At 35.8% G+C, this 59,141-nt stretch overlaps 4 protein-coding genes across 12 annotated transcripts; 3 read left to right on the top strand and 1 right to left on the bottom strand.

Annotated features, from left to right (window-relative positions):
• Positions 1 to 11,802: 11,802 nt before the first annotated feature.
• LOC117622997 (probable serine/threonine-protein kinase SIS8) lies at positions 11,803 to 27,164 on the top strand. 8 transcript variants are annotated; one of them, XM_034353822.1, is made up of 17 exons: positions 11,804 to 12,129; positions 14,177 to 14,554; positions 14,983 to 15,186; positions 15,466 to 15,654; positions 15,809 to 16,068; positions 16,201 to 16,320; positions 16,522 to 16,611; positions 18,788 to 18,883; positions 19,646 to 19,738; positions 21,905 to 22,001; positions 23,483 to 23,711; positions 24,175 to 24,298; positions 24,467 to 24,486; positions 24,599 to 24,755; positions 26,220 to 26,508; positions 26,637 to 26,709; positions 26,851 to 27,164. In XM_034353822.1, the coding sequence occupies exons 2-17, from the start codon at positions 14,306 to 14,308 to the stop codon at positions 26,931 to 26,933; spliced, it is 2,373 nt and encodes a 790-aa protein (XP_034209713.1). In that variant the 5' UTR covers positions 11,804 to 12,129; positions 14,177 to 14,305; the 3' UTR covers positions 26,934 to 27,164. The 8 variants fall into 8 exon arrangements, with proteins under 8 accessions (XP_034209719.1, XP_034209713.1, XP_034209717.1 ...); XM_034353826.1 differs by having other exon boundaries at positions 19,652 to 19,738; XM_034353823.1 differs by having other exon boundaries at positions 11,804 to 12,126.
• Positions 27,040 to 29,856, bottom strand: LOC117622998 (F-box/LRR-repeat MAX2 homolog A). Of its 2 annotated transcripts, none has more exons than XM_034353832.1 (2): positions 27,293 to 29,856; positions 27,040 to 27,187 (listed from the first exon to the last, which is right to left on the bottom strand). In XM_034353832.1, the coding sequence occupies exon 1, from the start codon at positions 29,522 to 29,524 to the stop codon at positions 27,335 to 27,337; it is 2,190 nt and encodes a 729-aa protein (XP_034209723.1). In that variant the 5' UTR covers positions 29,525 to 29,856; the 3' UTR covers positions 27,040 to 27,187; positions 27,293 to 27,334. The 2 variants fall into 2 exon arrangements, with proteins under 2 accessions (XP_034209723.1, XP_034209722.1); XM_034353831.1 differs by having other exon boundaries at positions 27,289 to 29,856.
• Positions 29,857 to 40,976: 11,120 nt separating this feature from the next.
• Positions 40,977 to 43,967, top strand: LOC117623340. Its single transcript, XM_034354281.1, has 7 exons — positions 40,977 to 41,286; positions 42,082 to 42,178; positions 42,341 to 42,403; positions 42,501 to 42,548; positions 42,652 to 42,705; positions 43,461 to 43,518; positions 43,656 to 43,967. The coding sequence occupies exons 2-7, from the start codon at positions 42,122 to 42,124 to the stop codon at positions 43,697 to 43,699; spliced, it is 324 nt and encodes a 107-aa protein (XP_034210172.1). The 5' UTR covers positions 40,977 to 41,286; positions 42,082 to 42,121; the 3' UTR covers positions 43,700 to 43,967.
• Positions 43,968 to 45,867: 1,900 nt separating this feature from the next.
• Positions 45,868 to 47,197, top strand: LOC117622232. Its single transcript, XM_034352829.1, has 4 exons — positions 45,868 to 46,070; positions 46,178 to 46,222; positions 46,432 to 46,883; positions 46,953 to 47,197. Exons 1-3 carry the CDS (start codon positions 45,945 to 45,947, stop codon positions 46,873 to 46,875), a joined length of 615 nt encoding a protein of 204 aa, XP_034208720.1. The 5' UTR covers positions 45,868 to 45,944; the 3' UTR covers positions 46,876 to 46,883; positions 46,953 to 47,197.
• The last annotated feature ends 11,944 nt before the right edge of the window (positions 47,198 to 59,141 follow it).

Raw genomic sequence — 59,141 nt, forward strand, 5'->3', positions numbered from 1 at the left:
CGGCAACAGATCTCTCAAAACGTAAAGCAGGAAAGATTTTATCAATTATGGCAGATAGGTTCCCAGTAGTCTTTTCCATAGCAATCCCTTCCCTGGTTTCTTGGGCGGCTGTTTCTTTGTTTTAACCAACGCCACCGCCTATGCTTCTTATGGCGGTTTGGTTTCTTTTGTGTCTCCTGAGTAATTCCTTGTTTCCCGTTCTAACTCTGTAATCCTTTGGAAGATGGCGTCTCGTTTTGGAGAGAAAATCTCTGAATATAGATGGGTCTTTTTGATTTTCTGTTTTTGGCAGTTTTCCAGAGACGTCCCTTCCCACATAAAGAATTTTTAGTTGGAAATGCTGACTTTCAAAGCTGAGGTAGCCACGTGAATGTGTTTTTAGTCTTTTGGGCTTGAGTTTTAAACAAATATCTTCGTGGGCTGATCCTCAAAGGCCCAAATATGGCAGTTTTCTATGTTTTGGGCTTTCTGGGACTGGGTAAGTGATTTCATCACGGGCCTGTTTCTGGATCTTTTGGTATGTTTAAATTTAGGCCCAAACAGATTCCAAAGCGGAATTTGGGTCGGGTCCTGTCACTATAAGTTGCATGCAGTTGATCTATGAGCCATGCAACACATCCCAAATCAAAAGAGATGTGCAAAATCCTTGCTCCAACATGTTCATAAATTAGAAAAGACCGGATGTTCAATCTGAATTCAGAACAACTTAGACTTAGTCCTGAACTCTTTAAAAATATGCCTAATAGGGATGGCAATAATCCGTGTATGGTCAGGTCTCTGGCCGTAACAGGGAGAATTTTTCAGAAGGAAAACTGGGGCGGGTACAGGGATCCCCGTTTTTAAAAATACCCCATAAGATATGGGTTGGAGATGGTATTATTATCCCTATCCCCGAACCTAGCCCGATAAGTGTTGTATTTATTTTAATTAATAAATATATATAATATAATAATTAAAAAGTTATAGTAATTCCTAAACCTATGTCACGTACAAACGTTCCTTATTCCAATTCCAACACAACCATTCCCCTTCTTTCTTCCTAATTCTTCTCTCTCTTTGACTCTAAGCGACTAAAGTTTGAAACAAAGTTCTAATCTCGTTTTTAATATCTATCATAATCAAGTCCAACCTTCACTTATTTCCCTTAATCTCTATTAGAATCAAGTCCTTCACATCTTTTTCAATCTTGTATTTTCATAGAAATCCCATGATTTGAACTTCAGAAGTTAAAGCAATTTGATATTGGAGAAGGCTCTTTTAAAGGCGGTTCGCATAAGGTGCTTTGCATATGAACATTTAAAGAGTTCAGGTTAGTGGATAATAAACTCAAATATATGCATGCCTTCGAATGTGGTGAAGAATTATCACATGCATTTAGTTCTTAAATTTGGTTTACTTTGTTTAAGGAACCGTATTTTTTATGATGATGAGCAAACAAAGTGATAAACTTTTTCCCGTTCTTTCTTTTTTTAATAGGCAAATGATAAATTTTTTTTTGCTAGATGGGTGACCACAATGAAGAGATTCAAGCTCCTCAAACCCCAAATGAGGATCAAAACAACTCTATGCCGCAAATTGAAATATAAAACAACCCAACACCAACTGAAAATGAAAACAACACTGCAAAATCACGTTCAACTCAAGTTGGTGTGAATAAAAGGAAAGGTAGATCTCCAGCTTGGGAACAAAAGTAGAATTGCCATCACAACGAATATGTGGACATCGAATAATCAAAAGAGACAATTCAGGACTATCACATTACATTTCATTGATGATGCATGGAATCTACAAAGCCGTCTGATAAGGTAATTTATTATATTGTTCTTATTTGAATTCTCATTACTGATTTTTTACAATAATTAGATTGTGACTTATTTGATTTTCATTGTAGGTTTATATATGTTCCATGTCCACACACAACGGAGGTACTTGCAAATTCTTTATTAGAATACATGTTTGGTTGGAATCTTGACCGTAAGTTGTCTACCTTAACTGTGGATAATTGCTCTACAAATGATTCCATGATTGCAATAGTCTTAGACAAGATTTGTTATACTTCACTTATATTAGATAGATGCTTATTCCACATGCGTTGTTGTGCTCATATTTTAAATTTGGTGGTGAGAGATGGCTTAGATGTGATTAAAAAGAGTATTGAGAAAATTAGGTATAGTGTTGCATATTGGCTAGGAACCCAAAAAAGAGAGGAAAAATTAGCTAAACAATTGATAGTTCCAACCATTAAAATGTTAGAGACTTGACTGTAAGACTAGATGAAACTCTACTTATTCTATGCTTACAACTGCAATGACATCCAAAGATGTTTTTCCTCGTTTGAAGCAGTGTGAGCCTTTGTATAAAGAAATGTCCAATGAAAGTGATTGGGCAAAGACAAAAGAGCTTGTTGATAAATTGACAATGTTTTATGATGCGACTCTGCTTTTCTCGGAGACCAATTATCTTACTGCTAATCTTTACTTTAAGAATAATTGTGTTATTATATATGAATGGCTTGTTTCTGAACAAGAAGAGTACGAGCAATGACATTGCAAATGCAAACAAAGTTTGAGAAATATTGGGATACGATACATGGTTTGATGGGAGTTGCAAGTATTTTGGATCCAACGTATAAGATGAAACAAATTGAGTTTTTGTGCTCTCTAATATATCTAGAGAATGCAACCTAAGAGATTAAGAAATATAAAGATATTCTTTATGACTTGGTCAAGGAGTATCAATCAAAATCTCTACAAAGTCAACAAGAGCAACCTGAATCTTCAATTCACACCTCTTCGTCAAGGGCATCTATACCTAAACTTAATTTGGTAAAAGCAATTGGATGTGTTTGTTTCTCATTCCACTATAACCATATATGTGAAATCTAAGTTGGATCATTATCTCGAGGAATCTCTTTTACCTAGGAATGATGATGATGATTTTGATATATTGTGTTGGTGGAAATCAAATGCAATCAAATATCCTACTTTGCATGATATTGCTAGAGATATTTTGGCCATTTTTGTATCTATGATTTCTTCAGAGTCTTGCTTTAGTACAAGTGGAAGGATTATAAGTCCACACACTATAACTGACTTCATTCAAAAACAGTGCAGGCATTGATGTGTGCTTGTGATTGGTTATGGAGTGCAATTAAATGTATTGAAATATTGTTGTGGTTGTACTTTTCAATTTAAGTAAACACTACAAAAAAGGAAGAAGACAATAGTCACATTTTTAAAGCAACAAATAGATTTTGGTGACATTTGAATGAGTGGTCAATGATTTTGCTTACTACTCACTATTAATTGTGATTAGTTATCTCACACTTTAAGGAATTGGTGACTATTGATTTAAATATAGTAAATATAAATCATCTGACACTTAAACAGTAATTTTGCAATATAATATTTCAGGATAATCTTCTTTAGTAAAAGTAATCCAGTTAAATACGTATAAAACACAGCAAAAAAAATACGTATAGATAAACCCAATAAACAAATATAAAAAAGAAGACTATTTGATTTTGGTTCAATAAACAAAGAAGAAAAATACTAATGAGGTTGGATATTTTCACAGAAGCAAATGTTAAAAAGAAAATACCATGGTTTTAGGCTGCGTCTCTAACCACAACAAACCCTTCTCCATAATCTCACCTCTCCCTCCATTATCTTACACCCTCTTCCTCTTTCAGCTGTCTGATCAAATCTGCCATAGCCTATGGGAATGCCAACTTGGTCTCTAACCTAATTGACACGGGTAGGTCTTGAAGTTCAAGTTGGGTTCTCAACGAGTGCGAGATGGGTGGTGGTGATGGTGGTCCCAAGATCTATGTATTACAAAATATGGAGCCTTGGAGGCCAAACAAGGCATGCCCTAAGTTTTGCCATTTTCACTATAGCTATGTTTCTTCTCTCTGCACGCATTTTTTTTTTCCTTTGTTTATTTTCTTCTATTTTGGGTTTCATGAAATATGGTGCTTTTTGGTATTTTTGTTTTCTTGAAGGTGGGGTATCGGCTATTCTTCATAATCACTACTTTCTCAAGTTCGATAAAGTCGTTGACTTTGCTGGTATGTTTCTCTCTGAATTGAATTCTTGCAAATTTTGGCATTTAATTTATTGATTGGGTTGTTTGTTCTCTTTGTTTCTGTTAAATTTGATTTGATTTTTATTTTTAATGATAAATTAATGATGATTTTTTTTTTTGATATTCAATGTTAGTTCTATAAGATCTAATCATACATAATAACCAAGTGCAATATCTGATTGCAGCCAGAAACTAGTTTTTATCTCACCGAAGTATTTCCATTTCTTCTATCTGTCTTGGCCATCTTGAAGAGAAAATTAGGAAATGAAAGAAGGGCTAAAGTACTTAAGATTTTGCCGTTGGATTTTTCTAAACAGGTATCAAATCTTTCCTTGTTGGTTTGATTCTCTTTTGTTTTTTTCTCTTTCTTTTCCTTTTGGGTTGGTTGAGTGCCATCATTTTTAAAAATTTACTCATTGACTATCTTCTTCATATTAATAACTGGACCACTATGTTGCGATTGTCACTATGTTAGTTTTGTTAACTTTTTTATATTTAAAGTTGTTTGAATGTTAGTTTAGTTTTGCTTATTAAATGTAATTGGTCACAAATAAATGTAATCGTGTAAAGCGCAGGATGATGAACCACACAACAAAGACAAAATCATATGCCAAAGTGAGGAACCAATATGTAAGTGTCATAGTTTTTCTAGTCAATTAAGGTGGAGCATGTTATCATATTGTAAGTCTGCTTATGTAAATTCTCATAATGTTTTGATCGTATATAAATGATAAAAACATAGGACAGTTGGTATGTACTTTCAATTTTTTTAATTAATGGGCCATGAACAAGTGATTTTGTGGATGGCTTAAGAAAAACTTCTTTTAGGTACTCGTGCTATGATTTAAAATAATATTTGACATGTGAACTATGTCTAGTGGATTTTAGAAGGTGAATCACAGGGGCGTCTAACCTGACAAATGCAAAATATTTGAATTGTGCCACCTAAGAAAGAATGGAACACCTGTGAATGAGACAGCTACAAAAGCTATGTAGTAGAATGCACAGTTAACATATATATATATAGTCCCTTTCTATTGAGGGATCCCTTAAATAATTTTATTTGATGGACACCCTTTAGGGTCCCCTACGAATTTTTTTTCAACGATCGAAACCATTTATTTTTTAAGTCTATATTCATAGATCATCCTTGAAAAAAATTAGACAAATCGGAAACTATTTTGATATCCAATTGTGTCCTACAAAATCAATGAACATGGTGCTTCAAGAATGTACTAAAATTTCAATAATTCAATTGAGTGGTCAAATGATATCGGATTCAAGTGATTTTTTGTAGAGATGATCTTTGAATGAGTATCTATAAAAGAGACGGTTTGGATTAGTGAAATACAATACAGAGTGGGCCCTACAATGGTATCCCTCAAATAAGCTAATTTGAGGGATCCCTCAATGGAAGCTCTCTGTATATATACACACACAAAATATTCTTTGTGATTACTTCATGCAGGAAGATATGAATTCAAAGGTCATTGATATTAGGGATAAAAAAAAGAAGCAAAACCAACTACTAGATGAAGTAACAGCATAGGAAATCAATAATGTATATTCTAAAGTGCTTGGAAGAGAGAAGTGTAATCGGGTGAGAGGATATGGCATAGGGGTGAGACCTGAGGATGTGTCAGGTGTGCTGACCGAAAGAAAAGGTTTGAGAGAAGAGGGGAGAGCCACAACGGAAAGGTGAAACATTTGGAACAACTTTTAATGAAACAACAAGCCATCATGGAAAAGGTTTTAGCTAGTGCAAGCAATGTTTCTAACCTTGATTCTGAATAGCTACTGGGACATGTTTCACCAACTAATTGCTTTAGCACTCCACAGGTAGCACTTGGTCCTAATAGATTGGAAGAAATTATGAGTGCAACCTTACATTCACCTTACATACCAAGCCAGACATTAATTGATCAAGATGGTTATAGACCAGTACTAAGGGGGATAGAAGAGGAGAAACATGCAAGGAATGTTGGCCCTGTGTTCAGAGTTCGAAAAATATGGTTAGAGTTTATGGTATCTAGACCATGCAGTACCATTATACTTTTTGTTAACACCATGCATATTAACATATATGTGTTTGGTGTTATCAAATTCATAATACCAAAATACATGTTAGTTTGGTATTTTGATAATAACTGCTTCGTTGGTACTAGGGTATGTCATTTCCTTTTCGAAGACCAAGTTCAAGTGGGATGAAATTAGTTATTTTGAAAGTAGATCCCAAATGATTGTATATTTAGTTATTAGTGACTTAATATTTTGGGAGGTTTAATCCTCCATATGTGTAAATTGTAATGAAAATTATGAAATCAAAGCTAATATGTTTATGAAATGTTTACTGTACTGGAATAAATTGCAATGAAAGTCAATATCTTTATTAAACTGTTTATTCAATTATAATGAAATTACAATAAAGACCAGACATCAATAAAAACAATATTTTTATTAATTAATTAATTATTGGAAAATGAAAAGTAAGAAATATACAAATGAAAATTGTAATTCTTTTTAATAAATATAATACACAAATATAGTTTCAATTTTTTGAATTTGATGGGCCCCATTATACTTAAATGCTATTGAGAATCCAATACGTATTATGAAAAAAAAAATACCAACTAGTCAAATAAGTAATAAAATATTATAAACTGAAGTTGATTGGATAGATGATGGGCCCCGCTGTACCTTTAGATACTATTGAGAGTCAATTTGTGTTTGTCACGAATGTTGTTAAAATGGTGAGAATAAGCTTTAGTCATGGCTTCATATGTAACGAAGCCCAAAATTGTAACTGCGTCGTGACTATTGCTTTTACTCACCAAAAAAGGTGACTAATAATGCCAATAGTCACCAATAAAAAGGTAACAATTGTTAATTTTTTTTTTTTGTAATGAAAGCTTTTTTTATTAGTATTTGCTTATTATTATTTTTTGTTATATGGTTAGCTTCAAGCTCTAATGATAGTGAAGCTAAAAAATCACTATTCAAGATGAGGAGGTTGATAACAATGAGGAAGAGGTAACATTCTCATATTAATCACTCTTTTTTAATGGCTATATCTTATTTAATCATTAACTTCTAATTATCTTTATAAAAAATTAATATCTTTCTCTTATGTTTTCTTTTTTGTTAGGAGTCTACTATTGAAATATAAAACATGTCTTTGTTTTTCGATTGAAGCTAAGAATAAAGAAGCACATGAGTCTGGGGGATTTCATTTTATGAAAGTGTAGTTTGTTTTTCATATTTATTTGTGATTAGTTTTCTAGTTGTAGACTTGGATGTGTTTGTGCTTACTTTAAACTATGTTGTGGAATCATTTGTTTTTGTGAGATTGGGATGAACTTTTTGTTGTTTCTCTTTTGATGATGAATGAGTTGGATTATAAACTTTGTTGGATGGTGAAGCTTTTGACTTTTTATTATTATATAATTTTATTAGTTTTGTCAAATTGAATTGATATGATTTTGAGTAGTTGAGTGAAATTTTATAGTTCAATTGATTTTAATTGTGTTGAATGATAGTTTAAGATGAAATTGAAGTGTAATATGGATTGTTTAATTTTTTTTATATAAAACAATTTCAGGCATTTAGGGTCGGATTTGGGATTTAATCCCTTGATCTTGATGGGGACGGGGATTCCCCGAAAATGAAAAACGGGGGATGAGGCTGGGGATAGGGATGGTATTGTCATACCCGGACCCTAACCGGCCCATTGCCATCCCTAATGCCTAACCTCCCCTTCCCATGAACACCATGCCCAGCTACATCACTCTCCCCAAGTGATTCGCTCTCCCTCAATGTTTCTCTTTCCATCGCATAACATCCAATGCATAAAAATATAAAATTAAATAGGACAAAATGTATATCAATATCCAAATTCCCTTCATACCTACTCTACTGCCTATCATACTTTTCCTCTTAGTCATGGGAGTATGTAGCTCAATGACCTATGAAACAAAAGTGCGGACTCTAAAGAACAACTTGGGATTTTGATATTTAGTTTGCATAACTGCTTAAACTTACTTGAAGAAAAATTCACATGCTGTGACATTGGCTACAACCACACCAACATCATTTACTATGATCAACTTAAAATGACCATAAATCAGTAATATGTGAAAATTGAGAAGAGGGTTTTGTCCTCTACTTATTTAAATAAGAAAAAATAAAATTGATTAGTTGAGAAGCTTTGGTACCGTATCATGAAGTTAGAGATCATCATTTGGCTCGTAGCTCATGAAACAAAGATGGAGATAGATTTTTTTTTATTTTAGTTTAAAAGGTTTATAATTTTTAATAATTATTTTTGTATAATTTGATGACTCATCTACTACTATGTCAATGGTTAACAAACTTCTTGACAAAAAGACTAATGAATGCATGAAATTGGTAGAAAAATCAAACTTCGAGTATAAAGTTTATGACCAAAAAAAAAAAAAATATGTAGTAAAGGTTGAAACTTGGTAAACTTTTGGAATAGTAAAAAACCTTACATATTTTCATTTTCAATTAAAATTACTTTTATCATATTTAAGTATATAAGGAAAATATTTTTTTAAGCATTAAACTAATAGCCATTTTAACGTAAATTTTTCCATTTGCTAAACTATAATTAAAAAATAACCGGATAACCAATCTCTTCAATTTCATTCAAGCCACCACTCCCCTCTTTCTCTCTTCCTCTCAAACAAACATACAACACACAATTTATCTAATTTTTCTTTAAAAGAAAAGTAAATAGTTTTCTTGGATTATTATAGAAATCAAACAATTTGAACTATTTATGAACTTGGGTATTTGATGAAAAGTGCTTGCAATAAGCACATTCAATATGGGCAAGGACATATTCACTCTTAGACTAAGTTTTTGGAAACAATTTGGTGGTAATTTTTAGGAAATTCATCTTACCAAGTGAAAATTAGTCGACCCCACCCTTGCAAAATTGGTCCACTACAACCGAACAACTCCTTATACAAGTTATACATAATGAAAGAAAATATAGTCAGTCTTGTAAAAAATTTTAACTCCACCCTTGAATATGGGTTTGTCACAATTGCCCAAATAATGTTAGCTTTCTAACTAAATGAAGTGTTTTTACATTGAAAATTAATGAAGATACTCAAAGGCTTGTTATAAGAGTCGCATCCATACCACTACTAAGGTTTCAAGGTCTGCATAATACCTCTTCTGAGACATTATAGCTTAGTTTTCTCTAGAGTACTCATTATCACAATGTGCGTTTTTTTAAGGTGAAAGGAGAAGTAAACGAAGAGAAAATAATGGAATTAAATACCACTTGAAATTTGGATTGAAGCTATTTATTAAACTTTAAGATAGGTTAACCTAAAAGCTAAAAGGGAATTTCCTTGAAAGTTTGAAGTTAGGCTGAGGCTATCAATTGACATTTACTTAAGCCAAATCTTCTTCATGTGTAACATATTCATCCATTCACATGTCAAATCTAATCTTCATTTGGCATATTTCATTATCAATAACCCAATTTATCAAATTTGAGTTATCTCATAATAATAAATAAACTAATCGGTAATGATGCAAATACTAACTAATTCGCCAATATTTTGATATACTAATTGATGTGCCACATGACATGGCAGTGTATGTCTTTTGCCACATCATTTATTTTTATCTCATTATCAATAGTTCAAACTATCAAAATTGAATTATCTCACAATAACGAAAATAAGCCAATTATTATTATTTTTTTCTGAAAGGAAGATAAATGCCATTAATATTCCAAGAACAATACAAAGGAACCGGCATGTTAACAGTGCGCTCATTAAAACCTTATGAGGAAAATGACATAGGAAAGCCCTACTAAGGAAAGAGTACCACACATGCACTAGACTAACAAAAGAGTTAGACAAAAGCACAAACACAGAATAATCACCTCTAAAACAACTCTACCATACCAACACACATAAACTAAGAGAAACCCATCAAAAGAGTACATCAACGCCTCCCAGGTTCTGTCAAAGAAGGCATCCTATGTAAACATAGTCCTTTGTACATCGCGAAATTTGTCCAGCATGCAATGGGTCATAGACAATGAAGCACCAAACAAACAAACCACATGAACAAAACACAAATAACAAACTGAAGCTAAGAGAAGCCCATCGAAAGAGCACACCAACGCCTCTCAAGTTCTATCAAAGAAGGCCTCTTATGTAAACATAGTCTTTTATACAACGCAAGAATTGTTCAGCATGAAAGGGGTCTAACCAATGAAACACAAAAACGAGCAAACCACATAAGCAACACAAAGTAAATAAGAGCTACCATGAAACATCAAAAGCCATCTCCTAGTTTCTTGATCCAAAACTCTAACTGACAAGAAGGAGAGACCAAGACTCGCCCCTTAGCCTGAAGAAATTTTAGAAGAAAGATATTCAGAGTAAGAATGTTCATCGGTTGCCAAGGCCATGAATGTTGCCAAATCAATTGTTAAAACTCATTTAAAATGATAAGAAGATCTTTTAATAAGAAAACAATTCATTAATACCAAAATTGTCACACATTCACACCACAATTAATACAAAATTAACTAATACGAAAAATTTACATATAGGTGAAAGCTAATAAATATGCAAACAAATGTGAACTAACAGTTATTAATGTTTATGAACTCCACAATATAGATTCTCATTATATATATATATCAACATTTGATATTCGCTAAAGCACAACACTATGCACGAAATTTGTCTACGTACCACATGCATGAATGCTATGTGTAACATTTACTCATGCACGACGTATCAACAATTGATAGTTGCTTACATTAAAAATGGTTCGGGTTATTTTATTAGGCAGGTTTTGACACATGGTCATTCCGCAAGTTTATCTTGTTACGAGTTCTCCTTTATCTAAATGTTAAAGTTCAGTTGGCTTCTCCCAACATCGTAGGCAACGAATCACCCACGTCGCCGCGATCTGAAACACTACATCTATATGCTAATAGTGATGAGAGGTAAAACTCTTTATATATGTATTTAACATATAAAATATAGTCGGTAAAAGGATTTGGACAATGATGGGTGAACTTAGAGCTAGCTTTGTCACTTGTGGTAGGAGAATAATTATCAAAGTAGAGAGAGTTACAAATTTGCAAGACTAGCAACAGACTAAGAGAGTTGAATATCATCACCAACTTGACCTAATCAAAAAAAGGCACGTGGGAAAGACCTAGAAGATTGAAGATTGAAGATTGAAGTTTGAAGTTTGAAGTTAGGCTAAGCAAGCATAGGCTAAAAGCCCCATGGGGCTATATTGTATTGACTGATTTGGTCCACCAAAGGTGTACTCTTGGTACTAAAAGACAGGTGGTGTTTGGTTGTGGTTGTTGTTTGTCGATTTACATCTTGTACTACTTTCACACTTACTTTTATTATTATTATTATTATTATTATTATTATTTCTTTCTCTGCATTAATTAAATAATTAATTGGTTTGAATTCTTATTTTTCAATATTAATTTGTGAAAGATTAGAGATTTAAACGAGAAAGGGGTGTTTCACGCGGATGAAGGTGTGTGGATGTTGGTGAGCCACCTTCTCTGCCAGCTGGCTGTCGGGGAGAGGTCCCCAGATCCCCCCTCGCTCTGCACGTGACTTACCACCTCACACACACTCTCTCTCTCTCTCTCTCTCTAAAACCCCATCGCTTTCCTCTCTCTCTCTCTCTCTCTCTCTCTCTCTCGCTCGCTCTCGTTCATTTCTTCCTCGTTTGCATCACGCACTCATACTCTCTATCTTTCTCTCTCTATATATATAGCGCGGAGAGGTTTCTCTACCATATTTCATCTCTCTCACATCACTCTCTGTCGTCCTCTCTCTCTCTATGTATACGTATTTGTATACATCTATATAGATACACAAATTTGGTTGTTTCTCTCTGGGAATCTGCGAGGGTTTGACGTAGGGGATGAGGCTTTAGATGAGGAAGAATTGAGATTCAAATGTTATTGTAACAAAAAGGGGATTGGAATTCAAATGCTTGGATCTGCTGGTGGTAAATTTTTGCTTTGTTTTTAATTTTGTTGTAATTTTTCTTGTTTTTATTGATCCTGCATTGGTTTTATGAAAATGGTTAATTTAAGTGTATGTGCGATGTGGAATTTAGCTTTCTTGGATTAGTGGGAGCTTGATTTAGATTTGCATAGAAATGTGGGACTCAAGTGTAACTGTATTGGCGATTTGAAGCGACTAAGGAGGAGCATTTTGTAATTAGGTATTTCTGAAGTAGTCCAATGCGTAAACTTACCTCTTCATGTAATATGATTTTGGAGCAGGTGGTAGACTAAGCTTGAGATTGTAGGTTCTTTATCTTTTCTTTTTGGGGAGGGATGTTGGTTGAAGTTTGTGGATGTGGTGGTGATCAGAAAGGTCTTTACTTAATAGAGAGTGGTGCTGACAAAAACAATCTAAGTGTTTGTGTGCTGAGGTTTTGTGGGTTGGGATGTAAGAAGAAGACTGTTTTTGAGGAGGCAGTTATAAGGTTGGCTTTGCGAGCATGACATGGGTTTCTCATGATATTTTTGTCTCTCAGTATGCACTTGTTTGGTGGCAATGGGCAGGACATGAGGTATAGAAAAAGGAAAAAAGCATCGTAATGCTATGAATGTCTACAACTGAGGGGATTATCTTTTGCTATTGATACATGATTGAGGTTTCAATTGCACTCTATTGTTTTACTTTCGAGTGGGTGTGACTTAATAAAGTGTTTAGTGATGCATATTGCTTTCAGTTTCATTGATGCTTAACCCTAGAATGTGTGTTTGACCAAAGAAAATAAAAACCTAGAAGGTATGTTTGGAATGTGCTATTGGTTGGTTATTTTCACTCGTGTATTCCTCAAGAGTCGGGATCACTTTGGCACTTCCCATATTTGCTAAAATATTAGGTGATAGAATAGTTAGTTGAATAGGAAATTATAAAACCGGACTTTCCCGTATGGCTGGTTGTCATATTGGATGTCAATAAATAGTGTAAAGAAGTATGGAAACTTAAAAATAAAATGAAAACCCCATGATACACTGCCTATTTAAGGCAAATTTGCCAATTTAAAGTATCCATTATAGCTCATCAGCTTTCTACTATCTTCCCATGTTATCTCATTCCATTAGCTCCCCCAACTGTCAACACTTCTCTCATGTAAACAAGTTTTCCAAATTTTTTTAATCTCTGATGTTTTCGAGGTGTGTGAGCAGCAAGGACATATAAATAAGAGAACATATAGAGGACAGAACAATGTCATTCTAACAGCCATGTATCATTTAAATTGTACTATAACCATCTATAGGAAGGTAAATTACATATCCTTTGAACTTGTTCGAAATAAAGTACATTACACATTTCCTTATCAAGTTCCAATAAAAGACAGAATATGAAACTCAAAAAAAGAAAACAAGAATGCAAAACAGATAATATTGTAAGAAGAATGTTTTATGTATTAACATTAGAACTTAGGCTAAGGGCATATGTAAAGTCTTATGCCTGACACAAAGGTCCTTTTCTCCTCAAATACATTACTCTTTTCCTATATTTGTTGTTTTAATTAACAAATGTATCATCATTAATTCAGATAGAAAGCCGTTATGTCTTTGGTGATCGATGGAGCAATACAAATATCACGAGACATAATTTAGAGAAAGCTGTCTATTTGTTTTGTTTTGCATTTTTCTTTTAAAAAGTGATATCAAGCAGTTTAATTTCAAAGAGATGTCTAATATCTTTGTTGATTCACGAACTATATTTATAAGGAGGGTAAGACTGAACAATGGGTTTGAAGATTACTTATCCTTTGTTTTAGCTGTTATGTGTTGTTCCCCTTTACGTTTACTATACCATATTCAGGGCAATATATTTTTCCTTTAAAGGGTTTGCACTTTTACATACTTTTGACAAACTCTTACTTCAACGGGATTTCTTGGTTATTCTGCTCTACTTTGGTGTTATTTTCAGAAGACTGTCCTGCCTTTCTATAGTGGTCAATGATATTCCCCTTCTAAATTGTCTTTACTTTGATGTCAAATTTTGACCTTTTGTCTATTTTTCAGGTCTTGTGGCCTCCAGCCTGAAGAAATCGGTGGAATTGTGTTTTGTAAGGAATGCTGTTAGGTTGAAGACATCTTTTATGGGGTAAGAAGTGGGGGAGAAATGGTTTTGAATTTCAGATATTTAAATACATGGAGGAGACACGAGATGATGCAGGGCCCGCAGAGCAAGGGCCTCCAAATGCTTCATGGTGGCCTTCAGATTTCGTGGACAAATTTGGATCTGTTTCTTTGGGTTCCCATGAAGAAACCTTGAGTAATACTGAATCACCTAGAAGTCCGTACCAAGATGTGTTGTCATCTCAGACAGCATCACAAGTTCTATGGCAAACTGGAATGCTTTTAGAACCGATTCCCAATGGTTTCTATTCTGTCATTCCGGTGAGAATTAATTGTTGGTGGTACTTAGTTGTTATTTTCTTAGTGTTGATAATTAATAGCTGTTGTTACTGTTGCTTCCTGTCACATCTTGCTTGATTATGGTTGGAACCTGTGTGTCTAAGAGATGTCGCTGTAAAGAAAATTGTGCACTCTTGTTTTTCTTTCCTTCTTTAAACAATTTTGAGAAAACAGTCTGATTGTTTCTTTTTTTCACTATCCTAAAAACGATAAACACCTAATGTGGATCACTTGCTTGTTCAAAGAATAGATGTACCAATGCGGATAAGTGAAGCATTGTCAATGTATCACTGAGTAGTTGTTATTTGGGCGTATTTAAATTATTATTGTCTTTGCTTATATTTTTTCTTTTTTACCTGTCTATGAGTGATGCTTCATCGTGTCAATTGATTAAACCTGACAATATACAGGATAAAAGGCTCAAGGAGATCTTTGATGATATTCCTCCTCTTGATGAACTTCATGCAATTGAGGCAGAGGGTGTGAAAGCTGATGTCATTCTTGTAGATACTTCAAAAGACAAAAAGTTGTCCATGCTGAAGCAACTGATTGTGGCACTAGTGAAAGGATTGAACTCAAATCCAGCTGCAATGATAAAAAAGATTGCTGGACTGGTGAGAAATTTACTTGTTTTTCTAGATGTACTTTGAAGTTACCTTGGGTGCACTTATTTTTTCTGTTTGCTTCTTTGATGCCTTTCGTCCAATGTTTTCAACTGTCAAAGACTGCCACTTACAATGTTGTACTATTCATGTTTCTGTGATCATAACCAAGATGAGTCATGAGCATGATGCCATGTAGATCTGTTACCTGATTCTGGTCAGATGCTTTAATACATGTTTAAATTATTATTATTAAGAGATGATTTAACTTCGACTGCAATGCCTATACAGGTTTCAGATTTTTATAAGCGGCCACCTGTGGAAAGTCCAGCAAAAGCTGCACTAGAAGAAACTTCCCACATGTTTGATAATCGAGGAGTCCAACTTTTGGGGCAAATAAAGCATGGTTCATGCCGTCCTAGAGCAATCCTGTTCAAAGTTCTAGCAGATACCGTAGGTCTTGAAAGTAGGCTAGTGGTGGTAAGCTTTTTGTTTCCGTGGACATTGTATGATTTCCAGCAAAAGAATAAGGAAATTGTCAAAGACATGTTATAATTTATTACTCCTTAATCACACGTAGCACTGAAATTTGAAAGGCTGTCTCTTTTCCTCCTTTTTTTTTCTTTTCTATCAGGGTCTTTCTATTGATGGGGCTGTTGAGTGTGTAGATTCATATAAGCATATGTCTGTGATAGTTGTGTTGAACTCTGTTGAACTATTGGTCGACCTGATGCGGATCCCCGGCAAGCTGTTACCCCGATCAACCAAGGCAATCTTTATGACCCATATTTCTGCAGCAGGGGAGAGTGATTCTGCGGAAAATGATTCCTGTGATTCACCACTAGAACCAAACAGTCCCCTATATGGATTTTCAGAGAGAATGGATCCTGACAGGTTAGCTGATGGGGTTTGTAAATCCTACATGTTTATTGAACTTGGAAATTTGGAACCTGTGATGCTTCATGTTCTTGTTGCAAGCATGCATTACAAAGAAAACTGAGTTATTTTAAATTTCTTCTGTTGCAGTGCTGAAAGAGATGAGAGCCTTCAGTTCCGAGGGAGATTTGATGTGCCCTCGAATGTACAAGGTCCTTCATTGCGAAATATGATGTTGCGACCTATCACTTCCATTGAAAGAAAACTGAGGTAATTTATATTTCCTATCTTGACAAGTTCAACTGTAATTCTTGAATGACTTGTTATGACCTTCCCATTCTGTACGCTTTTTTTATTATTATAATTATTCTTCTCATTAACTTCATCCTATTATTGGGCATTTTCTGGATTTTTTGAAAGTTCGGGAGACTCTGAGTTATTTGTTATTGAATAACTTTTTGAATCCGTCAGTTTATCACATAGTGAACCCAACATTGCAACTTCATTTTGGCGCCGTAGTCGAAGAAAGGCCATTGCTGAACAGCGGACTGCTAGTTCAAGGTTCTTCTTAATCCCAATGTGTTTTGTAATAATGTCTTTCAGATTCAATTTTGTTTGTTTTGAAGATTCAGAACTCCCATTGTTCATGATTATAGATCATGTTTTGGTGTGTGTCTAGAATCATAGAGGCACGGTTTGATGACAATTGGTCTAGTAAGAACTTGATTCTACTGAGTTGTTTTTGTGTGCACATCTAATTTTTTGAGAGCTTGATATCGGAGGAGCTTTGTTCAAAATGTAGTTCTAACTTTTATTTAATTGCTTGAATGTGTATGACTAAGTTTTAAGACCATATGGGTTTATCTATTGATGGTGAATTGAGCGGTTGCTTGTTATATTAACCTATCCTTAGTTTACATTGTGAGGTTATAGGCTTCAAAGATATATGGTATGTGGTGTTAAAGGATCAGTTCCTCTTTCTTTTAATTTTTCGTCCTTTTTCAATAGCTTATGTTTCTACATCTCTCTATGGTGGCTATGGAGACCAAATTTTGTGCCTCTGTTTACATCCTGATTGCTTTTCAATCCCAAGGGAGAGATGGCTTTCTTGCATACTTCAGTTTAGGTTGGATAATAGGATTAAGTTTGTTTTACAGTTTTATTTTCATTTGAAAGTGATACTATTGAAGAAGCGTCTTGTGGGAGGGATGGGAAAAAATTGAAAATATACAAGCTAGTTTGACAATAAGCTCAACCTGGCTCTCCAAGAATTCTGCTGTAGAGTTTCTGTATGTATTAAGTAAAGTGCAGTGATAAACTTTTGTTCCTGCTGCTCGGTTTTCTTTTTCTGAAGATAACAGAGTTTTGCAGGTTTAACCTCTCTATCTATCTATCTCTCCCTCTCAAAAATTTGTCCTGTCTAATAGCAGAAATTATATGGTCTGCACCTCTCAAGAGTATTTCAGGACTTTTTTGGTCTGGTCTCTTCTTTACAGATGGCTTATTGTAAGAACGTGGAATAATGATCGTAAATTGCTTCTTAATGGTATTAAATTTGTAAAAATGTTCAAGGTAATTTGACCTGGAGCTAGATATTGATTTTTCAAATTACTTATGCCAAATGGAGTGTTTGTGTGTGCGCATGCGCAGCATGCTTCTGGGCTTGTTCCTCTGGATAGATGACAATAATACTAACAAGCACTAAAAAAGAATGCTGTGTGTACCAATTTCTCTATGATATTTTGATCCAAACCATGATATGTTTAGAGGAAAAGGATAGGCAAAATTTGACCCTGATATGCCCTAACATCTGAATAACTTTGATAATTTAGTTTTTCTTGGGTATGGTTGCTGAATTGTATTCTCAACCTGTTTGTATTTTTTTTTAATCATTCATTGTTCAATGCTATTAGTTAGTGGACATGTGAGTAAATGCAAATTCAGTATCTTATTATGGTTATAAATGCCGCAATAGTGAAAGGATAATTTATTTCGGCTGATGGAAAAGCAGTGACCCTAAAATATAGGTGACTGAATTTGGCAGTGTTGTGGACGTTGTAAGTAGTAATGACGGGTTTGATGAGATAAAATTTTGTTGTTGCTTCAGGTCAGTTCCTTACTAGGGTTTCTTGAACGGTTATCTGTATGATTATCCTTTTTCTTTTTTTACACTAATCCACTGTCTTAAAGCATGGGATGAGAAAGTTAGTCCAGTATAAAAGTAAGTTTTGTTGGTGGTCACATGATGTGCCCAAATTTATTAGTGACCTAAATTATCGAGGCCGTAAAAGTAAAATTTTGTGACTATAAATTTAAGATTCAATCAACACATATATATGGTGCCATATTTTCTCTTAATCTCCCAATAATGCCAATAAGATACTGAGTTCTTGGTGAAGTACATGGTCTATATCAATGGTGACAGTTTCAATTTTCCAGGTATATTGATGCTATTCTTGAGAAAAAAAGATTTAGCTTCTTTTTCTTTTGCCATATAAATAACATGCACACTTATAGAAATGCTTGCACTTTTTCCTCAAAACTTCAATTTTCTGCTCAGATGTATTTTTTTTTTTTTTTTTCATTTATCTGGTCTCCATGATTTGCCATGATTTTGTGTTTAATTTGCTGGGCTAATGTCTAAAGTTGGTCCAGAATCGCTTTTTACTCTTTAAGTCGTGTCATTGCATAGAGTTGTCATTGTAGTTATTTCTTTTTATCTTTTTTGGTTTTTCAGTCCAGAGCATCCTTCATTTCGAGCACGTGGGCGGTCCATGCTCAGTGGTGATAGGAAATCTTTTAGAGATTATGCTGATGACATGCCTACCTCAAGGTTTTACATCTATTGATCCTGTTGTACCCCACTATATGAAAACTGAATCTTTGATGAATGCTTTAGTGAATTATCCACAATTTTCTTGTGTACTAAGGCAATGGATATTAATTCAGGTCTTATTCCTTAACCAATGAACAGTATTGAGGACCTCAATATTTTCATGTTTACAAGATTGGGAATGGAGTTGTATCCGGGAATGACAATGCCCAGGGCAATTTTATGTGGTTTTTGACCATGTTTGCTTAACTGTCATGACATAATCACCAAATCAAACCATGCTTGGGGCCCAAAAACTATCCCTTGTTCATTCAGTTGGCCAGAGAAAGACCGGGAGAATGCAAAATTGATCCCTCAGTGACTTGAGGTTTTCAGTTCTATGCAGATGAAAAGTGAAAAACATTGGAATGGACTTCATTCTATCAGCATGCATTAGCTATATTTTCTGTGTTATCTTGTTAAAATGTTATTATATTCCACTCATTGTCTCTTCTACTCAATACCATTAAACTTTAATCTTCATCAACTGTACTTGGATCATTTGGAGATAACTAACTGATATAGAAGTATAATGTGCTGAGCTAGTTTCATTCCTAAGAGGTTTGATGTTATTGTCTGATGAAATTTTGTATTTGTGTACTTTTGTGTGTTATTAATTTTGTTTTAGCTTGTATGTGATGTTTCTTTCACAGTTCAATCTACATATCCTTAAAGAAATATATCTGTGGTCTGAAACTACTCGTCTTCAATTCTTTATTGTAGCTACAGGTCAGATGGTACATCAACATCAGAAGCTCGTAGATTAAGAAGAAGAAGCATTAGTATTACTCCAGAAATTGGTGATGATATCGTAAGGTTGATGTTTATTTCATTATTTTCAAGAGAAATGTTTGCTTCATTATGAATTGTTAATTTCACAGCATTAGTCCATTGTGGTTAAACTGATGTTTTTCTCCATGTACTTTTGCATTCATCCGTTCTTATTGGTTACTTTAAAAAAAAAAAAAAAAAAAAGTGGTTAATAAACTTTTTCTCTTTGAATTTTTTGTGCTTTGCACCTTCCATTTGATTTTGATTGTTTGGATCAATGTCTTTACAGTGCATGTTCTTATATTAGAGCTAAGTATTTGTTGAAAGTATCTGAAAGTTAAATCAGAAAGAGTTCCCAGGATTCAATGAAATTGTAATAGGAGGACAAAAGCCAATGAGAGTGTTCTCAAAGCTGGAAATAAGTTTCATTAATTGACCAATAAAATGGGCATTGATCTTTGACACTCTGAAGTGCTTTGCTATCATAGTTTGCTCATGTGAGGAGCCATGGTGATACGGACATCATTAGTTAGTTTCCTAGATTCTCTAGTTTTCCAGATTTCACTAGGATTTTAGTTTCCAGATTCTAGTAGGATTTTATTTAAGTTTCCTAGTTTGTTTGAATTAGTTCCTTGGTGGATTTGGATTTCTGTTTTAGTAAGGGATTTTTATCCTATTGTCTTTAGGTTTTAGTTTGCTATAAATACCCTACCCTCCATGTAGTTCTTTAGAGTGGAGTTGTTGAGATATAAAGAAAAGTTTATTTTCCAGAGATTGGAGACTTCTTTGGTGCGAAGCCAAACCCCTTGGTGCAAAGCCAAAACCCTGGAATGATTCCAGACCTATCCTTGTTCCTTCTATATTCTGTTTTCCATTGTTTTCGCTTCCGCTAAACCACCTAAATCTACAATTCACCTGTGCCCTACATCACATGGGAAATTGCCATGAGGCAAATGATGTGGTTCATTTTTATTCCCTGAAGAAAAATATCTCATTTTATAGTTTATGCTTCCTCATCTACTATATTATATCACTTAATGTTAGCGGATTCATCTCTAGGAGCATGTGCAGCCATGGGAATCAATCTGTCAAGAATATGTAGTTTTCTAATACAAAAGATTGTGTCACAGAGCCTTATAGGCTTAAGGGCTTTTGACCATTGTGGTGAGGATAGTTTTAAGTTTTCTGAGTGGTATCAAATTATATCTTGTCCTACGATATAAAGACAGACTGGGGCGGGGGGAGGGGGGGTCTGTAGTACTCTTGACAGAAATGGATTGAATATGGTGAGTAAGAGGGATTGACAATTATCTAACATGGATTAACTAAAAGAAATTTTGGGATAATGATGCAAAATTTAGAGTACCTAGAGCTAAATGGTAGCAAATCAATTGCAGCACCACAGCAAGCATGCCTACTTTTTCTTCACTATAACTTGTTTTACATGTACTCTTTAGGGTGATCCATCTTCGCTGGTCTGGTATTTTGTACTAAGTGGTGCTTGTTTTTCTCTGATTAGTTAGGTTTTTTTTTCTAGGTCGAAATCATATTTTTAGTTAGGTTTAGTATGATTCTGCTTGTAGTTTGAACTTCCATTCCCATTTAAACATTATTTTTCTCATTCTACAAAATTCTCATTTCCTATCAAAAGAATTTTTATTTTTTATCATGAAGGTTATTTACAAAACCTCGAAATCTATCATGAAGATTATTTACAAAACCTTGAAGTGATACGATTCCAAAACTAGTACACTTATGTGCTGCTTAACCAATATGGACTAGTCAGTGGCCAAATTTCATTCTTAAGCCAAGTTCCTTGTAAACCTGATATCTAGCCAATTTGGCCTCTAGTGTATGTGTTCACATGGAGACATTCATAAGCTCTGGATAGAGAATTATGCCAGAATCCAATGGATATTTTCAAACCAGTACAACCCTTGGACCATATTAGTTAGGCTAGTTTGCACTTGTTTGTATTTTCAGTTTTTCACTTGGGTTAATTGTTGAACTACAAAAAATATTGTTTGAATGGTGAGTTGACTACTTCAGTTTGCTGGGACTGTTGAGGTTTCTGTATACTTGGTATATGATGTGCTAATCTTTTTTCTTTCTTAAGGCTTATGTTTTCTTGATTCTTTTTAATTTTTATTTTATCAGATCTTTGGATATGTTTCTATAATCAGTAACTGGAGATCTATTGAACTATATTAGGGCTGTACGAGCGATGAATGAAACATTGAAGCAAAATCGTCTTTTGAGAGAGCAGGGTGATGATGACAGAAACATTACTTATGGTCTTCAGAAAAATGTACGTGTTTTTATTGCAGTAGTGGAACCACGTCTGCATGAAATAAATGTTTGTTCTTTTGTTTGTTAGTTTTGTTTCTGTAGCATCTTTACTATGCTTTTAGGTAGCTTAAAATTCTGTATATTCATAGTCATTGTGAAACACTGTAATTTTGGAATTTTATTCTCACACACGCGCGCACACACACACACGCACACATATATATTTTTCAAGTCTTCATTCATAGATCATCCTTATAAAAAATTAGCCAAATCGAAAACAATGAAGATGTTTAGTTTGACCAACAAAATAGACAAATACGGTGCTTCAAGAAAACACTAAAATAACAACCATTAATTGAGTGGTCAAATTAATTTGAACTCAAGTGATTTTTTGCAGAGATGATCTTTGAAGGAATACCTATAAAATAGACTGTTCAGATCATTGAATTTCAATTCAGATGTCCGGACGTTATTACTGTGCGGACACCATTGTAAACAAGGAGGAAAGCAAGGAGGAGTAGTAGGAATACCTATAAAATAGATAGTTTAGATCATTGAATTTCAATGCAGATGTCCGGACGTTATTACCGTGCGGACACCATGTATTTTCTACTACTCCCTGCTTTCCTCCCTGTTTGCAATGGCGTCCGCATAGGAGAAGAATGTATACATATTAGAATGACCGCTTGTTAATCAGTCATTAGATGCTTGGCATTTTTGACTGAGTTTGATCTTGCATCCAACAAATTCAGTTGCAGTGTCTTGCATTATGATCCCCTCTACTCATACGTAACCTACTTGTGAACTTTTACATTTCCTCCACATCCAGTGCACAAGTACTCTTGGATGTTTATCTCATTAATGTATATAATAACCCCTTTCGTGATTAGTGTTCTAGTCTCGTTTCCCTGTCTACTGTTGGTTATTAAACTAATGAATGCTGCTTAAAGCCTAAAGGGAACAAAATTAATACATGCCTGATCAACCTTAAGGGGAAACATGCTTGCAATTTATAACAGGTGTAACATTAATTCAATGCAAACTTGGTGATGAGATAAGGAAAAAAATTGATAATGAATATAAACCAGAGAAAATATGAAATGGACTGTTACTGAAAAGAAGAAATATCTAACTAACAACTTTGGTTGACTACCCTCCCAACCCTAGGTGAATGCGAGAATTACATACGATAGGCAATAAAAATTAATTAAATTCCACTGTTACAAGATAATTCTAATTTTCATTCTAAAATTGCCATTTTCATTGATCTTATTTCATTAAATTCCACTATGCAGGTTGAATAGATGATTTTCACTCATCAGATATTAACAATTTTGTGCTTATTTTATTTTTTTGTTTTTAATTTTTCAATTGTCCTTGTACTCTTTAAGAGATTTAGGAAGAGTCATTAGAACATTGTTTGTTTTTATTTAAGAAATTTATTATGAAGCTTACAATGTCAGCTTATTATTGAAGACTGCTTTATGTTTGTTTCCCCAGGACCAAATCAGTTCTCAAAAAGCAATATCGTTACCTTCATCACCACATCAATATAGGAGTCAAACGTCTGAGATAATTGGACCTTCTGAATTCACGAGAAATGATGAATTGGTCTTAACATGGAACAGAATTCTTGAGTCCGCCACGTGTGGTAATAAACCTCTATTGCCTTATCAGGAATGGAATATTGATTTCTCGGAATTGACTGTTGGAACTCGTGTTGGAATTGGTAAGAATCACTTCTATATCGTACATAGAATACTTCACTATCACTATATTGTTGGCTTGAGAAGTGTGGACCAGGTTAGTACAGAGATACAAGTATTTATTCCAAATGTGGACAATTAGGAGAATAAGTTAGGAGAATACAAGATAGGTCTGACAAAAAGTAATAGTTCTGGTCCTCTTCTAGAGTTTTGTATGCCCTTTAGACCAATGGTAATTGCCTGAGAACGCCTCTGAAACTTCAGGCTGGTTTTTTACGTGCCACATGTCCATTTTATCCTTGAAATGCATAAGGTATTGTGATCAAAACTCCCACCAGAAAAAAAAAACAAATAATAATAATAATAATAATACAAAGAAGCTCCACTTTTTTTGAGGAAAAGAGTAAATTTTCAGTTATAATTTTTTTTTTTTAAAGAACTGTTTTAACTGATTGTGCTAATTTTGCTTGTTCATTCCATAATTAGGGTTCTTTGGAGAAGTCTTTCGAGGTGTTTGGAATGGAACAGATGTTGCAATAAAGGTTTTCTTAGAGCAAGATCTAACTACTGAAAACATGGAAGACTTCTGCAATGAGATATCCATTCTTAGGTAATTTCTCAAAGATACCTATTTTGTATTGTGTTTACTGCACTTTGGTGCAAGTTTTTTTTTTTTTTTTTTTTCCCAAATTTGATTGATGATATAATTTTCTAATGTGCTTTTTTTTTTCTTTTTCTTTTTCTTTTTTTCCATTTTCTTTTGTATGTGGGTTTCCAGCCGTCTTCGGCATCCAAATGGTACTTTCTGTTCTAGTTATTTATGCATTCCATTTTCATTATGATTGTTGTATAAGATGGTCATGTAGTAGATATTAGATCCACACTGATACAAAATTGCCGTTGCCTGCAGTTATTTTATTTCTAGGTGCATGCACAAAGCCTCCACACTTATCAATGGTTACAGAATACATGGAGATGGGATCCTTGTATTATTTGATTCATTTAAGTGGCCAGAAGAAGAAGCTTAGCTGGCGAAGGAGACTAAAAATGTTGCGTGACATATGCAGGTCTGTTCATTCTGCTATGGATATTTATGCAAACCATTTGGCTTCTACTAATATGCGTTCTGTTCCAAGAATACTCCTAAAATCCAGTTAATTTCACACCTTTATAGGGCATAAATTTATCTGAGTTATTTTTGGCTGCTTGGAAGAATTTATTATGGATCTTTTAAGATTGCAATAGCATGAAGCTTTCAACGTATTGTGATCAACATGTACCAGTCATATTGCAATAAATTCCATATAACTACTATGACACCGTCCATGCTACATTTGAAGTGCTGGTTATGTGAAATGCACGCTTGGAAGTTAGTAGTACCAAATATACCGAAATTGAAAATGAGACAATGATGTAGATGAGCAGTTGAATAGGAGAGTCAATTATGGCTGAATGCATTTTTAGGACTTGCTGGTAGTAAAACAGGGGGCAAGACAACATGAGTTTCCATCTGCTCTATGGTCATGTGCCGTGAAACCCAGCTGTTAATGCATGATGGGGGCCTAACTTGGTGCAGTGTGTCTGTTTGAAAGAGGGATCATGGTGATTACTGGTTGGTTAGGGGAAAATGTAAGAGCTTTAAGTAAATGGTTAGAAGAGATTAGAAATAAGATTTATGCACCTAACCTAAATGGGAAGCTCTAGGGTTCAGGTTGATTTAGTGCTAACCTTTGTCATTTCTTATAGAAGGTGGAGGTCTGCCTGTTATTTGTTCTTAACTGCTGTGAATTGAATATCTTTTCAACACACACTTTTTTTAGAGGTGACTGTTTGTAGATCTAATCTCTGTGTTTATTCTGGAAAAGAGGAAAACATCATTATTATTATCTGAATCTTGAAATCGTTAAAACATAATAATAATAAAATTATCTGAATCTTGAAAACAAACTGACGTGTGTTTCCACTTATCTTAGGCTTTCAATACCTAAATTCAGATGTACTAGCTGCTAAAAGATGAACAACGTTAGCTCTATATCTTTCTAAGGCACCTAATTGACAGTTTCTTAGTCATTATCTAACATGCTATCAGTCTGTTTAAGGTATCAGATGTTTGCATTGGCTAATGCTTGAAAATGTTTCTTTACTTCTCTTTTTGGGGTCTGGAATTTTTTTTCTCCAAACGTTTAACAAAGTGGCACAAAACAATTTGATCTTTTATCATCTCTATTTGCGTGAAACTTCTTAGAATTTGAAAAAATTAGAAGATTCTGTATAAGATACTGCCATACGATGAACTCCAGTGGCATATTTCAAAGCATGACTGTAATATTTGCTAAGAGAATTTGGCATTTCGTGAGATTTCCATATACTTTAAACATACATCTGTATATATGATCATTATAATTATCCACATGGCTCTTGTACTTTCAAGCGAAAGCATTTGATAAATTTGTTCAGTTTATTATTATATTTTTATTTTATGTGAGTGGTATAGATAAGTAGTGACTGGAATCTTTTGTTTGCAACTAAAGGGGGTTGATGTGCATGCACCGGATGAAGATAGTTCACCGCGATTTAAAAAGTGCAAACTGTCTCGTGAATAAACATTGGACTGTCAAGATCTGTGATTTTGGGCTCTCAAGAATAATGAACGAGACAAACATGAAGGACTCCTCGTCTGCCGGAACTCCAGAATGGATGGCACCTGAACTTATTCGAAATGAACCCTTCACCGAAAAATGTGATATTTTCAGCCTTGGGGTGATAATGTGGGAGCTCTGCACTCTAAATAGACCGTGGGAAGGTGTTCCACCAGAGAGGGTATACATCGTCTGTTTTTATTTTATATGGAACGTTTCATTCTTGTTCTGAATATGTACCTTGTAGAATCCAACCATCTAGCATTTTAAGAAGGCTATAACTGAATTCTTAGCTTTTCTTCTATGCAGGTAGTTTATGCTGTTGCCAATGAGGGTTCCCGATTGGAAATTCCGGACGGTCCACTGGGCAGGCTTATTTCGGGTGAGCAGTTGCTTAAGCTTAATGAAACTGTGAAGAAGTTGATACATTTATTTCATGATTTTTTCATGATTCATTCAGTTAACAGCCGACCGCTCTACCACAAGCTGACACATTTACCTTTTGTTTTGGGTTTTATTACAGATTGTTGGACAGAACCGGATGATCGGCCAAGCTGTGAGGAGATACTCTCCCGCTTGTTAGACTGCGAATACTCACTTTGCTGATACAATCTTTGTTTCTTGTGTATAGAAAACATGGTAGAGGTGTTACATTGTATTCTCGGCTTAAGATTGTATTCTGCTGTCAATTTCTCAATCATTGTAAAATCATAAATTTGGCTTTTTTTTTTCCTTTTTTTTTTCTCCGTTTTGCATCTTCCTCCAATGTTGCTGCGACTCCGCTTTTTTGTGCAATCAAAAAACAAATGAGTTTGTTGAGAAGCTTGGATTTTGGCTTTTATTCTTGTTCCTTCTGTTATCTGCAACCATAAACAGCAGGAAAAACGACGAAGGAAAGTATTATTTGATGGAAATTTCAAAATGATAAAACAGGCATGAACAAGATTTTCAGAACTCTTACATTCCTCTTACAACTATTTTTAATTTTAATCACATTAGTTTCATCTTCAGTCAAGGATAGGCCGCCTGTTGAGTGCTTCTTCAAAGCGACGGCACGAATCCACCCTCATCTCTGTACTCATTTCGTTTTCTGGTGCCGGATAGTAATCCTCCCTCAGCTGCACATCCCTCAAGTTGCGGTTCAAGCTTGGAATTCTCACCAGGAACATCATGAAATGCTCATGTGCCGTGCCATGGATGAAAAGCTTCCGCAATGTCAGGCATCGTGACAGCAACCCAGCGGCCGGATGCCAAAGACTCCTCTGGTTTACGTCCCTATCCTGCGGGGGCCAGTAATCGAGTTCACTGAGGCTCAAGCTTTCAATCCCACTCAGGAAGAACCTCTCCCAAAGACTCAGGTCCATCTGCCCCGGGGGTGCAGTAAGTGCATAGCCAACTGTATCACCACAATCCAACTTCATCTTGGACAGCAGAGGATAGCCGGCGAGGCAGCTCAACCCAAAATCTGGTTGTGTGGGTTTCTGCCTTCCCCTGCAATCCCCTTCTACCCGGATCCGAATCTCCTCCAGATTGGGACAGTCATCGAGACCAGCCGTTGGCAACGGAGTCAGCAGCTCACCAACCCCAATCCAAAGTGAAAGATAATGCAACCTCTCCCAGCTCTCACCACACCAAAACCCATTTCCATTGCCATAGCCATATCCATTGCTTGGTGGCATATAGGAACAGTCCCCATCCAACCCCAACTTGCATTTCTTGCTGCTTCTTTGCTCATACTCAGCCGCCCAATTGAACTCCATGTAATCACCATCCTCCCCATTCCGATTCAACACACTGGCTTCACTATTAACATCCTCATCATCATTCACTTGATTGAGATCAAAATTGCGGGCATGCTCATCTTCCTGCTCCCAAACACAATCAATGTGGAGCCTTTGAATCCGATCACGAATCGGCTCCAAAGCCCGCAAAGAAGCAGCAGCATCCAAGTTTTTGCAACAAGAGATCCCAACATCAACCAGAGTCTTCCTTAACAAGCAAGCCATCGTCCTCAGCCCCTTCACCGTGATTCTCTTACATCCCTGAACCTCAAACTTGGCCAATTTGCAGCACCCTCTAGCGATCTCAATCAACCCCATATCCGTCAAATCAGCCGAGTTCTTAATCGACAACGACTCCAGCCCTGAACACAACGCAATGCCGTCTAGCTCGGACCCAATCGCAGAGCAAATCCCATGAAACTGCCCAAGCTTGAGCGCCCTCAGCCTGGGACACTTCGACCCAAGCACTTCCAACGCCAACCCACTGTCTCTCACGTTCTTGCACACATCCAAAGCCAGGTCCTCCACCAGCGGAAGCCCCGAGAAGAAATCCACCAAAGCCGCGCGCCCAATCCGAGCGTCCTCCGCCGTAAATCCGTCGTCGTTTGGATCGCCGCGGGCGTTGGCCAACGATGACGTATCGATCAAATGGACGACTCTGAGCTCCGGGCAGTTAGCGGAGATCGACAGCAGAGCCTCCTCGCCGACGAAGTCTATGTATCGGGGATCGAACATACACGCGATGAGAAGATGCTGGAGCTTTGGGCAGGCGGTGACGATGGATTTGATCTCGTTCGCTCTGAACCCCTCGGTAAACGACGTCGTCAGGAGATCCAGCTTGGTGAGAGATCGGGCCACGTTCGGGTGGGCCTCGAGGACCGGGGGGAGGTCCTCCGTCCAGTAGTAGAATTCCGACAGGTCGAGCTCGGAGAGCGAGTGGCATTGGTCGAAGAGAGGATCGAAGTCGGCGCCGGGGGACGATTGGGGCCGTTGATGCCATCGGACAAGCTTGACGCGGCGCAATCCGGGCCACAGATGGGAGACGATCTGGACGGTGGAAGGAGATCGGGAGTAGACGATGAGGGAGTCCACGAATGGGAAGGCGGCACGTAGGCGTTGGGCCAGGAGGAGAGGGTCGGTGTCGTTGGCGGCGGCGGAGGGTGAGAGCAGAGAGTGGCCCCACGGAGAGAGGAGGGAGAGGTCGAGGTGGGTGACGGCGGCGAAGCAGAGCGGGAGGTCGGGGAGGTCGCGCGCGTTTCCCCGTAGTGTGAGGGAGGTGCGCGTGGCCCTCTCCGTGCTCCGGAATTTGCGGCACGCGAGGGAGAGGGAGTTCCGGGTTCGGGTGTCGGATACCATCCCGATTATGGTCGAGAGTATGGCGTCCGGCAAGTCATTGATTGTGGTGGCGGTGGTCATGGTGGGTTTATGACAAGTCGTCTGATTGTTTAGTGTTGCTCTGTGTGTTTAGAGAGAGAGAGAGAGAGAGAGAGAGAGAGAGAGGAGTGAGATTTTTGGAACTGTGGATGGAAGATGGGGGAGAGAGAGGAGGAGTTAATGGCTGCTGGTGAGGGGAAGCGTCGTCGTTTAATGGGGGAGACCCACGTGAATACGATGTATGTTTATGGGCATGAGGCGAGTATACTAGGCGCTGTGGGGAGCGCGTGGGAAGAAGAGTGACTTCAGTGTCCCGTGGGCCATTTTGGGTGTTTTGGATATGGGTGGATGGATGGATGCATCAATGGATAGGGAACACAATAAAAATCTTCACTTACTTTTGATCTTGAGTTTGAGCCTTCATTAAGCTCTCACGTAGCATTTAGTTTGGATAAGGACATATTCACACCTTTAAATCTTCAAAAAATAAAATGACAAAAGAAGACACTTTAGAGTAATAGCATTTCATCAGTTGGTATCAATAAGTTGATATATTAGTTGATGTCTGTAGCATTATTGAGAAGAGAAAATAATATTTTAACTTCTTTGTTCTTCTTTCTTTTTTCTTGTAATAATATATGTAGTAGCAGCAAATATTTTCGTTTCCAATCATAGCACGCCACGTAGAAAAGAAGATTATCCCTTAAAATAATTAATTGAATCAATTTTTTTTTTTTGAGAAATTCTATGGTTGCATTTATAATTCAGCAAACAAAGTCATTAGCCACAAAGGGCCAATACAAACTAGCCACAAAAGGGCTATTACAATAACGGAGCGGTCTAATATCAAAATTAAGAAAATCATGTATGTCTCTACTAACGATCAGGCAAGATCGAAGAAACTCTGACATAGGCATCCCAACTAAGATTGCAAACTTAGAATAAAAAAAAAAAAAGATAAAGCTTGAAAAAACCAAACCATAACAATACAAATAAAACTCTCACTAAGATGAGATGAAAAGCTCTCACAAACGAGAGATGAAAAACTCTCACAAAAGAAGATGTGAAAACTACACAGAGAACCCAAAGAGTCTCTACAACTTATTCCAAACATAAAGAAATTGCAAAAAAGATGGTGGTGGAGATCCGATGTTGAAATGCAGGTGAAGATCCGACGCTGAGCCGCAGCCGCCTATAATGGTTGGATGAAAATCATAACAAAACTAAGACAAATAGGGAAAACCCGTCTCTGAAAATGGGGGAATAAGTGAAAGGAGGAAGAGAGGAAGAAAAAAGGGGAGAGAGGGGAAGAACAATGGCTTCCTCCCCCGTTAAAGTGGAAAAGACTCTAAGAGTGTTTTTTGGGAGAAAGGGGGCTAGGGTTTCAATACTACATTTTTTGTTTCTTTTAGTTTCTTTAATTGAATCAATTTATTTGGCTAATTAATAAGATATTATCTTTATTTAATAAGATAATATCATTAATTCATATATTATCATAATAAAGAGAAGATAATATCATTAATTCAGATATTATCTTAATAAAGAGATATAATCAAGTCCGACTCAATCTCTACGAATTTAGGTAAAGAATAAACTCCCCCTAAACCCTAAAGTTTATTCTCTACAAAACCCTAGCCCCGAGGCTCCTAAAAATAGATGACTTCATTCATCATTCAAGGTACGTCGAAAAACCTACATCTATACCTACGTCGAAAAACCTACATCTATACCTACTTTGAAAAACCTACTCCTAATACCCGAGAAAAATACCCGAAGCTCTCTCTCTCTCTCTCTCCACTCTCCACTCTCCATATTTTCTCCACACGGCTACGGCCACCACACACGGCTATAGCCACCCAGTTCACACCATACATACAACTCCGTACCCTTTGCTTAGCTATTATTTTTCTACAAACACTCAAACTAACTCAGCATCGGAGGGCCTTTGGCCAACACCCCCCGGGTATGGTCTATTTACTTTGGTATTTTTTACAGGAATCGAGGAAGAGAGAAAAGGAAGTCGAAGGTTGAAGGATTTAGGAGCGAATATTCTCCCGCGAAATTATTTGCACAAACAATATATTTCTAAACCCAAAACCAAATGCACAATTATTGCACTTATAGTAATTTTATTCTTTTGAGTTGGAATATAACATATTGTACACACGTCTCTCTTTGTATCTCTCTTATCACATGACTAATCATACGATAGGTAAATTTTTCTTAATTCGTTGGAGAGACAAAATTTCATGAGATAAAGACGCAAAGTCCCACATACTCTAATATGATTTCTCCAATCGTTAACGGAGACCAACACTTTTGGGCATTAACATAAAATTATATTTGTCTTGGAGGTGAACCCAAGTAGGGTTAAATCATGATAAAATAGATAATGTTTGTTGATGCCTAAATTTGGTTCAATAGCAAGACGACCTCTTCGAGATCGAGGTCAAGCAATACGTCCAGAGCAGATCAGCATGACCAACCAAGTCGTCCTACATAACTTACAAAATAGAAGACCTAATGGTGGGTGACACCAGTGTGGTGCCGGTATGGCATCTGATGCTTAAGTCAATCGAGTGTTTGAAAGCAAAGTGCACAATATATTGTGGTGCTTAGAATTGCATAACTTTGAAGAAGGGTCTTTTCAGCTTTTTATATCATCTTAGAATACCTAGTCCTTCTCATAGTAGAACTCTAGAATAACATAGTCCTCCTCGAACTAGGACTCCAGAACAACCTAGTCTTCATCGAACTAGGACTCCATTTAGATAGGCGTCTTGGTGAACTTGAAGTGTCATAGTTTCTCTAGGATTATAAGTCTTCTTGGTGAACACCACGTAAATTAGGTTGATGTCAGCCTCACCTACAACTTGAAGCGTCCTAGTTTCTCTAGGATTATAAATCCTCTTGGTGGACACCAAGTAAATTAGGCTAATGTCAGCCTCACCCACATGACCCAAGCTCATGGACCAATGTGCTTACAACCCCACCAGAGTCAAGGTGAAAAAATATATGGTGATCAACTCAACCCCAGCTTGACCACTAGTATTGAGCTCAACCTGACCACCAGGATCCGAGCTCAGCTCAAGCATTTGTGTCTTAGCCCAACTTGGCCTAGAGGTATTTTACCTCACAAATAGAAGTCTCTCACATCCAGGGGCGGCCCTGGGGTGGTGCAAGTGGCGCCATTGCACAAGGTCCCTAATTTTTTTAGGAACCCACAAAAAAAAAAAAAAATCCTTTTTATTATAGGAATGGTATATATACTTTAGCCAATTTGGCTATAGTTTTGTATGGGAAGTTGCATTTTCAATAGTTTGGCCAATTTGACAATATTAAATTTTAAAATTTTTTTTTTTTTTTTGGGAATGCTAACAACTTTCTCTCTAACCTTCTCCTTTAGACCTTCTCCCTTTTCCTCATGACATGTGCTATTCTCATTACACTTAAAACAATGTCATTAATGCATTATACAAGCTAACTTTTGCTTTCCAAGTTTACCCTATTCAATTTATCTATGTATATATTTATTTTTTGACAACTTTCTTACTATCTTAATAAAAAAAATTTTAAAAATTTTAAAAAAAATTTAACGTCAGTTATTTTTGGGTCTTTGCTTCTTTTTTGTACAGGTTTTGGCTCTCCTCTAAGCCTTTTGCCTTGGGTTGTTATAAATGTTTGTCTTCATGACCATTAAAAAATAATAAAAATAGAGTAGAGCAACATATTATAGCCGTTTGTATAATATATATGCAGACCACTCTTTCGTTTTTCTTATGTTAATCTAAACTGTAATTTATTTATTTATTTTCATATTGAATTTCGATTTTGATGATTTTTTATTCTTTTCCTTTTATATATTTTATCTCAAGCCTATGTTGTTAGGGGATATTTTGGTTTATTTAGTAGTATAAAAAAAATGCAATCAAGCAATTTCCTTTATTAAAAAAAAAAAAGTTTGTCTGTAAACTCTATACCATTGGGGTTCTTACGGATGTGAATGACGTCTTTTTTATATATATAATAGAAAATTAAAATTTCTTTTGTGTTAAAAAAGAGAGGAAAGCAGACATTTTCTTTCAAAAAAATAACTTACGTTATAAATAAAAATAAATTTTTTTTAAATTAAGATGTTAAGAGAGTTGTTTAAAAAAAAATTTAATTAATTGAATAGGGTAAACTTGGAAAGCAAAAGTTAGCTTGTATAATGCATTAATGACATTGTTTTAAGTGTAATGAGAATGACACATGTCATGAGAACAAGAGAGAATGTCCAAAGGAAAAGATTAGAGAGAAGGTTGCTAGCATTCCCCCTTTTTTTTTTTTTTTTTAAGTCTCAAACGGCACCATGAGTCCCCAAGTCTTCATAAAAAAAGCTTGACGAAAGGACTTGGACAGTGTCATGACTATGTCACCTCTTTTTTTTTTTTTTTTTTTTTTTTTTGAATCACATATTCACGATTAGGCTATGTCATGGCTCTTAATTATTTGAAATTGGGGGCGTCACTTTTTTTGCTTTTCTAATTTTGGTTTAAACGAGAGACGTGACGTTACTCAAGTCGTCGCATGTCTTTTACTCCTTCTGGTCTTTTGTGTTTATGCGGCCTTTTGCAGTTGTGCATAGATTTTCCCTAATGGCCAAAAACAAAAGAGAAAAGCTTATCCATTCTTGTTTTGCTACAAAAAGTTTAACTCGTGAATTATACATGTGAAGTTTAGGGCTACATAGCAAAATAAAGTTGTTATGGCTTTGGCCATTATAGCCCTTGGCTCAATGGTTTATTTATTTATTTTTAATTTTAGAATTAAGAATAAGAAAATGAGTCTAGTCGTGTCTCATAAAAATAGAATATATTTTTCATTTTTATTTTTATCTTTATTTAATGAATAGTTTTATTTGATAATATTTTTATTAACTAAGGACATTTTGTAGTATTTTGTCATACTAAAAAAATCGTAAAACTTAAGAGAAATTTTCTAAACTTGTTTTCAATCCAAACTCTTGAGTCGCATCGCTTAACAAAATTAAACTTGTTTAATCTCAAGGAAGAGATCCTTGGATTCTTAGGCTTTTTGGTACAACACATAAAATGCCAGATCTAGAGGTAATTAAATTTCACATTTAGGAAAAGTGGTTGTCTTTTCTAAAGGTATTGAAATTCAAGGATATGACATGGGTTGGGTGCATGTTATCTACTACTTCTGTGTACGTTTTGAAGTTGAAATCAATTTGCATCACTCATTTTGACTTATGAGCTAAATTCCAAAAATAAGGTACCAGATAATTCAAACAAATATACAAAAATCCTTCGCAAGATGAAGAAATATACAAAAATCCTTCGCAAGATGAAGAGGCTCACGAGTCACGCGTGCTTGTTGTTTTTATTGTTTTTATTTTTTTATTTTTTATGATTTGACTCTCTGTAATTTCGATAAATTTTGAAATGTCTATGATGATAATCCAACCGTCAATCAAGTTCCAATTTTACAACTGATTTTTATTGTAGAGACGATTTTTAAATGAGGATATAAAATTAAATGATTCAAAAAATTAACTCTCATCTAACTTTTAGACGATGTCAAAATGATCTATTTTTTGAATAAAAAGAGTCTTCTATTTAGTTAAACAAACCCAAATAATAAAAATCTATTGGACCACTAGAGATCTGCAAGGATAGGAATTGTAAGTGTGAAGATTGAAAGCACACTCAACAAAAGTTGACCTTAATACAATTCAATAGATTTGCCCAATAAAAAAGGGCAAGAAGAAAGAAGGCAATCTGTGTAAATGGACGGCAGTGGCATGACGTGTATCATGTACTTAGAAGAAAAATCTACATCCATGGAAAAAGAGAGAGAGGCGTGGCCAATGCACAGGCACAAATACAATGAATGTATGGGTCCTCAGAAGCTGCGGGAAACACAGCTTTCTCACCATACATCTGGCATCAATACATAAAGAGTTGGTGAGTGGCATCGGAGGAAAGGAAATGAAATGCTATTAAATTAAGCATGCATTGAATTCTCAGAGTTATATATTTTCTTTATTTGAGTTTTTTTATTTTTTATTTTTATTTTTTATGTTAAAGATGTTCTTATTTTAAGAAAACGATAGAGTCCAATAATTGAAGCTTTTATTATATAGTATTCAGATTGGGAGCTTTTAGGTCATATAAAATGTACAGCAACAAAAATATTGTTAGTTAATGCATGAATTATTCAGATTAGAGCAGATTTTAGGAGAAATTATTTCCTATGTTATTTCTCAAGAGATGAAAAATGAAGATTCATTTATCATGTTTAGTAATGCTGGGAAAGTAATCTGGAGATATCACTTTATTTCATTTTTCATGTTTGTTTTAAGTAGAAATGGAAAATAAAGTTTGTATAATTTTTCAATTATACCCATATTAAATCAAATAAAAAACAAATGCATTAAATGATATATATTGCAATTCTAAATTGTTAATGTAAACAAAATAATCATGAAAAATGTGCATTTAATGTTGGCTCATTTCTCAAACTTTCTTATTAAGAGGAAAAACAAAACCCAATAAGGGAGGAGGGTTTCACTTTCTCCCTACTTTTCTATGTGTCAGCAACCATTTCCTATGCAGCCATGCTTGGACTTACTAAACATGAAAAATCAATTGATTTCTCATCCCCAAACTTCCTTTCTCATAACCAAACAGACCTTAAAGCATGAAAGCAAGGAGATGCACTAGAACCAGACACGTATACATCTCTTACATACTTTTATACATTTGAGATATATAAAAATAAAAATAAAAAAACAAAGACAAAAAGAAAATATTATTTTTGTTAAATTGATAATTAGGAAAGCTTCTAACCTTATCCCAAAGAAGGTAAGATTCTCTATGGATTAGGTTTTTGGTAACGTTTGGGGCCCAGAAAGACTGCCCGTTTTGGATTTTAAAAATGGATAAAATGTGAATGAAACTTTGGAGCAAACAAAGACATTCATATAATGACAAGTTGGCAATTAGATAGAATCTGATGTGTTTCCATCAGCTGGTGCCTCAGGCATCTATGTATTTGCACACCATTCTTTTATTTTATTTTTAATTATTATTATTTTAATAGACATTTGTATTTTACATCTTGTCTTCAACTGAAAATTTCTAGGGCTACTTCGAAGTTTATATGTTCTTGGGCTTCGAATTAATATAAATATTGGTTGAGCCTGGGCCTGAAAATTTCAAGATTTATATAAGTCAGAGCATGAAATCCAATGGGATATATGATAGTGGGAGGTAGGTTCTTTTATTTTTATTTTTATTTTTGGATAGTGTGAGAAGATTTTTTAGATTTCGTAACTAGACAAGGAAAAAGTGGATCGGCCTTGATATCTTGCATCATAAGAAATCTTGACTTCTAAGCAAGCCATTGTGCTCTAAGTGGGAATTGGCATGAATTGGTTCTTTTCTACGCTTTGCTTGATTAAGGACTTAAATATCTCACATGTGCGATGTAGAACTCGAATAAACATAACAATAAAGATAAAGCATATTGAAAAGATAACTTGTATTATTCATAAAATTGTCTGAATGGGCATTACAAGCTGAAGAAAGAAAAATGAGTTCGATTTGACTGAAAGACAACATAAGGAAAATGAATTGAACTGCGTGAAACTGGAAATCCTACATCAAAGAATGGATGAAGGCATAGCAAATAAAAAGAGATTCCTCATGAGTTTTCAATTGGAAATTACAAAAGTGAAAGCAAAAATGCTATTGAGAAACTTGAGACCAAGTTGAATCTTGTTTGAGAGATTGATTATGTTTGTTGTTTTCAGCCTCATTTTTCTGATAATATAGTTCCACTTGATGGCATAGTGACAACAAGAGTATAGCTTGGCTATTAGGGAGTAGCTACCTATCAATCCTTGCTAAAATTAAGCAAAGCCCGCTTGAATTCGGAATGATGGAAGTTAGTAGAGAAACCAACAGTTGTGTAGGATTTGGTTGGGTTTTAGACATAAGCTCTTAGACCATCTTCAACTAAATTTTCAGTTTTGAGCCCAAAATTCTTCTTCAACTCATGTATTTTGGGGGGTGGAAATTTGAGAAATGTGAAATTTGGGGTAGAATTCCAGTCCAAGTTTTGCCTAAACTGGTAATTTGTGTGGAGCCCAAAGCTCTATTTTGCAGCCCATGTGAAGAGGAAAAAGAGGTGGGCCCCGCATGACAGCAAAGCTATCTGGCCGGCAGTCCTTTTGAGCAACACATGGCAACTTTAGGAGAGAAAGACGTTGGAATCCAATGGTTGAAAAAAACTGGGTAGTTTTTTTTATTTATTGCAAAAGCTGGGGCAGTATTTGTTTTTATTTTTAAGTGAAATTCTATTATGCTTTGGAATTTTAATTTATTTAGGTTAAAATGTTCACAAAATTAAATTACCAAGGTTGAAACAAAAATAATGTCAAGCAAAATTAACCAAAAAAAAAAAATGAGTTAATCATTCTTAAACAATTTAATAAAGTTATGGACTCAAATTACTTAACATGTACTTTCAAGCTAAACCCACGTGAAAAATGGAAGCAAAACCCCCTTCTTATTTGGACCCATTCTCACATGTCCTAATTCCTTTGTTTTGGAAAACAAAGCCTCAGGCCCAGTTCACTACTTATTTCTTTTAAAGCCATGAACTTGGCCCATAGTCAATCCGACCCAAACAATTTGCTAGGCATCATTTTACATTTACTTAATCGCACGTCATAATTTTGGAAGCATGCATTGTGTGCTAGTAAGGTTCTTAATTGTAGAAATAGTTACCTTCTTCGTTTGATGAAGGTTAACTTTTTATACAGTCGTTGGGTGATTAGTTTCTTGCCATTGAAAGCTACGTGGCATATGCCTATTGGGTCAGTTGAGTACCATTAGCTCGCCCATTGTGTTCATTGGCTGTTTGACTTGGGACGTGATATAATTAAGGGGTTTAATGCATGTGATATTTTCCCATTACCTACATAATAGTTATAATGGATTGTGACCAAAGCCGGCCCTCGGTTTTCTAAAGCCTAGGGTAAATTTTCTCAAGTGTGGCCCTTTATACAAATTAAACACTAAAATTATAAGAATTTATGAAAGATAAAGAAGAATACTTTGGGGCCTCATTAAAACCTTGTTTGGGGAAAACCCAATGGGACAAAACCCCAAACGAAGGAAAAAGAGTACCCTGCATAGTAAACATTGCATTCACAAACAAAAACCAACTTTGGTTTGTTTAACAACCTGGATTTTGAGTATATTTTCTTCAACTTGAAACTTCCAATTATAAAGAATAAGAATAAGATCCAAGTTTTCTGTTGAATCAAATAATAAAGAAAAAAAATTAATTAATAAAGATATGTATTACAATTTACAAAATTTATACATCTATATCTATCTATAAATAAAAAAAATTACCTTCAAAGAAAGGCAATGGTCTAGCTTGTAGATGATTTGTTTTCCAACTCTTTGTTGGAGAAGATGAGAATCACACCAAAACAAAAAAAAACAAAAAATGCTTGGGTTATGACCTTCTGAGAAGGTCTGATATGTCATGAAGGGGCTTTTTTTTCATCTTTTTATTTTTGGGCTAAGAAGGTTTTTTTTTTTTTTTTTTTTTTTTTAAATTTAAAAAAAAAAAATTTAATGTGTCGTGAAGAGTTTTGTTGGTTTCCCATATGTTTTTGTTGTTTGTTTAATGTTCCTATTATATAATTAAGCGTTAATTTTAACCTAGCCTATTAAGTTTCTTTGAAACTCTATAAAAACCGTTAATTTGGCTTCCTCTTTGGTACAGGTATGGCTCCTTCTAGGCGGTTTGGCTTTTCTCTTTTATTATATATATATAAGTCGGGAATGGCAAAACAATAATATCTCGGTTTCATGTAAGTGTTTTGTTACTTTTTAAAATACATAACATTATTTTATTGTTTTTTCTAAATTGACAAAATTCCCTGTATATAGTTGACAAATTATTGTGGGGAGGGATATATAGTACACACATGTTTAAGCCCAACCAATAGGATTGAGATGGGTGAAAAATGTAAGTTTGAAAAAATCCAAATTGGTTTGGTTCAGTTTGACCGAAGAATTTAAAATTTTATATTGTACATCAAAGCACGTTCAACACCAATTTTTTATTTTATTTTAATAAACCCGCATCAAACCGGCTCGACTAATTTGATTGATCGAGTGTATTAATCTGGGTTGGAAATGCCCAGCCCTTAGACAACATTGACGTGGGGAATGAAAATTGATGATTACATTGATTTTTTTATTTTTTTCTTGAATACAAGCGATAATTTAAATTATAAGGGGATGAAGTTTCACGGACTTTAAGTCGAGATTCTTTTTGGTTGAATTATGAATGCAATCCCAGAATTTTTCAAAAAAAAAGAAAAAAGAAAAGACATCGTTGGCGATGATTACATTGATTAATTTGCAATGTAGAGTACCAAAATGATCATCAAAACTAGGGTAGGCATCAAGACAAGAAAACAAGAACACTAAGTCGTATCTGACGGAAAAAATGGTATTGACTAAGAAGTCAACAAACCAGCATCGAACTGACCGAACTGGGTCAATCGTTCGATGTCGATTTCACACCTTACAAAACTGGAGACCGGACCGATTGTGTATTATTATTATTATTATTATTATATTTTTATCTTTTTAAAAATTATTTTAGTATAATGTTAAATTTCTAATCCCATAATTAATTCCCTAAGCCTAACTTCAAACCACCTCCATTTTCTAGGCTCAATCATCTCTCTTTGCATGAAATTGGGTCATTAGTGAATTTTTAAGCACAAAAAAAATAAAATTTTAGTTGGAATTTAAAAAATATAGTAAAAAAACAGAAAAACCGAAAGCCACACTAGAAACTAGGGGTGGGCAGGGTCCGATTCTCACCTCAAACCAAAACTGGAATTGGTATTATTTAACCAGTTCGGTTCAAGTAAATTTTTGTTTAAAAACCAGCCGGTTCGATTTTGACCGCTTCTAATTTTGAACTGAATTATTAATTTATTAATTTTTTTAAAATAAAAATTATAATAAATAAATTTTTTTTTTTTTTTTTTGGGTTTGAAAATTAACAAATGATCCAATTCATGCAATGAGAAATTTCTTGAAATTGAACTTGAAAAAATATTAATTATAAAACTAAAAATACAGCATTGGATTTTAAAAATTTGTAAAAAAAAATAAAATACAACTGGTCTGATTTGGTGCGATGTGAAATTGAAGCCAAAATCAGTTGAAACCGGTTCAGTTCAATTTGTTGACTTTTTGGTAAATCGATTCTTTTTTATATGTTTTTTTTTTTCCGTCAGTCTGATTCGGTGTTCCAGTTTTTCGGTCTAGAAGGCCCATAGCAGCCAGAAACGGTTTAAATCGAACCAATCGAAAAACTGGACTAAACCCCACAAATTGAATAGTAACAATTCTAGTTTAAGATAAAAATCTAACCGAACCAGACCGCGCCCCCCCTAATCAAAACCCTGTTAATAAACTGTTTATCGTTTTTGTTAGCCCATGATTTAACCAAAGAAAACGCGTTAAGTCAGTTACCAGAAAATGACAGACTAAAATAATTGATCCAGGATAATCAAGTTCAGCACTACCACCAATTGTAGAAACAGTCCTCGCACCACGTGACGAGATCTCCTCCTTCTTCCCCAACCCCACACCATTTTAAACCCTATTCCTCCTATCTCTCTCTCTCTCCGTCTCTCTCGAGCTAAGATTCGCTTTCTCTCTCTAGATTTTGATCTAGATCGTTTTCAGGTACGAATCCTTGACGCCCTATTTTTAATTTTTTTTTAATTTTGTAAATTTAAGTTGCATTTCCAAAGATTTCTTTTGCTTCTCATTCTCCAAAATTTGATGATGGATTTGTATTAAACCACAGCTCGATCAGATCTAGATATTGAAATAAATGTGTAATTGAATATAATCATTAGCTCACTTTTAATATTAATTTTTTGTTGTTGTAGAATTTTCACCAAAATTTTCGTTTTTATATTGTTCAATGTTTTATCAACATGGATTAAATTTGTTCAGAATATTAATTTTTTGGGTTTTGTTTTTCTAGTAGACAATAAAGGTAACTGTTATTGTCATTATTTTTCCATAATTTTCAAGGAAATTGAGGTGAACGTTAAGTTAATTGAGATCTATACACATGATTTTAGTTTGCACTTGCTGGTTTTAGCTGATTGAACTTTCTTTGAAGGAACTATGGACCCACTTGAGAAATAGAATGAATAAGATATTCTTAGAGCATTGCCTGGAATAAGTTTGGGGGTTTAGACCATGTAGGTTTCATGCCAAGGAGATTGTCTAAAATCTTTCTGGTTGACAGTGTCTCTTTTTTAATGACTAAATTGCCAATATACTTATGAGAGTACTAATGTTAGTATTGAATTGTTTTTCTTCTGAAATTATATGTCTCTAATTCATTGAGTCTATTTTCTCTTATTTTAATGTGCTTGCAAAATGGGGGTTTATATTTGATGCATTGTGAATTAACTTCACGGGGTACTTGTTGATGACATATAAATAACTAGTATGGTGTTGCAGCTGGTATTTGCTAGGGTGGGGTGAGGACTTTATTCTGGGAATGGAGGATGGCAAAGAGCAGCGAGTGGATGAGTCTGAAAAATCATCGCCACAGGAGGTTGTGTTCAAACTCTGGTTATGCAAGATGCATAATGCCTGTTTTTTTGTTTTTGGTGTCTAGAAAGCTTATTTACTGCTGAGGAAATTCGTATTGAAAATTATTTGTACAGAAATCGTTGTATTGATATAGAGGTTTGACCAAAGTTTATTCTTTTCTTAGGAGGAAGCTATAAAGAAAAAATATGGTGGCATTATTCCCAAAAAACCACCACTAATTTCCAAGGTGATTTTTGAATTGGATATTGCTCTCATTTTATGTCTGTGGTTCCAGTTATAAAGTTTGTACTAGATTTTATCTGAGACTTTGAATTTGATCTCAGGACCATGAACGTGCTTACTTCGATTCTGCTGATTGGGCTCTTGGAAAGGTACTTTTCCCAGCACTGTAGATGAACTTTTTAATTACAGCAGTGGGAAATCTCTACTATGCGAATTACTTCATATCATTTGATTCTTTTTGGATGATAACAGCAAGGTGTTGACAAGCCAAAAGGACCACTTGAAGCCCTTCGGCCAAAATTACAGGTATCATTCCCATTTTCAATAGAGGTTGTCTCCACTTTTAACTTTCTGTTTTGGCTGTCCTCTACACATTTTCAATACTTTATACTTTGTCTTAGATGATAGTTTGCGGGCTTCTTGAGCCAAGTTTTGTGGCATGTTGGGAACTCCGTATTTAAAAATATACATTCTGTCATGTCAACTAGTTGACTGCTATGAACTGATTACCTGTGCTAAAAAGTAGATGAAATTACTTGACTTTATTATTGGTGGTTTGGTTGAATATAAGTGCTGTTCCAATGTTTTCATTAGGCCATAACTAGGGGCAATGTAGATTAGATCAAGCTTTTGGATGAGATGGCAAACTTTTATTGGGCCTGATGACATTTTATAATGTTTTCCTTAAAATATTATACTAGTGTCCACCAAAGTATATTGGTTTAAGTTTAATGCAACAGATGATGCTGTTCTCTTTCAGAATTATTGCGTATATTATAGCACATGCCAAATAGTGGCATTTTAAGCACACTGAAAGAAGTTGCTAGAATTGGAACACTTCCTGTATGGAGAAAGAAAAAAAAATCAAGTAGATAAACTCTGCAAAAGAATCCTTCTTTTTTTTTTTTTTTCGATACATGATTATTTCAATTGATGTCAAACTGATATCCCCCTCCCCTCCCCTTCTTACCAGTTTTACAGAAGAAACGAGATAATTTACATATTGCGTTGTTCTCTGTAGTTATTTTTCGGCCTCTTTAATGCTCTTTTTCATGCTTCAGCCCACACAGCAGCAAACACGATACAGAAAGTCTCCATGTGCTCCATCAGATGGTGAAGGTATGCTAATCTTTAGAACTCTGTAAATCTGTTTCGGCTAGGTACTTAATCTTTCCATGTTGTTTTTCCCAACCAGAAGAAAAGTAAAAAAAGAAAGAAAAGAAAAGCCATTTACCTTTTTGTTCTAATTTATGTAGATGGAGGAAGTGCTCCTTCTGAGGATTCAGCTGCCAATGAATGAGAGTGCTTTTGGTCTTTTAATCCTCTGAGACCTATCAACTGTTATTATGGTACCTATATTGGTGATGGATGATATTCCTGTTGTTCCTGAAAACAAACTTGGTGAAGATGATGTGAACTTAAGCTATAATGAAAAAAGAGAAATGCATTACACCAACATTACTACAGTTGAAACTAATCCATAACTTCTGGTGTTCCAAGTTTTGTTATGGAACATTATTGCTTTCGTTATTAATGATGGAAGAGCTATTTGCAAAATTCTAAAAATTTATGAGTTTTCAGCTCCGTATTTAGGGCTTAGCTTAAGACTGGATTCTTCTGTCTCATAAAAAAATCCAGTTAACGTGTATTGTATTCTGATAAATGCATTTTAGTAGTTTCATAACAAATCATACAGTTTAAAATTTTAAATTTACATAAAAGTTAAAGAAGTCTTATACATTGCCATGGTCGTTGTAATTTGGGGTGTGTTTGTTATTGAATCAGAAAGAGTAATGCTAAGGAAATTACATTATTGTACTACGTTGTGTTTCATCTCTCTGATTTAAGTAGGGTCCATGAATACAAAGTATTTTGCAATCGGAAAATCATATTTGGTTTTTGGAAACCTGAAATCCAATTTAATATTAAAAAAGGGTGTTTAGCAGCCCAAACATGGGGCTATTTTCAGGAAACGATCAAACATTGTTTTCCAAGTATTTTCTTCAAGTCATCGCAACATTGCATGGACGATTCAGGAAGGACGATAGTGTTTCTTCCGTCACTTCTTGAGAAGGAGTCGCCCCTAATGGTCTCGCATTTAGATAAAAATCTCCTTAAAATTGGTCATGTGTCTTGATGTGATCAACTTGAAAATGGTTTTTTCAGAAAAAGAAGAAGAAGCTCATTTTAGTCATGAAACTCATATTTTTTTTCATCTCTTCTCCACTTGTTAGCACATTGGGCATGTTTGGTACACCTTCTAGACTTGGACTGGCTTGTATTAACTTTTTATCCCATGTTTGTTTTACTCGGTACTAATTTTAAGTGGAATTACTAGTGCTGGTCCCACCAAAAACACCTCCTTAGGTGGTGTTACTGAAGCCCGTGTAAAAAAGGGGGACAAATAGTCCCTCGTTATCGTCGGGTGCTGCAACTGTTCCAAACCTCCCACCATTGCAGCCAGAACAAAAATAACTTGCCAAATCAAGATGCATCTCATATTCTTGTATGTATACCATCTCGCTTCTTCATCAAATTTCTGGGAAACAACAAAAATGTTAATAGAAACCCAACTCCAAGAACATTTTAATGCAGATCCATTCAAAACTCAACCCCAAATCCAAAAGTATAAAATTGGACTTCCATTCAAAACTCAGATGATAAGAAAAACCACCATCACAGCCATACGGTTTCTGTTGGCACCAATGGCAGACGACGAAGACTTCATAGCTCGGACTTAGGGTTGTGGGCGACGACGGCTTCTCGAGCAGAGGGAGAAAAGGAGAAGACAAGTAAACGAAGAAAATGAGAGAAAAATTTCAAGATAAAAAAAAACACAGATAAAAAAAAGACTGAGAATAAGAGGAGAAGGAGAGATGATGGAGAAGACGGAGGAGGAAGACGAAGTAGAAAGAGATGCAGAGAGGGAAGAAAAGTTAAAAAAATAAAAAAATAAAAATTCTGCCCCTGTTATTAACAATTTTAAAAATAATAAAACTTAGTCCTAGTCATATACCAAACATAGGACAAATGTAATCCAGCCTAAACCAAGCCAAGTCAATCTATGACAATCCTTAAGTATAGTCCATGTCAAGACAGTCCTGTGTACCAAACGAGGCCTTAGGTTCCATCAAAGAGAGGCAATAGCACTGTTGAGCAAAAGACGTAAGCTTTGCTTTGTGTTAAGGTTGGATAGGTTGTGTTTTGACAAAAACTCACATTTAAAGTTAGTCACGTAACCAATTTTAACGAATATTTTGACGTAATGCAAGAAAGATCTCTTTTACATACTCGTGACTCAACTTAATTGATCCGTGGTTTCCAGCCCTACTTTTTATTTTGGCAACGCAACAAATATTTCACTTGTACATGGTTTGGGTACCTTTATAATAAAAGAACAAAAGATAAGAAAAGGAAGATACTAATTGATAATTAGGCCGGATATGCAAAATTGGATGCGCATATTAACAGAACAGTAGTAGCAGGTCATAAAAAAGGCTCAGAAAACTCAAAAAAGAAAAAAGGAAAAAGCAGAGCTAGCGAAGATGGAGACCGTGAGAGCGAGCAAAGCGAAGACGAAAGGCCTCAACGACAAGCTGTCTCTCGAAGATTACCTTCTCCTCATTCAATCTCACTCCGACCTCCATCTCACCAAAGTTCATCTCAATCAGGTTCTTCCTCTTCTTCTTCTTCTTCGTCTTCTTCATCTAATTTAGTTGCATTTTCCTTTTTATTTCTGAACTAATTTCATCTTCTTTTCGGAATTTTGGTTTTTCAGATCATCAGCATGCACGGTTACAAGAAACTCCACAAAGTTCCCAAGGTAAAATTTCATTCCTTCTTAGCATATGTTTGGTTCCAGAGAAAATTTTATGAATTAGTACTGTAATTTCCTTTCTCGTTTAATTCTTTGTTTTTTCAGTTGAAATTTGCTTGAGATCTTCCCCGATTTTCTCACACTTTCTCGGAAACCAAACGAATCCTAACCAATCACATTTCCCTCTGTTTTTCCCCAATTTTTCTACTCTCAAGAAACTTCTAAACGACGCCGTGAGCACACTGACTCTGGTCGAGCCGAGCCGCTCTACGCTCAGAAAGTACATCTCTCCCTTGGTCATCACTACGCTCGAGGACGTGGTCGCCGACCTCGACCACCTCAACTGGAAAGAGTGCTGCATCACCTCCATCGAAACTCTGAGCTCATGGCAAAACGCCCACTCTTCCCTTCCTCTGACGAGCCCTCAACAGGACGTCGTCCGCTACAGCAAGCATCAACCATCGGCGCTCCTGGCCCTGGATTCGACACCCTACGGCGCCGTTTCTGCTCCTGACGGCGCTTCGCTGCCGTCTAGAGCTTCTGAGACCGCTCGTCATCCAGCGGAGAAATTGGCGCCGAAGAGGAAGAGGAAGACGTCGCCGAGAGGCGGCGGTGGCGCTCATGCTGCTTTGCATTCTGTTTCGTACGGATCGTGCTGACGTCATAGGTAATCGTCACGTTTTGTTTGTGAATTTTATTTTTTTGTCTTTTTTATATTTTAATTTCTTTTTCGCAGCACCCAGAGCAATTTTTTTCAGTCCTTTGCGTTGTCGTGGCGGGAGTTTGCTACAGGATTGGTGCTCCCTCAGTGGGTTAGTTAAGGAGTGAATTTCGTAAAAGGGAAAGGGTATTTCTGTACATTCCTTTCAGACAGTGGTAAACTTGTGTTTTACAGGTAGTACTAAGGGTATTTCAGTCTATTAGCATCACAAATTGCATTCGGATTTCATCCCTAATTGGTGTTAAAAGTATTTATTACCACTTTGTTGCGTTCGTTGTGTGCTATTTCTTCTACCATTCAATTTTTTTTTTTAAATATATTTTTTTTTATGCCTTCAAAGAGGTTCAAGAAAAGCTGCAAACAGTCGCCATATTAATGTGAACATCATAAATAACTTCATACCTAATAGATTGGGCAGGGGCTTAAGCGTAATTAGATATAAATTAAAAATTAAGTATCATGAGGAGATTGGTGAGGAAGCAATCCCAAACCCAAAAGACAACAATCGAAAAATAAGAAACAATTTTCATAAATAGGCAAAATTATCTGAAACCCATCCGTAGAAATTTGGAGTTGGAGCTGGTGACTTGAATGGTATTAAGCTCCCGAGTTGCTTTACTTTTCCGAGAATTTGATGCAGAGACAGAAAAAGAGAACGAAAGAGTTGCAGGTAGAGGAGCCACCAAGAGGTTGGTTATATCAGCAAGAGGCTCCCTCCTTAATCCTATGCTACTACATTTCTGGGAAGATGACCCGTTTTCACGAACCGGGTCGGTCAGCTTTGCCCTTGGGAAGAATGGAGGGATCGTGTTCTCTTTGTTGTTGTGGTCAGGGCAAGCAACGGCCTTCATTTATGATAACTTTGAGAGTCCGAGACAATTTTTTTCCTTCTTTTGATACAAATACAAGCGATATTGGAAGATGGGGAATCGAAACTAGTAACTCTGGTGCAAGTGTAAATACTTTTAATCACTTGAGCTACAAACCTCTTGCAGGACAAAAACTTTTTGAATCCATGGCTGTTGAGTTGGAGATGGACTTGGGCATCAGAGCAGGGAGGGAGTGAGCTGCTATTTGTAATGTTTGTTTGTGGGATGGCTATTTTGGAGGTATGTTTGAATCTTTCTTGTTTTCTTCAGCTCAAAATTTCATTTTGGGTGTTTGGATTTTGTTCTCGAAGGTTTAAATTTTTGTGATTGCGGTCGTGTGGCAATTAGGGGAGTTCGAAATTTTGACGTGGCAACTGGTAAATGCCAGAATGTGAGAAAGCGTTGACAAAAGTTAATTCCTTCCCGGGTCATTTGTAAAAGTAGAAAGGCGGGCAGTGGAAGGGAGCCAAATCCCAAACCCAAATGTCACTCAAATCAAGATTTGGCTTCTTTTATGGTTTTTCAATTGGCGCTATTTAGAGACGGGAATTTTTGGAGGCTATTTTTGATTTCCCGATGGGGAGCTCTACACCAGGATTGCCAAATTCAGGGCACCAAATTTTTTTAATGTGCTAATTTGAGTATTTGCAATTTCTCATTTTTGTTAACTTTTCTTAAAGTTAATTTTATTTTATATTATCTCAATTTTTCTTATTTAACATGTCAACCTAAAAAAATTCAAATTCCAACAAGAAAAAATGAGAGTAAATCAAAGAAAATGATGGGATGTGTAGATGTTGCAAAAACGTTATCAAATTAGTTGAATATAAGTATAGTAAATTGTAAAAACAAGGGGTCGCTCTCTTGTTCACGCGAGGAGAGCCTAACGGCTAGGGTTAGGGTTTCTCTAATTTTCTTTACTCATTCTTTGTGTCGTCTCTCTGAGTCTTATTTGATTTTCTCTTTGAGTTTTTTTGGTGAATTGAGTATGAGGTTTTTTTTGCTCTTTTGTTCTCCGTGGGGTGGCTGTGTTGGCTTCCTTTCTGGGTTCCCAAGAAGCCAATCGTTGGTGATGGGTCTTCATCTTAACGTTATGGAGATAGCCATCGCATCTTCAGCTCAAGGGGATGACAAGTATGCGGCACCAAGTGGGAATAAGAAATGTGCGAAAACTGGTGTTTGGTATCTGATTGTTAGTGGCATGAATTTTTTTAGTAAGTATAGTTTTTGTATCAAGGGCCTTGAGGGGTCTCCAAGATCTCCCTAATAATTTTCCTATGGAATGTTCTTGGGCTTAGCAACTGATGAACATTCCTACTATGATGGTCTTTCTTCGAAATTTTCTTCAGGCTAAGAGGCCAATCTTGGTCTCCCTTGCTTGTTAGCTAGGGTTTTGGATTAAGAAAATTGGAGGTGGCGGTTGATGTTTGGCTGGATATGTTATGATGCTCACAATATGTTTTTAACTCTGTACGAAGAACTATGATGCTTTCTTTAGATCATATGATGCTTTCTTTAACAGTATCTGCGTAGTGATGGGATGTGTTTCAATGGTTTTACGATTGAGTGATTGGCTGGATCTATTCTGATACACATAGTACGCTTTTGACTCTATACGAAGAACTATGATGCTTTTTCTAGATCATAGGAGTGTTAATCTTGAAAGCTATAACACGTTGAACAGTAACCTGAGTCTGACATGGTGCTAGAGCAGATTGGTTTGGGCAGAGGTATAGAAGATTCTTCTCCTTAGAAACCGATCCTTATAGCTATAACTCTGATGGGTGAATTTCTGATTAGCTTAGATATTTCGGATCTAGGAGGGAGCCTTCTATTTATATGCATCTCTCTAAGTGTCTTGCCCATCAAGAAACACTTAGAGATATCTTTCATGCCATAGAATTAATATGTTCCAATCCTTGTAGAACTAGGAACCCTTAAGCCTTTTATTAACCTTCTTAAACACTGTTTACAGGCTGCCTAATTGATTTCTGATTAGCTTAGATATTTCGGATCTAGGAGGGAGCCTTCTATTTATACACATCTCTCTAAGTGTCTTGCCCATCAAGAAACACTTAGAGATATCCTTCATGCTATAGAATTAATATGTTCCAATCCTTATAGAACTAGGAACCCTTAAGCCTTTTATTAACCTTCTTAAACACTATTTATAGGTTGCCTAATCGAGATAGGTTTTGAGTTCTTGATAAATAATAAGTCCTTGCAATCCTTTATTGATTAGAAGATCACTTTAGTAGGTTTAATGCAATAACCCTTCTTACATTCTCCCCCACTTGATCAAATAATCAACTTAGACTTATTGTTTATCACTTACTGGCCATATGGAACTCAAAACTCTCTTGTTCCTTTTATCAAGCCACTGTCATTTTGAAAATTCATAAGGGACTATCGAAGTACACTGGATATATAACATCCAAGACTCTTATAACCACATGTATGAATCTGCAAAACACATAAGGCATCCAACTAGATTGAAAAAGAGAACCTGTTTGGTTTTACTGTAAGTGTGATAAAACGAAACAGTCCTTTGCTCATCCTTCAAGACTACTATGGTCAAACTTTAATGACTATTCATAGATTCAAACTGCAAACCGAATGCTAGCATGATTACAGTTTGGCCTTCATTCTATTTGTCATCCAGAAACAGTAAATGCAGAACATTATATAAAAGCAATTTAATTAAGTATGCAAAACAAAACTTGCCTGGATAAAACTAGTTAACAAAATCAAAACAAAACATAACTGTAAAACTCTAGCTCCCACTGACTCCCACTGACTTTAGGCATCAAAGCTGAACTGCAATCCCATGCTTGCCACATGTCTGTGAAAAACATGATTAGGCAACCCTTTATTCAAGGGGTCTGCAATCATAAAATCGGTGCCAATGTGACTTAGAGCAATCTCTCCATCTCGAATCTTTTCCTTTGCAGATAGGAACTTTAAATGCAAATGCCTCATTCCACTTGATCTCTTATTTCCTTGTGCAAAAATACACTGCTGCAGTATTGTCATTCCATAACTGAATCGGCCTCTGTATTGAGTCCACGACTCTCAGCATGGACATGAAAGTCTTAAGCCACATTGCCATTGAAGTGGCTTCATAAACTGCCAAGAATTCTGCTTGCATGGTGGAGGTTGACACATACTGTTGTTTCATGCTTTTCCATGCCATTGCAGCTCCTGCAAAAAGGAAAACAACTCCTGATGTGCATTTCTTAGTATCCTGACGTTCTGCAAAGTCTGCATCTGCATATCCTTCTAGCTGCAAATTTTCAACCTTTCTATAGACCAATTTGTACTTTTTAGTTCTTTACCTTCTTGCCTGCAATCCAATGTGCTTGGCTTGGGTTTGATTGGAATCTGCCAAGAACACTTATGCAGAATGCCAAGTCTGGTCTAGTGCAGACTTGCGCATACCTCAGTTTTTGGGGGATTGTTCACTGCTCAATTTATCACCTTTCGAGAAGGGAACATCACATCCTGTGCAGTTTCCCATATTAAACCTCTTAAGCACTTTCTCAATATATGCCTTCTGGCATAAACCAATCATCTTTCTTTCTCTATCCCTATTGATCTCAATTCCCAGAACGTAGTTTGCCTCTCCCAGATCACTCATATCAAAATGATTTGATAGCATTCTTTTAGTGTCATGCAGCATAGACAACTTGCTAGTTGCTAAAAGGATGTCATCCACATATAGCAGCATAAAAATGAAATTCCTTCCATTGAATTTCATATAAATACATTCATCCAATGGGTTATCAATGAAGCCTTGGGACTTAACAACTTCATCAAACTTGAGATACCATTGTCTTGATGCCTGTTTTAGACCATATATCGATTTCTGTAACCTGCACACCAAATTCTCTTCCCCTTTTGAGGCAAAACCACCTGGCTGTTTCATATATATTTCTTCAATCAGATCTCCATTTACAAAAGTTGTCTTAACGTCCATTTGATGAAGATGCAAATCGAAATGAGCAACCAAAGCCATGAAAACCCGGAATGAATCTTTAGTTGACACTGGAGAGAAAGTTTTCTTGTAATCAACTCCTTCTTCTTGTGTGTAACCTTTTGCCACTAGTCTGGCTTTGTACTTGTCTATTTGTCCTTGTTCATTTCTTTTGGTTTTATAAACCCATTTGCATCCTATAGGTTTACATCCTGATGGTAAATCAACTAGTCTCCATACCCCATTTTTGCTCATTGATTCTAGATCAGATTCCATGGCTGCAGACCACTGTGTGCATTTGCTACTTTCCACGGCCTACTTGAAAGTTGCAATGTCTTCTTCAGTGTTGATGTCATGCTCAAATTCTTGTAGGTAAATAAAATAGTCATTTGACAAGGCTGGCCTCTTAGGCCTTTGTGATCTCCTGAGTTGTGAGTTTGGAACCTGTACTGGTTGATCTGTCTGCATTTCTTCTACTGCAATTTGTTGGTTTTCTGTCACTTGTCCTTCTTCATTATTTCTTTCTTCATCCATTGGTGAGGCTTGGTTTTCTTCCAAGGCATCAAAAGGTAAAACAGTAACATCTCTCATCTGATTTTCATCTGCAGTTTCCTTATTTTCCAAGACTTCATCAAAATCAAAATCTGCATCGTCTGATCCTCCTCCTTCTTCCTCAATGAAGATTGCTCTCTGTGTTTCCACAAATCTTGTGTTATGTTTAGGACTATAAAACCTGTAACCTTTTGTCCTATCTGGATATCCTATGAAGAAACAACTCACAGTTTTGGAATTAAGCTTCTTCTGCATTGGATTGTACAATTTTGCCTATGCCTTGCATTCCCAGGTCTTTAGATGAGCTAGACTGGGCTTTCTTTTACACCAGATTTCGTAGGGTATCTTGTTTGTAGCTTTGGTAGGTACTCTATTGACAAGATAGTTTGCAGTTTTTAAGCTTCTCCTCATAAAAAAGTAGGAAGCTTTGCACATCACATCATGCTTCTCACCATCTCTATTAAGGTTCTATTTCTTCTTTCTGAAACACCATTTTGTAGTGGTGTTCGAGGATTTGTATACTGTGCAATGATGCCCTCTTGCTGCAGAAAGTTTGCAAAAGGTCCTAGATTTCTTCCTTTTTCAGTGAACTTGCCGTAGAACTCTCCTCCCCTATCTGATCTTACAACCTTTATCTTGGAATCCAGCTGGTTTTCTACTTCTACTTTGTAGATTTTAAACATTTTCAGTGCTTTGGATTTTTCTGTTATCAGATACACATATCCATATCTTGAAAAATCATCTGTAAAGGTAATAAAATACTTGAAGCCATCATGTGTGTCAACTGGAAAAGGGCCGCAAATATCTGTGTGTATTATTTCAAGTAGTTTCTCACTCCTTATTGCTCCTTTCTTTATGAGATTTGTCAATTTTCCTTTTGCACATTCAATGCATGTTTTATCTTGTTCATGGTGGTTAAGTGGTGGAAGAATTGATTCTTTGCTTAAAAGATTCATTCTTTCTTTCGAGACATATCCAAGTCTCTTATGCCATAGTGTGAATAATTCTGTATTACAAGACCGTTTTGAGCTTATCACATTTATCATCTCTGTATTTTGATTTGGCAATTTGCAGTTCAAACGAAACATTCCATCAATCAACAATCCATTACCAATAAAACTTTTATTTCTGAAAATGGAGAAACCAGACTCATCAAACTCAAACTGTAAGTTTGATTTTACAAGTTTGCTAACTGATAACAGGTTCCTTGTCATAGAAGGAACATAAACGACATCAACTAATTCCAAAATAAAACCTGAATCCAACTCAAGACTAGCTAAACCAACAAAATATACTCTAACTCTTTCTCCATTTCCCACGAACACCTTCAAGTCAACCTTGTTTGGCATCCTCTTTGTTTTGAATCCATACAAAGAGTTAGTCACATGAACTGTTGCACCACTGTCTAACCACCATGAATTAGATAAAACTTCAACTGTATTAGATTCATAAATGACTGAGACGTTTTCATGCTTACCTTTTCCCTTTTGCTTGTCTAACCAACGTTTGTATCTTCTGCAATCTCTCTTCAAGTGTCTAAATTTCTTGCAGAAGAAACACTTCAGACCTACTAGACCCATGCCTTTTGCAGTCTCATCTTTCCTTTACTGCTTATATGCGCTCTTGTTTTTGGTCCATTCCTTTGGTTTGAATTTAGCATCCTGCACCAAACACACTTGTTCTTTGCCTTTGTCCTTTCTAATACTTTGTTCTTCCTACACACATATGCCTATCAAATCAGCAACTGACCATATCTCCTTCTGAGCAATATAAGTAGATTTCAACTGTCTATAAATGCTAGGTAGAGAGTTAATGGCGAAGTGCACCATCATGGTTTCATCTACATTGACTTTCAGGGCTTTCAGCTTGTTTCATATCTCAACCATGTTCAGAATGTGGGTCCTTATGCAGCCTTCTCCATTGTATTTCATATCTGTCAGCTGGCTCATGAGTGTGCCTATTTTAGCTTTCTTGGATCGTTGAAAATTTTCTGCAATAGCTTCAATTAACTACTTAGCATTCTCAGTTTCAATAATACTGCCTCTGACTTCTTCTGAAATAGACCTCCTCGTGATCAGAATTGCCATTTTGTTGGCCTTAATCCACTTTGCATATTTTGTTTTAGTCTTAGCAGATGCATCATTTGCAGGTACTGTTAGAGCTTCATTAGTGAGTACCATTTCATAATCCAGAAGTCCAAGAGCAATTTCCACATCTTCTCTCCATTTCTTATAATTTGAGCTAGTGAGAGTTTGAATCGAGTTATGATTGACTATACATGTTTTTAAACACAAGATAAGCACTTTATATAAACAACTTTCCCGAAAAAACTTTAATCAAACACACTTAACTCACATCTTTGGACAGTAAATTAAGCATGCTTATTGACACTGGAAAGACAGATAGATGTGAATTTCCTGAGCAAAAGATCTTCCACATCTTTAGACAGAAGAAAATCTTTCACTAATCCATATCTATCCATATCCCATGTCGATCCACCATGATGAAAACATATCAAACTGCTTACATCTTTGGACAGAAAGCCTTTCAATATGCTTTGCATCATGATGCAAATTTTAGATCATGAACTTTGAATACAGTGATCATGCAATCATTGAGTCTCTTTGGCTTACTCAATCACCACACGAAGACTGTAAGCAATGATCTGTAAAAACCATCAAGAACATGATAAAGTTCATACTTTATAATGTTATCATGTTCATACTTTATAACTTTCCTGCACGAGATTTGTTAGGTAGAACATGATATAAATTATGCTTTGATACCACATGTTAATCTTGAAAGCTATAACACGTTGAACACTAACCTAAGTCTGACATGGTGCTGGAGCAGATTGGTTTGCGTAGAGGTATATAAGATTCTTCTCCTTAGAAACCGATCCTTATAGCTATAACTCTGATGGGTGAATTTCTGATTAGCTTAGATATTTCGGATCTGGGAGGGAGCCTTCTATTTATACGCATCTATCTAAGTGTCATGCCCATCAAGAAACACTTAGAGATATCCTTCATGCTGTAGAATTAATCTGTTCCAATCCTTGTAGAACTAGGAACCCTTAAGCCTTTTATTAACCTTCTTAAACACTGTTTACAGGCTACCTAATCGAGATAGGTTTTGAGTTCTTGATAAATAATAAGTCCTTGCAATCCTTTATTTATTAGAAGACCACTTCAGTAGGTTTAAGGCAATAAACCTTCTTACAAGGAGGACTTCTTTGACAGTACCTACGTAGTGATGAGATGTTGTTTTAAGGGTTTTGTGGTTTGGGGTTTAGGTTGGTTTGTTTCGTGTAAGTTGTTTGACTCTTCTGTTTAGTCAATAGCATGGGTGGTACTTTTTCCTACCCTGGGATTTTGTTTCTTTGGAAAGGTTTTAATGAGGCTGCCGTTAACATGCTAGATCTTACCATGTAATGTTCCTTTCAGTTTAATGAAATACCATCTTTTCTATTAAAAAAAAAAAAGTATAGTAAATTGAAACTTTTGTGTGATTCTGAATCTTAAAAACATAACAAAAAATAGTCATTAATATTGTTTCAATAATTGTCTTCGGATAAATATGAATCCACCAATATAAATTAATTAGTGGATGCCAGTGAGGTATAGATCAGTGGGTTGAGCTCTTTCACCTCCACCCACGTGGAGAGAGGTTCGAAAGCCCTAGGCACCCAATGAATATTTGTGTAAACTTTCCTCCCCTAATCTCTTGTACTAAGAAAAAAAAAAAAACTAATTAGTGGGTTATCGGATTTTGTTTCAAACCATTGGACAAATAAAAATGTGTCTTAATATATGATAATTATCCAATAAAATTTTGATTGAATTCAAAATTCTTTTTATTAAAGAAATAGATTATTTACATTTTGAAATTTTTTTTTTTTTCTTATTTACTGTAATACCTCATGAAACTTTTGTTAAATCTCACTTTGTCCCCGAAATTAAAGTGACCCACTTAATCCCCTTGACCATGATTTTGTGTTCTACTTTACCCTATATCGTCAAATCCACCAAAAGCGTGTTAAAATTGCTGACATGATAGGGATATTTTAGTTATTTTTAACATATGGGTCATTTACCCACCAATATGATAAGGCAAAGTGAATCCCACATCTAGCATGGACAAAAAAACTAGTAAAAAATTTATTTACTTTAAAAAAAATTAAAAAATCAATTACATATCATAATTATATAAAAAATTACAAAATCAATTTCCCAACCTCCCTCAGCAGCACCAACCCAAACCTAGCCGCTTTCCCATCCACAACTCTCCTCTACCAACCCAGCCCCTCCCCTCCTTTCTCTTCCCCTCATCTTTCTCCCTTCACAATGGACGAGGCACATTCATTCAAGAAAGACTGCGTCGAGCTCAAATCCAAGACAGAGAAGCTCTCCGACCTCCTCCTCCTCCAAGCGACCATCACCACACAACCCAAAGCCTCACCACCACCACTCCAAACCTACCGAAAAATCACCCATCTCCACCACAACCCACTACACCCACCTTCAACTCCACAAAGCGACCATCTCTCCCTCGAAAAACCCAAAGGCCAATACCAAGAAGATGTTTGATATATCAGAGTCGCTCCACCCGCCTCGTCACAAAGCAGACCCGATTTGATCAATGTATTGGTTGGCCCATTTTGGAATTTCTACCCTCGATGGCATATTGAAGAACCGCTTAGGTGATGAGGATGCCGATTGTGGGAGCAAATTTCCCCACGAGAATATTCAATTGGAAAGATTCCCCTTTCTTCTTCGCCGTCTCTTTCTCCCTGCAAAATAGAACAAATAAGAGGACCACACCCAGGGGGTGTTGGCTAAAGGCCCTCCGATGCCTAAATTAGTTCAATTGAATCGTATAGAAAACAATAGCTAATAGGGTACGGAGATATGTTTATAATAAACCTGGCGGCCAGAGCCTTATGTAAAAGAGAGAGAGAGAGGAGGTAGCTAGGGTCTGTGAGGGAAGATCTCTACAGAGGTTTTAGTAGCAGTTCTGATGTACCTCATCCTTGTGCGTAGCCAAGTATTTATAGTGGCCTTGGAGAGGTTGGTGGGGTTGGTGTAGTTGGTGAGGTTGGTATGGTTGGTGAGGTTGGTGAGGTTGGTGTATTTAGGGAATAGGGATTTAACCGAATCCCTAATTAAGGCGAGAATCAAATACATCCAACTTGAATTAGGTAATTTCTCAATTAATTCAAGTAACCCCCAATTAGGTGAGGTAATTCCCAATTAGGTTAGGTAACTCCCAATTAGGTCAAATAATTTCCAAATTGATTGGCCTAATTATTTGACCTAGGGTTCAGGTTTAATTTGGTTCCCACACCGATGACGACGAGTTTGAGTTCTTTCAGCAATGATCCACGACGGCATCGCTCCAGAACTTGACCCATCTCGGTGTTTTGCCTTCAGACTAGAAACCTGTATCCAGACTCCTTTGTGAGAAATTCGTCGGCAACACAGCCGATTTTCCACTCACTGAGGTTTGCTTCTTGAGAATATGAGGGTCGGAGTGCGATTTCCAAACAAAGACTCGGGATTTCCTGTTTTGCCTTCTTCTGGTTCAATTCTTAGTAACTAGAGATGGGAATGCCAACCCTAACCTTGGAGGTAGACGACCAAGCCTATTCATCAACCCCAACGAATACTTAGTAGGCACTTTGGGTTGCCCATCAATCCTTCCAAGAGGTCAAGATCGAAGTTTTCAATGGAAAATTTTGGGGGTTCATGGGGTCAAGTGGCACCTATCTCTGGTGATTGTGGTCTGATGGTGAAGTTAGGGGAAGGGAGCGAATAAGAGAGATGAAGGAGAATATATTTTTTTAAATAAAAATTTAATTTTAAAAAATATTAATTTTTCTATATATATATATATATATTTTTAACTATACAAGTAATTACATGATTTAATTATATTATTTTAATTTTTATTCCACTTCAGGAAAAAAGTGGGTTATGTATATGACACATCATCATTTGTTATAAAAAGACAGAAATAGCCTTGTCACATCATCAAAATTGACGGAGTTAGAGCACTTCCACCTATTTGCCATGGCAAAAGGGAAGGGGAGGCAAATGCAATTACTGTTTATGTGAATAGTGACTGCCTTAGCAATTTTTTTGATGCAGTCCCACCCATTGTCATGGCAACTCAAGGAAAACTATTATTCACATGAGATATGAGGAGAGAAATTTGTATGGAGTTTTGATGTGGGAAGTGGAATATGGCTAGGTATTTATAGAAATTTTTTTTCTGAAAAATTTCATTTTTTGATTTTTTTTTTGGGTATTTAAATTGGTTGCTGATGTCACAATGACGTTAGCGTAAGATCAGCTTGCCCAGGTTGGTGGAGCTGAGTGCTTGCCCTGGCAAGCCTTGGCTGCTGGAAACGGGATTAGGGGCCTAGGGGGCCTCTTTCCCGGGCTAACCCCTCCCGTTGGAAGTGCTCTTATGAATAGAGATAACCGCAGTGGGCAAAGTGGAGCACAAAACCATGGTCAAAGGGGTATCTTTGTTAATCAGTCTAAATACATTACAGATATTTTAAGTAGAGCACATATGTTGGATTGCAAGCCTTGTATCACACCCTGTCATCCAAATCAGAAGCTTCTTAAGGATGGTAGCCTCCTTTTTTATGATCCATCTCATTATCGCAGTTTGGTTGGTACTCTGTGTTAGAAATACAAAAATCAGTGACTAATTAAAACAATTATATAAACAGAATTTATAACAAAATAACAAACTGTAATACAGAATGCAGTATATAAACAATAAATGAAACTGACTTGG

This window comes from Prunus dulcis, chromosome 3 (genome assembly GCF_902201215.1).
Source record: "Prunus dulcis chromosome 3, ALMONDv2, whole genome shotgun sequence".
NCBI lineage: Eukaryota > Viridiplantae > Streptophyta > Magnoliopsida > Rosales > Rosaceae > Prunus > Prunus dulcis.

Bases quoted from the DNA above. Each gene is read 5' to 3' on its own strand.
- LOC117623340 (XM_034354281.1), top strand. From the start codon at position 42,122: ATGGAGGATGGCAAAGAGCAGCGAGTGGATGAGTCTGAAAAATCATCG. The intron at 42,179-42,340 runs GTTGTGTTCAAA...TTCTTTTCTTAG, and splicing joins AAAAATCATCGCCACAGGAG to GAGGAAGCTATAAAGAAAAA. The intron at 43,519-43,655 runs GTATGCTAATCT...TAATTTATGTAG, and splicing joins TGCTCCATCAGATGGTGAAG to ATGGAGGAAGTGCTCCTTCT.
- LOC117622997 (XM_034353822.1), top strand. From the start codon at position 14,306: ATGGAGGAGACACGAGATGATGCAGGGCCCGCAGAGCAAGGGCCTCCA. The intron at 14,555-14,982 runs GTGAGAATTAAT...GACAATATACAG, and splicing joins GTTTCTATTCTGTCATTCCG to GATAAAAGGCTCAAGGAGAT. The intron at 16,321-16,521 runs GTAATTTATATT...TGAATCCGTCAG, and splicing joins TCCATTGAAAGAAAACTGAG to TTTATCACATAGTGAACCCA.
- LOC117622998 (XM_034353832.1), bottom strand. From the start codon at position 29,524: ATGACCACCGCCACCACAATCAATGACTTGCCGGACGCCATACTCTCG.
- LOC117622232 (XM_034352829.1), top strand. From the start codon at position 45,945: ATGGAGACCGTGAGAGCGAGCAAAGCGAAGACGAAAGGCCTCAACGAC. The intron at 46,071-46,177 runs GTTCTTCCTCTT...TTGGTTTTTCAG, and splicing joins CCAAAGTTCATCTCAATCAG to ATCATCAGCATGCACGGTTA. The intron at 46,223-46,431 runs GTAAAATTTCAT...TCTACTCTCAAG, and splicing joins AACTCCACAAAGTTCCCAAG to AAACTTCTAAACGACGCCGT.